Source organism: Anomaloglossus baeobatrachus, chromosome 2 (genome assembly GCF_048569485.1).
Source record: "Anomaloglossus baeobatrachus isolate aAnoBae1 chromosome 2, aAnoBae1.hap1, whole genome shotgun sequence".
Taxonomy (NCBI): Eukaryota; Metazoa; Chordata; class Amphibia; order Anura; family Aromobatidae; genus Anomaloglossus; species Anomaloglossus baeobatrachus.
In genome coordinates this window covers 795,273,241-795,345,329 of record NC_134354.1, presented here as the reverse complement: position 1 = coordinate 795,345,329, position 72,089 = coordinate 795,273,241, and the positions used below count along the sequence as shown (strand labels likewise).

Genomic DNA, 72,089 nt, shown 5'->3' with positions numbered 1-72,089 from the left:
TGTCTTGGCCTCCAGACTCCACTACTGTAGATCCAACGTGATCCTTCACTTCTTCTGTGAAAGCATGCTGCTCCTCAACCTGGCATGTGGAGACATCTCCAAGGTGCAGAATGTGGGGCTGCAGGCAAGGCTGGTGGTCAGTGTCACAGACATTACCATTATTTCAGTGTCTTACCTGAAAGTCCTATATACAGCGATGAAGATTGTGGTGGGCAGCGCTCGGCACAAGGCTCTGCACACTTGTGGCACACACCTGGCTGTGGTCGTTCTTCTTTATTCATCTGGAATAATTTCTTCGCTCTTATACAGATCTGCATCCTCCATCTCATATGACTTTCAGCACATGTCCAGCGCCCTAAACATTCTCTTCCCGGCTATAGTCAACCCCTTTATTTACGGCTTCAGGATGACTGAGATAAAGAATGGACTTCTCAAAAGGTGGAAGAGGAGATGAAGAGAAGAAGACCTCATGGTGTCAACACTGTTGGCGTGATTGGACCTGTTGATGGATATCGATAAGTTCAATGATATCCAGAGGATGTTCCAGACAGTGGCTTGTAGCAGAGATGCCAATGGTTACTAGAACAAAACCAATCTGTTCCCCATAATAGACACTAAGGTGGATAAAAGGCAAAAGGTAAAACGAAAATGAAAAGACCTGGGGGAAGGTCGGTCATAATATGATTGTAGGACCACTAAAAATCAACCCCAATGACTCACAATAGCAACAACGGATCAATGCGACCTTCATTCTAGATTGATTTGGGGATCGCAGCTCCTCGCAGTCACAGTACTACAGCACATAACGATTGTAAGACACCGGCTAAGAGGATCCAGCACATCAAGGGGCGATTTGATATTTGGGAATGTAGGCGAGCCGGGGACGTCTGTTATAAAGGCGGCCATGTCACCCAGGCTTGGATTAGTCCAGCAAGTTTTATAAATGCAATAATAAAAATATAAATAAACTATGTTTTACTTTGCTATTATCTGACTTTTATGCAAATACACAAAATATCTTCTTTATATATAATGAATTTCTTGTGAGAATAATAACTGTCCTCCTAAGATGGGAAGGAGGACAATGCTGCTGTCAGTAGGGTAAGCATAGGAAGGAGGACAATGGTGCCATCAGTGGGGTAAGGATGGGAAGGAGGACAATGCTGTCATCAGTGGGGTAAGGATGGGAAGGAGGACAATGCTGTCATCAGTGGGGTAAGGATGGGAAGGAGGACAATGCTGTCATTAGTGGGGTAAGGATGGGAAGGAGGACAATGCTGCTATCAGTGGGGTAAGGATGGGAAGGAAGACAATGCTTTCATCAGTGGGGTAAGGATGGGAAGGAGGACAATGCTGCTGTCAGTAGGGTAAGCATAGGAAGGAGGACAATGGTGCCATCAGTGGGGTAAGCATAGGAAGGAAGACAATGCTGCCATCAGTGGGGTAAGGATGGGAAGGAGGACAATGCTGCTATCAGTGGGGTAAGGATGGGAAGGAGGGCAATGCTTTCATCAGTGGGGTAAGGATGGGAAGAAGGACAATGCTGCTGTCAGTAGGGTAAGCATAGGAAGGAGGACAATGGTGCCATCAGTGGGGTAAGGATGGGAAGGAGGACAATGCTGTCATCAGTGGGGTAAGGATGGGAAGGAGGACAATGCTGTCATCAGTGGGGTAAGGATGGGAAGGAGGACAATGCTGTCATTAGTGGGGTAAGGATGGGAAGGAGTACAATGCTGCTATCAGTGGGGTAAGGATGGGAAGGAGGACAATGCTTTCATCAGTGGGGTAAGGATGGGAAGGAGGACAATGCTGCTGTCAGTAGGGTAAGCATAGGAAGGAGGACAATGGTGCCATCAGTGGGGTAAGCATAGGAAGGAAGACAATGCTGCCATCAGTGGGGTAAGGATGGGAAGGAGGACAATGCTGCTGTCAGTGGGGTAAGGATGAGAAGGAGGGCAATGCTGCCATCAGTGGGGTAAGGATGGGAAGAAGGACAATGCTGCTGTCAGTAGGGTAAGCATAGGAAGGAGGACAATGGTGCCATCAGTGGGGTAAGCATAGGAAGGAGGACAATGCTGCCATCAGTGGGGTAAGGATGGGAAGAAGGACAATGCTGCTGTCAGTGGGGTAAGGATGAGAAGGAGGGCAATGCTGCCATCAGTGGGGTAAGGATGGGAAGAAGGACAATGCTGCTGTCAGTGGGATAAGAACAGGAAGGAGGACAATGCTGCAGTCAATGGAGTAAGTATGGGAAGGAGGACAATGCTGCTATCAGTGGGGTAAGGATGGGAAGGAGGACAATGCTGCTGTCAGTGGGGTAAGAATGAATGGAGGACAATGCTGCCATCAGTCGTGTATGGATGGGAAGGAGGACAATGCTCTCATCAATGGGATAAGGATGGAAAGGAGGACAATGCTGCTGTCAGTGGGGTAAGGATAAAAGGAGGACAATGCTGCTGTCAGTGGGGTAAGAATGAATGGAGGACAATACTATCAGTGGGGTAATGATAAGGAGGACAATGCTGTCAACAATGAGGTAAGGATGGAAAGGAGGACAATGCTGCTGTCAGTGGGGTAAGAATGGAAGGAGGACAATGCTGAGGGTCAATGGGATAAGGATTGGAAGGAGGACAATGCTGCTATCAGTGGGGTAAGAATGGGAAGGAGGACAATGCTGTCATCAATGGGATAAGGATGGAAAGGAGGACAATGCTGCTCTCAGTGAGGTAAAGATGAGACGAGGACAATGCTATTGTCAGTGGAGTAAGGATGGGAAAGATGAAAATGCTACTGTCAGTGGGGTAAGGATGAGAAGGAGGACAATGCTGCCATCAGTGGTGTATGGATGGAAAGGAGGACAATGCTACTGTCAGTGGGGTAAGGATTGGAAGGAGGACAATGCTGATGTCAGTTGGGTTAGGATTGGAAGGAGGACAATGCTGCCATCAGTGGGGTAAGGACGCGAAGGAGGACATTGCTGCCGTCAATGGGGTAACGATGTAAAGGAGGACAATGCTGCTGTCAGAGGGGTAAGGACGTGAAGGAGGATAAAGCTGATGTCAGTGGGGTAAGGATAGAAAGGAGAACAATGCTGATGTCAGTGAAGTAAGGATTGGAAGGACAATGTAGCTGTCAGTGAGGTAAGAATGGAAAGGAGGAAAGTGCTGCCATTAGTGGGGTAAGGATGGGAAGGAGGACAAGAATAAGAAATGACACAGGGAAAAAGTATTAAACACATGATGAAAGACAGGTGCAAAAGGCAGTTGGAAAGTTATGACACAATCTGCAATCCTGCCACTTAATAAAAAATAATTACATCTGGTTCAACTGATGGTGATAAAAAGGTGTCTAATTACCAAGATGCCTCACAAGAAACATCTCTTGATGGGTAAAACCAGTGAGCTGTCTCAAGATCTTCACAACCTTATTGTTGCAAAACATACTGATGGCATTGGTTACAGAAGTATTTCTAAACCCCTGAAGGTTTCAGTGGGTCCTGTTGGGGCCACAATCTGGAAGTGGAAAGAACATCATTTCACTACAGTGTGTGCAGAATTATTAGGCAAGTTGTATTTTAGAGGATTTTTTTATTATTGATCAACAACTATGTTCTCAATCAACCCAAAAGACTCATAAATATCAAAGTTTAATATTTTTGGAAGTTGGAGTGTTTTGTTTTTTTTAGATTTGACTATCTTAGGAGGATATCTGTTTGTGCAGGTCACTATTACAGTCCCTGACAGACGTTCTGTGGTTTATCCATGTTATGTAAATAAAAGCTTATAACCAGATTTTAATTTCATCCATTGGTTTTATAAATTACTCTTTTGAAAGCTGAAACCCTCCCAAATTTGGTTTAGGTTATGAATATAAAGTTGCTGCAAAACTGAAATATTGATCATTTAATGAACAGAGAAAGGTGAGACTTTGGCAAGACAAAAGTTTTGTCGCCTTGTCATATAATGCACCCAATCCTCGTTTACATCCTCACCTGTGCTCACTAAATAATTCTATATATGTACCGTACAGACCAAAAGTTTAGACACACCTTCTCATTCAAAGAGTTTTCTTTATTTTCATGACTCTGAAAATTGTAGATTCACATTGAAGGCATCAAACCTATGAATTATCACATGTGGAATGAAATAATACAAAAAAGTGTGAAACAACTGAAAATCTGTCTTATATTCTAGGTTCTTCAGTAGCCACCTTTACTTTCATTACTACTTTGCACACTCTTGGCATTCGCTTGATGAGCTTTAAGAGGTAGTCACCGGAAATGGTCTTTCAACAGTCTTGAAGGAGTTCCCAGAGATGCTTAGCACTTGTTGGCCCTTTTGCCTTCACTCTGCGGTCCAGCTCACCCCAAACCATCTCGATTGGGTTCAGGTCTGGTGACTGTGGAGGCCAGGTCATCTGGTGTAGCATCCCATCACTCTCCTTCTTAGTCAAATAGCCCTTACACAGCCTGGAGGTGAGTTTGGGGTCATTTTCCTGTTGAAAAATAAATGATGGTCCAACTAAACGCAAACCGGATGGAATAGCACGCCGCTGCAAGATGCTGTGGTAGCCATGCTGGTTCTGTATGCCTTCAATTTTGAATAAATCCCAAACAGTGTCACCAGCAAAGCACCATCACACCATCACACCTCCTCCTCCATGCTTCACGGTGGGAACCAACCATGTAGAGTCCATCCGTTGGATCCAAAGATCTCAAATTTGGACTCATCAGACCAAAGCACAGATTTCCACTGGTCTAATGTCCATTCCTTGTGTTCTTTACCCAAACAAGTCTCTTCTGCTTGTTGCCTGTCCTTAGCAGTGGTTTCCCAGCAGCTATTTTACCATGAAGGCTGCTGCACAAAGTCTCCTCTTAACAGTTGTTCTAGAGATGAGAAGGTGTGCCCAAACTTTTGGTCTGTACTGTATATGTATAAACCATCCAGGAGTAGGTGCTACCCGCAAGATTTCAGAAATATGAGTAAAAAGACATATCAGAAAAGTTGTCCAAGAGCGAAGGCCCACCTGTGGAAACCTACAGAAAGACCTGGAATCAGCACAACTGTTTCACAAAAAAACAGTAAGTAATGCACTCCCCCTACAAGGCCATGTATGCACGCTCCTGTATGCATGCTCATCACTCTGTACCGCCCCCACGCCAGCAGCCAAGCCGCTCGGATCCGGAGCTGCGGTGGCTCAAGGGGTCTCCGCATCCAGGGGGGCCCGCGCGGACACTCAAATTAAAAGAAGGAGGGGGAATATGTACAAAGGGGTTAGAAAGTTCGTGACGCCACCCACGGTGTGTGGTAATGTGAGGGACCACCACTGCGGTTGGGGAGCCCAGTGACGATAGTGTGACAGCCTGATGTTTAACCCCACCCGTGGGTAGGGGGTTTGTGTCCCGGGGCCCGTTGGATGGTTGGTGCTTGGGTGCCGTTGGGGATCGTGACAGGGGTTTTCAGTGTACTCACTCAGTCCAGGAATAACAATGTAAGGGGTGGGCAGACCCCTTACAAGGAAGCAGAGTTTAACCCCCTGAAAGTTGTTAATGCTGATGTTATTTAATAAAATGTTTTACTGTTTTAGTGGGTTCCCCTAGTGGCCGGGTGGGACGGCTGTCCCCATAGGAACAGGGTAGAGGAAAGGAGGAGCCGGCAGCAGAAAGGGGAGGGAAAAAAAGGGTTGTGCAGAAAAAGTTAGAGTCAGAGGCAGTTGAGTCCTGGACGGGAGAGAAGAAGCAGAAGCGGCAGAGTGTGAGAGCTGGGTGGACAGGAAAGCGAAGGAAAAGAAGAGAAGAAGTGTCCTCAAGGGTGAAGCAGTATTGGTGTGGGTCCAGTCTGTGTTAACCGGAGTGGGAGCCAGGTGAAGTGGAGTAGCCGGGCACATCCCCACTAGAGGAGACATCCAGAAAAGGTTTTCCCCAGCCGAAAGTTGTGACATCATCTGATTATTGCCTCTGTCATGAAGAAGTGTACAATAAACATGCCTGCTGGTTCAATTGATCCACGTCTATCAAGTGTTTGTATCTCTGACAGCGACATCTGCACCACCACACTCTGCCCCACCAAGTCATCTCCTGTCCCTAAAGTGACGGCGGAGCCAGGGGTAAGCCTGATAGAAAAAGGGGCCACGACTACAATCCCCGAGGCGCCCCTGGCACCCCGTTACAACAACACCGACAGCTTGTAAACCAGAGTTCTGAGCACCACTGCAGCTTGTAGGGAGCACGCTTGGGTCCGTGCCCTTGGTGTTGCTGTTAGCCTGTGGCCCTGTCCTTGGCACCTTTGTCTCTGTTTGGACCCTCATGTATAAAACCTTTCTGGTCCCGCTCACCTGTATGGCTAATGGAGTGAGCTTGCTCTCAGGGTTCACGCGTAGGATTTCTTTTGACTGTATTGGGAAAGTCCTATCCCATCGGTGTGCTAGTACCCCGATTTTGGAGCAGGTTGGGGTTGAATCTTGAAGTCTTCACCCCCGTCGGGTAAATTACTAGAACGCGTGAAGCTACTTTCCGGCCTAGGGTCCACGTACCCCGTCGTGCCCTGGCCCCTGCCCGGTGATAGCTCAAGGCCGCCGGCTGCCCTCCTCGGCTGTCCGTGCCCCTCAACACTATACCCTGCGACTGGGGTTCCAGCTACTACCAGGCCCAGATCAACGTCTGCCACCTAGTATCTACAGGAGCCCTGCTCCGTGACCTCTCCTCACGAGGGTCACCACTCCACCTCCTCTCCTCTGCTCCACTCTAGCTCAACTCCCCTGCTCAACTTCTCCAGATCAACTGTCACTTTCCTCACTTTCCTCTCACCAACCCCCCATGTGGGCGGCCCTATTCCCTTCAGGCTCCAAAATGGTGTGTCTGGTGGGTACAGTGTAAAGTGTTTCTAGGATTTTGATTGGCTAAGCTGTTACCAACACCAAAGAACCAGGACCCGTAACTAAGGAGGGTGGATACTGTGCAGAAGGGCAGATTGCACAATACCCTGTGACGACCTGATAGGCCAGGGCGTCACATTCCCCCTTGGTTAAATGTAGCTCGTCCACGAGCTACAGGACACCAGAGGTTTATTTTTGTTTTGCTTTTAACTGTAGAAAGGAAAATATAACAGGTTAACACATTTTTATTTCCATCCCTCACAGGGGACGCAATTCACTTAAACATTACTAAAATTGTTAAGAGTTCGTCGCCCAACCGTGGGACACTACCGGTTTCTATGGTAACGGAGGCTCAACCTACTCCATTGCAGCCCCTTCCTGCGACAGTCCAGTCCCAACGTCCCGGATCCCAATAACCCGCCACCCAAACAACCTGTTCACCCTGGAAACCTATGGTGGGTCCGTGACCAGGTTAAGGTCCCGGGTGTTGTCTTTTAGACGACTCTGGTTGGCACAGGAGGTGCAACTATTATACAAGACACAAGTTTGTGTTGGTCACACCAGTCCTGTGACCGTGGTCTATATTTACTTATTTATCAAACTTAATCGGAGTCCTTGTATCAGTTGTACACTTTTCAACAATTTTCCTGCAAATCTGGTAATTTTCACTCTTTTCATTAAAACCAATTGATTAGGCACTTACTCACTAACATTTTCGATCTGGAAAATAACAAACTATGAAAAATATCAAACGAAAGAACCGATACCTAACAATTCTATGGCATCGCAACTGCTGGTACTATAAGACTTTTTTAACACTCTTCTCTGTACCTCTCACTGCCATGGGCAGTCGAGGTCGACCTGGGCCAGCGGCCCCTCCAGGGTACAGCGCTGCCTCCGGCAGCCATTCCATGGGTCTCGGATCCAGGTGGCGCTTCTACTCACAAGCTCTTGAGCGGCAATTCTTCTCCGGCGTCGCTCTCTGGCTATCGCTTTTGTATGGAATCGCAATAGCCACCGCCCATGCACTTCTCCAGCACGGGAGTCTGGGTTAGGCTGCACTTCAGCCTCTGGCACTGGTGGTAAGTAGACTTCTGCGGCCCCAACAGCCGTCAGGATGCCGCGCGGTAACGGAACAGGCAAACATCTTGGTTCCGCTCCCGTAGGTGCAAACTGAAGAACTGACTGCTCCGCAGCCGAGGTTGCAGGGTCCGGGTGCTCTGCTTCTGAGGAAGGGCCCGGTGATGCAGCCGGGTCTGGTCTGGCCGATGTCTGGGTGACCGCTGCTGTAGCAGGAATGAGGGTCTCTCATCAATCTGGATCTCTGCAGCTGGAGCTTCTGGCAAATACATTGAAGGTTCCGCTGCCGGGGTTGGTGTGGGCAGCTTGGCATCCGCCGAGGACGGGGTACTTGGTGGTGGAGCGCTCACCGCGAGCGGGGATGGTCCGAATCCCTCAGCTGCTGTGGCCGGATTTGGGCAATCAATAGAGACTGGGTAACCGTTCACCCTTTCTTCACGTGGGATTTCGATCTCACGGGCTCGCACCGCCACCGACAGGCTCCTCATCTCTTCCCTCCAGTGGTTCAGGATGAATAGGAACTGCGTCCGCATTCTCCTGCACAGCTGCTCCGTTTCTTCCTCTATCCATGCCGTGGTCCCAGGGACAGCACGTTCTGGGGACCAGTCCTGTTCTGCCATCTTGCCACTGCATCTTCCAGGAACATTGTGACAGATCCTGGCGTCCCTGCCCCACTTCCGCTACCGTGTTTTTCCAAAAATAAGCCCTCCCCCAAAAATAAGCCCTAGCAGGGATTTTCAGCATTTTCGGAGAAAGGCTTAAATATAAGCCCTCCCCCGAAAATAAGCCCTAGTCGCAGATCAATAATGAAGTGTCCGTGCAGCTAAAAAAGTTACAGATACTGCAGGACACTTCATTATACACAGCGGCACCCGGCAGTTACACTCACCCGACACTGAGCGGCAGGACCTGCAGTGATCACACACCCGCACACATCAGCTCTCACACACACACCAGATCTCACACACAGACATCGGATCGCACACACAGTCAGATCGCACACACAAACATCGGATCACATGCCGAATATTAGGGAAGAGGTAGAGAATCTCCTCATAAAGCAAATTGATAAAGCAACGAGTCTCGGAGAGGTAATTATTATGGGGGACTTTAACTATCCTGATATAAATTGGGGAACAGAAACTTGCAGTTCCAGCAAAGGAAATAGATTTTTGATAACAATGAAAGATAATTACCTTTCACAAATGGTACAGGACCCCACAAGAGGGGGAGCACTACTAGACCTTGTACTAACCAATAGGCCAGACCGCATATCAAATATACAAGTTGGGGGTTACTTGGGGAATAGTGATCACAAAATAATAAGTTTTCATGTATTCTTTAGTAAGATGTCTAGTAGAGGGGCTACAAGGACACTAAACTTCAGGAAAGCAAATTTTAAACGGTTGAGAGATGATCTTAGTGCAATAAACTGGGATGATGTACTAAGTAATAAAAGTACACAAAGCAAATGGGAGACTTTTATGAGCATCCTGAATAGGGCTTGTGCAGAAAATATAACCTATGGGAACAAACATGCTAGAAATAGGAGGAAACCCCTATGGCTAAATAGAGCTGTAAGGGAAGCAATAAAAGAAAAACAGAAAGCCTTAAAAGAATTAAAGAGGGTAGGTAGTGATGAGGCATTATATAATTATAGAAAATTAAATAAAATATGTAAAAAGCAAATTAAGTTAGCTAAGTTTGAGACAGAGAGACTCATTGCGAGAGAAAGTAAAAATAATCCTAAAATATTCTTTAACTACATAAACAGTAAAAAACTGAAAAGCGATAGTGTTGACCCCCTTAAAAATAGTCTTGGTGAAATGGTGGAAGGGGATGAGGGTAAAGCCAACCTGCTGAATGACTTTTTTTCTACGGTTTTTATACAAGAAAATGCCATGGCAGATGACATGACCAGTGATACCATAAATTCACCCTTGAATATTACCTGCTTAACCCAGCAGGAAGTACGCCGCCGCCTCGAAATCACTAAGGTTGACAAATCTCCGGGCCCGGATGGCTACACCCCAGAGTACTACAGGAATTGAGTTCTGTGATAGATAGACCATTATTTTTAATCTTCTCAGATTCCTTAATAACAGGGTCGGTACCGCAGGACTGGCGCATAGCAAATGTGGTGCCAATATTCAAAAAGGGGACAAAAACTGAGCCGGGAAATTATAGGCCGGTAAGTTTAACCTCTACGGTTGGTAAAATCCTTGAGGGTTTCTTGAGAGATGCTATACTGGAGTATCTCAAGAAAAATAACCTTATGACAGAGGATCAACATGGGTTTATGAGGGATCGATCCTGTCAAACTGATCAGCTTCTATGAAGAGGTAAGTTCAAGCCTGGACCAGGGAAATGCAGTGGATGTTGTGTATATGGACTTTTCAAAAGCTTTTGATACGGTGCCACACAAAAGGTTGGTACATAAAATGAGAATAATGGGGATAGGGGAAAATATGTGTAACTGGGTTAAAAACTGGCTCAGTGATAGGAAACAAAGGGTGGTTATTAATGGTACGTACTCGGACTGGGTCTCAGTTCATAGTGGGGTACCACAGGGGTCAGTATTGGGCCCGCTTCTTTTCAACATATTTATAAATGACCTTGTTGGGGGCATGCGGAGTCGAATTTCAATATTTGCAGATGATACTAAACTCTGCAGGGTAATCAATACAGAGGAGGATAATTTTATATTACAGGGAGATTTATGTAAATTGGAGGATTGGGCTGAGAAGTGGCAATTGAAGTTTAATGTAGATAAATGTAAGGTCATGCACTTGGGTAGAGGAAATAACATTTATGATTATGTACTTAATTGTAGAACACTGGGTAAAACAGACACAGAGAAAGACTTGGGTGTATGGGTGGATGGTAAACTTCACTTTAGTGGCCAGTGTCAGGCAGCTGCTGCCAGGGCTAATAAAATAATGGGATGTATTAAAAGAGGTAGAAGTGTTCATGAAAAAAATATAGTTCTACCTCTGTACAAGTCACTAGTGCGACCGCACTTATATACTGTGTACAATTCTGGTCACCGATATATAAGAAGGACATAGCTGAACTGGAGAGGGTGCAGAGAAGAGCGACCAAGATTATTAGAGGAATGGGGGGGCTGCAATACCAAGACAGGAAAAACGAAGGCTTAGGGGGGATCTAATCACAATGTATAAATATATGAGGGGACAGTACAGAGACCTTTCCAAAGATCTTTTTACACCTAGGCCTGCGACTGGAACACGGGGGCATCCGCTACGTCTTGAGGAAAGAAGGTTTAATCATAATCACAGACGAGGATTCTTTACTGTACGAGCAGTGAGACTATGGAACTCTCTGCCGCATGATGTTGTAATGAGGGATTCACTACTAACATTAAGCACAGCCTGGACGCCTTTCCTGAAAAATGTAATATTACCAGTTATGTATATTAGATTTTATGACAGGGTATTGATCCAGGGAACTAGTCTGATGCCGGATGTGGACGAAGGAAGGACATTTTTTCCCCATTGGAACTTGTTTGCCACATTGGGTTTTTTTTGCCTTCCTCTGGATCAACATGTTAGGCTACGGGTTGAACTAGATGGACTTAGAGTCTCCCTTCAACCTTAAAAACTATGATACTATGATACTATGATGATACATGCAAACATCAAATCACACACACAAACATCGGATCGCACACACATCGGATCGCACACACATCGGATCGCACACACATCGGATCGCACACACATCGGATCGCACACACATCGGATCGCACACACATCGGATCGCACACACATCGGATCGCACACACATCGGATCGCACACACATCGGATCGCATACACACTCACCTCATACAGCGACACCGATCTCTTCTCGCTGGGAGAATCATGAGAGGCAATGCGGTGCAGCGCAACGAACAGGACCTGCAGCCGGACACGTGACTTGCTCTCATTCCCTGCTGCCATAAGTGCTGGATGTGATGTGAGTGTGTGTATGTGTGTGTGGGATCTGCTGTGTATGTGTCTGCGATCGGCTGTATTTTTCTGTGATCGGCTGTGTGTGTCTGCGCTCGGCTGTGTGTATCTGTGATCGGCTGTGTGTGCCTGTGATCGGATGTGTGTATCTGTGATCGGATATGTGTATCTGTGATCGGCTGTGTATCTGTGATCGGATGTGTGTATCTGTGATCGGATATGTGTATCTGTGATCGGCTGTGTGTATCTGTGATCGGATGTGTGTATCTGTGATCGGATATGTGTATCTGTGATCGGATGTGTGTATCTGTGATCGGATATGTGTATCTGTGATCGGCTGTGTGTGCCTGTGATCGGCTGTGTGTGCCTGTGATCGGATGTGTGTATCTGTGATCGGCTGTGTGTATCTGTGATCGGATGTGTGTGCCTGTGATCGGATGTGTGTATCTGTGATCGGCTGTGTGTGCCTGTGATCGGATATGTGTATCTGTGATCGGCTGTGTGTGCCTGTGATCGGATATGTGTATCTGTGATCGGCTGTGTGTGCCTGTGATCAGATATGTGTATCTGTGATCGGCTGTGTGTGCCTGTGATCGGATATGTGTATCTGTGATCGGCTGTGTGTGCCTGTGATCGGATGTGTGTGCCTGTGATCGGATATGTGTATCTGTGATCGGATGTGTGTATCTGTGATCGGCTGTGTGTGCCTGTGATCGGATGTGTGTATCTGTGATCGGCTGTGTGTGCCTGTGATCGGATATGTGTATCTGTGATCGGATGTGTGTGCCTGCGATCGGCTGTGTGTATCTGTGATCAGCTGTGTGTGCCTGTGATCGGATATGTGTATCTGTGATCGGATGTGTGTGCCTGCGATCGGATGTGTGTATCTGTGATCAGCTGTGTGTGCCTGTGATCGGATATGTGTATCTGTGATCGGCTGTGTGTGCCTGCGATCGGCTGTGTGTATCTGTGATCAGCTGTGTGTGCCTGTGATCGGATGTGTGTATCTGTGATCGGCTCTGTGTGCCTGCGATCGGCTGTGTGTATCTGTGATCAGCTGTGTGTGCCTGTGATCGGATATGTGTATCTGTGATCGGCTGTGTGTGCCTGCGATCGGATGTGTGTATCTGTGATCGGCTGTGTGTGCCTGCAATCGGATGTGTGTGCCTGCAATCGGCTGTGTGTGCCTGAATTTTTAGGCCATGCCCCTAACCACACCTATTTTACAAACGGCCACACCCATATCCACTCCCCATCTACACCCATCCAGCAAACTGAAACTGCAGAAGTTGTCCATGATCGCTCTGAGCCGCCACAGATCAGCAATGTGCAGAACAGGCAGGGAGTTAACTACAGGGTGTGCAGGCGGCTAGGACCCAGGAGGAGAGCTTAACAGGGTGTGCAGGCGGCTAGGACCCAGGAGGAGAGCTGAACAGGGTGTGCAGGCGGCTAGGACCCAGGAGGAGAGCTGAACAGGGTGTACAGGCAGCTAGGACCCAGGAGAAGAGCTGAACAGGGTGTGCAGGCGGCTAGGACCCAGGAGGAGAGCTGAACAGGGTGTGCAGGCGGCTAGGACCCAGGAGGAGAGCTGAACAGGGTGTGCAGGCGGCTAGGACCCAGGAGGAGAGCTGAACAGGGTGTGCAGGCGGCTAGGACCCAGTAGGAGAGCTGAACAGGGTGTGCAGGCGGCTAGGACCCAGGAGGAGAGCTGAACAGGGTGTGCAGGCGGCTAGGACCCAGGAGGAGAGCTGAACAGGGTGTACAGGCAGCTAGGACCCAGGAGAAGAGCTGAACAGGGTGTGCAGGCGGCTAGGACCCAGGAGGAGAGCTGAACAGGGTGTGCAGGTGGCTAGGACCCAGGAGGAGAGCTGAACAGGGTGTGCAGGCGGCTAGGACCCAGGAGGAGAGCTGAACAGGGTGTGCAGGCGGCTAGGACCCAGTAGGAGAGCTGAACAGGGTGTGCAGGCGGCTAGGACCCAGGAGGAGAGCTGAACAGGGTGTGCAGGCGGCTAGGACCCAGGAGGAGAGCTGAACAGGGTGTGCAGGCAGCTAGGACCCAGGAGGAGAGCTGAACAGGGTGTGCAGGCAGCTAGGACCCAGGAGGAGAGCTGAACAGGGTGTGCAGGCGGCTAGGACCCAGGAGGAGAGCTGAACAGGGTGTGCAGGCGGCTAGGACCCAGGAGGAGAGCTGAACAGGGTGTGAAGGTGGCTAGGACCCAGGAGGAGAGCTGAACAGGGTGTGCAGGCGGCTAGGACCCAGGAGGAGAGCTGATCAGGGTGTGCAGGCAGCTAGGACCCAGGAGGAGAGCTGAACAGGGTGTGCAGGCAGCTAGGACCCAGGAGGAGAGCTGAACAGGGTGTGCAGGCAGCTAGGACCCAGGAGGAGGGCTGAACAGGGTGTGCAGGCAGCTAGGACCCAGGAGGAGGGCTGAACAGGGTGTGCAGGCAGCTGGGACCCAGGAGGAGAGCTGAACTGGGTGTGCAGACAGCTAGGACCCAGGAGGAGGGCTGAACTGGGTGTGCAGGCAGCTAGGACCCATGAGGAGGGCTGAACAGGGTGTGCAGGCAGCTAGGACCCAGAAGGAGAGCTGAACTGGGTGTGAAGGCAGCTAGGACCCAGGAGGAGGGCTGAACAGGGTGTGCAGGCAGCTAGGACCCAGGAGGAGGGCTGAACAGGGTGTGCAGGCAGCTAGGACCCAGGAGGAGAGCTGAACATGGTGTGCAGGCAGCTAGGACCCAGGAGGAGGGCTGAACATGGTGTGCAGCTAAGGGTATGTTCACACATCAGGTTTTTGCTGTGCGGCACAATCCGGCGCTTTGCGGGAAAAACGCATCTGGGTTTTTTTTGCCGCCGGGTGCGGTTTTTCCTCATAGACTTTTATTAGCGCCGGATTGTGCCGCATGTACTTACGTTTGATCCGGTTTTTGCCAGATGCGGCAAAAATTGTCACTCTGGCGGCCGCACAGGACGCAGAGAGGAACGTTTTTTGCCAGCGGCAAAAAAATGCATAGCGCCGGGTGCGGCGCTGTGCGGCACGGTGCATAATGAAAAATGAAAGTCTATGCGAGCCGGATACGGTGTCATGCTTCAAACGCCAGAAGCATGTACCGTATCCGATTTTTACTTCTGAGCATGCCCAGAAGTGATATAAATTCATTGCTTGTCAGAAAATCAATCACTCACTCACTCTCAAACTCTCTCACTCACTGACTTATTCACTCACTCTCACCCACTCACCGATCACCGGTGCGGGGCTGCACGGCTGTCACACTGCTCCGGCGGCTTCTCCTGATTTGAAAATGCCGGCCGCCCATTATTCAATCTCGTATTCCCTGCTTTCCCTGCACACCGGCGCCTATGATTAGTTGCAGTCAGACACACCCCGACGCTGAGTGACAGCTGTCTCACTGCAACCAATCACAGCAGCCGGTGGGCGGGTCTATATTATGCAGTAAAATAAATAAATAACTAAAAGAAAAACGGCGTGCGATCCCCCCCCAATTATGATACCAGCCAAGATAAAGCCACACGGCTGAAGGCTGGTATTCTCAGGATGGGGAGCTCTACGTTATGGGGAGCCCCCCAACCTAAAAATATCAGCCAGCAGCCGCCCGGAATTGCTGCATCCATTAGATGCGACAGTCCCAGGACTCTACCCGGCTCTTTCCGAATTGCCCTGGTGCGGTGGCAATCGGGGTAATAAGGGGTTAATCATGGCAGGCGTCTATGAGACACCCCCAATGATTAACCTGTAAGTGAAAGTAAACACATACACCCAAAAAGATCCTTTATTTGGAATAAAAGACAAAAAAACACCCTCTTTCACCATTTTATTAAAATCCCCAAATACCCCTCCAGGTCCGACGTAATCCACAGAGGTCCCGCGACGCTCTCAGCTCTACTACATGAAGCTGACAGGAACGGCAGTAGAACACCGCCTCTCTCTATCAGCTCCACGCAGCAACTGAAGGGAGTCGCGCTGTCAGCGGTGACGTCACTGAGGTAATGCCGGGTTGTGTGTGGTGATGATGCGTGCAGGGTAGTGCCTGTATGTGCGGTGATGATGCGTGCTGGGTAGTGCCGGCGTGTGCGGTGATGATGCGTGCGGTAGTGCAGGGGTGTGCGGTGATGATGCGTGCTGGGTAGTGCAGGGGTGTGCGGTGATGATGCGTGCGGTAGTGCAGGGGTGTGCGGTGATGATGCGTGCGGTAGTGCAGGGGTGTGCGGTGATGATGCGTGCTGGGTAGTGCAGGGGTGTGCGGTGATGATGCGTACGGTAGTGCAGGGGTGTGCGGTGATGCGTGCTGGATAGTGCCTGCGTGTGCGGTGATGATGCGTGCTGGGTAGTGCCTGCGTGTGCGGTGATGATGTGTGCTGGGTAGTGCCTGCGTGTGCGGTGATTATGCGTGTGGTAGTGCAGGGGTGTGCGGTGATGATGCGTGCTGGGTAGTGCCGGCGTGTGCGGTGATGATGCGTGCGGTAGTGCAGGGGTGTGCGGTGATGATGTGTGCGGTAGTGCAGGGGTGTGCGGTTATGATGCGTGCTGGGTAGTGCAGGGGTGTGCGGTGATGATGCGTGCGGTAGTGCAGGGGTGTGCGGTTATGATGCGTGCTGGGTAGTGCAGGGGTGTGCGGTGATGATGCGTGCGGTAGTGCAGGGGTGTGCGGTGATGATGCGTGCGGTAGTGCAGGGGTGTGCGGTGATGATGCGTGCGGTAGTACAGGGGTGTGCGGTGATGATGTGTGCGGTAGTGCAGGGGTGTGCGGTTATGATGCGTGCTGGGTAGTGCAGGGGTGTGCGGTGATGATGCGTGCGGTAGTGCAGGGGTGTGCGGTGATGATGCGTGCGGTAGTGCAGGGGTGTGCGGTGATGATGCGTGCGGTAGTGCAGGGGTGTGCGGTGATGATGCGTACGGTAGTGCAGGGGTGTGCGGTGATGATGCGTACGGTAGTGCAGGGGTGTGCGGTGATGCGTGCTTGGTAGTGCCTGCGTGTGCGGTGATGATGCGTGCTGGGTAGTGCCTGCGTGTGCGGTGATGATGTGTGCGGTAGTGCAGGGGTGTGCGGTGATAATGCGTACTGGGTAGTGGCGGCGTGTGCGGTGATGATGCGTGCTGGGTAGTGCAGGGGTGTGCGGTGATGATGCGTGCGGTAGTGCAGGGGTGTGCGGTGATGATGCGTGCGGTAGTGCAGGGGTGTGCAGTTATGATGCGTGCTGGGTAGTGCAGGGGTGTGCAGTGATGATGCGTGCGGTAGTGCAGGGGTGTGCGGTGATGATGCGTGCGGTAGTGCAGGGGTGTGCGGTTATGATGCGTGCTGGGTAGTGCAGGGGTGTGCGGTCAGGTGATGATGCGTGCGGTAGTGCAGGGGTGTGCGGTGATGATGCGTGCGGTAGTGCAGGGGTGTGCGGTGATGATGCGTGCGGTAGTGCAGGGGTGTGCGGTGATGATGCGTACGGTAGTGCAGGGGTGTGCGGTGATGATGCGTACGGTAGTGCAGGGGTGTGCGGTGATGCGTGCTTGGTAGTGCCTGCGTGTGCGGTGATTATGCGTGCTGGGTAGTGCCTGCGTGTGCGGTGATGATGTGTGCGGTAGTGCAGGGGTGTGCGGTGATAATGCGTACTGGGTAGTGGCGGCGTGTGCGGTGATGATGCGTGCTGGGTAGTGCAGGGGTGTGCGGTGATGATGCGTGCGGTAGTGCAGGGGTGTGCGGTGATGATGCGTGCGGTAGTGCAGGGGTGTGCGGTTATGATGCGTGCTGGGTAGTGCAGGGGTGTGCAGTGATGATGCGTGCGGTAGTGCAGGGGTGTGCGGTGATGATGCGTGTGGTAGTGCAGGGGTGTGCGGTTATGATGCGTGCTGGGTAGTGCAGGGGTGTGCGGTCAGGTGATGATGCGTGCGGTAGTGCAGGGGTGTGCGGTGATGATGCGTGCGGTAGTGCAGGGGTGTGCGGTGATAATGCGTGCGGTAGTGCAGGGGTGTGCGGTGATGATGCGTGCAGTAGTGCAGGGGTGTGCGGTGATGATGCGTACGGTAGTGCAGGGGTGTGCGGTGATGCGTGCTGGGTAGTGCCTGCGTGTGCGGTGATGATGCGTGCGAGGTAGTGCCTGCGTGTGCGGTGATGATGTGTGCGAGGTAGTGCCTGCGTGTGCGGTGATGATGTGTGCTGGGTAGTGCTTGCGTGTGCGGTGATGATGCGTGCTGGGTAGTGCCTGCATGTGCGGTGATGATGTGTGCGAGGTAGTGCCTGCGTGTGCGGTGATGATGTGTGCTGGGTAGTGCTTGCGTGTGCGGTGATGATGCGTGCTGGGTAGTGCCTGCATGTGCGGTGATGATGCGTGCTGGGTAGTGCCTGCGTGTGTGCATGTGGGGTCTCTCTCTCTCTCAGCATAAAAAACAAAAACGGATCCGTCGCATCAGTTTTTTCACAATCTGAGATGGATCCGTTGCATCAGGCACAAAGCAGATTGTGCCTGATTGGAAAAAACTGATGTGTGACAGCAGCTCTGCCAGGCAGGAGATCATGTGGTCGGTAGCTGATAGAAGTATTGGCAATGCTTCTATCTTTGCATATTACCGGCCAGTGCTGTGCACCTGCAGGAGAGGACACAAGTGGTAAGTACACACTGTCTTCTCCCCAATGTCCTGATCTACCGTGGTGTGCCTGCAGCATGGAGAAGCAAACACTGCACACACGATAGATAAGGACACACGGGAGTCAGAGAAACAGCTAGAGGATCTCACGCTCCGGCCGGGGGCGGGGGGAGGGGAATCAGTGCTGGGGAGATTCAGTTTTCATACCTTAGCAACAGCACAGACCACAGAGCAGACAGAGACTAGTTTCCGGTAGCGCGCTCCGCTCTGTTATGCTCACGTCACGTGTTAGGATGGTAGGAGGGGAAAGCAGCGAGGCGGGGAGAGAGTGGGTGGGCGGAGCCACGGGATACGGACCTCCTGCCCGGGATAACGGGACAAACAATGCAAATCGTGATAGTCCCGCTGTATCCGGGACGGTTGGGAGGTATGCGGTAGTTACACATCCTGGCTCGCCCCCTCGGTCTTTTTGTAGCACTCTCTCGCTGACCGTGGTCCTCTGGGCACTTCTGGTTCCAGCCTCTCAAGGAAGACGAGGGGTGAGGCTTAAGCTGGCTTTACACGTTACGATATCGTTAATGAATTATCATTGGGGTCACGGTGTTTGTGACGCACATCCGGTGTCATTAACGATATTGCAGCGTGTGACACTTATGAGCGACCTTAAACGATCGCAAAAGCGGTCAAAATCGTTTGCCGCGGAGAGATCGTCCTGAAACAAAAAATCGTTTTCAGCTTATTAGCGATGTTGTTCGTCGTTTCTGCGGCAGCACAGATCGCTACGTGTGACACCGCAGGAGCAACGAACATCTCCTTACCTGCCTCCACCGGCAATGCGGAAGGAAGGAGGTGGGCGGGATGTTACGTCCCGCTCATCTCCGCCCCTCCACTTCTATTGGACACCTGCCATGTGATGTTGCTGTGACGCCGCACGACCCGCCCCCTTATAAAGGAGGCGGTTCGCCGGCCAGAGCGACGTCGCAGGGCAGGTAAGTCCGTGTGATGGGGGTAAGCAATGTTGTGCGGCACGGGCAGCGATTTGCCTGTGTCGCACAACCGACGGGGACGGGTACGATAGCTTGTAAAGCCCGCTTTTCGCTTCGCGCGCTTTCTCGGAGAAGACAGGGTTTTGGTGAGAAAAATGGCGGAATTGGCGGGCAACAGAATCTTGACTCGTGGTTTTCGGCTTTCAAGGCGCATGTCACCCAGGTAACTGGGTCCTGCTCGTATCCTGTTCGTGATGCCAGGTTTTTCAAGGTGTACCGCCCCCGTGCCAGCGGTTGAGCCGCTCGGATCCGGAGCCGCGGTGGCTCCAGGGGTCTCCGGACCCGGGGGGTCCACGCGGACACTCATAATAAAAGAAGGGGGGAGTATGTACAAGGGGATTAGGAAGTTCGTGACGCCACCCATGGTGTGTGGTAATGTGAGGGACCACCGCTGCTGTTGGAGAGCCCGGTGACGATGGTGTAGCAGCAGGATGGTTAGGATGGGTAGGATCCATCCATGGGTAGGATGTTTGTGTCCCGGGGCCCGTTGGATGGTTGGTGCTTGGGTGCCGTTGGGGATAGGAAAAGGGTTTTTCAGTGTACTCACTCAGTCCAGGAATAACAACACCGACAGCTTGTAAACTAGAATTCCGAGCACCACTGCAGCCTGTAGGGAGCACGCTTGGGTCCGTGCCCTTGGTGTTGCTGTTAGCCTGTGGCCCTTTCCTTGGCAACTTTGTTTCTATTTGGACCCTCAAGTGTGAAACTCTTCGGGTCCTGCTGACCCGTATGGCTAACAGAGTTAGCTTGCTCTCAGGGTTTACCCTTGGGATTTTCTCGACTATGTATTGGGAAAGTCCTATCCCATCGGTGCGCTAGTACCCCGATTTTGGTGCAGGTTGGGGATTACACTTGAAGTCTTCACCCCCATCGGGTAAATTACCGGAACGCGTGAAGCTACTTTCCGGCCTAGGCTCCACGTACCCCGTCGTGCCCTGGCCCCTGCCCGGTGATAGCTTAAGGCCGCCGGCTGCCCTCCTCGGCAGTCCATGCCCCTTGATGCGATCCCCTGAGACCGGGGTTCCAGCTCCTACCAGGCCCAGACCAATGTCTGCCACCTAGTAACTTCAGGAGCATTGCTCCAGGCCGGTGACCTCTCCCTCTCAGAGAGTCACCTGCCTCCTTCTCCTTCCTCTACTCCACTTCTACTCCTTTCTGCTCCACTGTCACTTTCCCCTACCAACCCCCCATGTGGGCGGCCCTATTCCCTTCAGGCCCCCAATGGTGTGTCTGGGGGGTACAGTGTAAAGTTTTTCTAGGATTTTGATTGGCTCAGCTGTTAGCAACACCAAAGAACCAGGACCCGTAACCAAGGAGGAGTGGATACTGTGCAGAAGGGCAGATTGCACAATACCCTGCGACGACCTGATAGGCCAGGGCGTCACACTCTGATGGCAGCAGTATGTCTGACCCACTGACAAAGGTCATTGAACAGGCGCCTGAGCAACTAGAGGAACCTCTTAGTCCATGTCCGGTGCAGCAGCTGCTCCCCTGTGCAACCAGCAGTCGCAATGTTTCCATTGCCAGTATCCTCTGCTCCATGTCTGGCTCCCAGCTCTCTATCAGGAATCGGGGCTTCCAGCAATGTCCCTGTCTGGGTTGCTAATAACAGAATCTGTACAGCTAGATGGCCAGGTCATCGGTGGGACAGAACTCAACTGGAAGCATAGGCTTTGGCTGCCAACTCGAATGTGGGCTACAGGAACTGAGCAGCGCCACTCAGAGATGCCCTCTGTGGAACCTTCCAGAGATGAGTCCTGCACCCGGGGAATAGGTCCCTTCAACCCTCTCCATAGGAAGGGTACCCTGAGACCTTGTCCACTTACTGGCTGTGGGGTAATGCTCTGCATCTCCCCTTTCCTCTTCAACTTCTCCTTACAAAATAGTGCAAACCCATTCACTCGCCAGTGGCCATTTGTGTGGTTCCACCTCAGGCAGGATGGGGTCATTTCCGGCTGAGCCTCCAATTTCCTACAGGTCTCCGTCCATTCCCTGCTGTCAATCTCCAATGGTCGGACCTTCTCATTCCACGTTGTCAGATGGGAGCAGGTGTATACCTCAGGTATGTAGGTATTATTAGTCCAGGTATGTGGTTATATGCAGGTGTATAGCTCAGGTGTGCAGGTAATATTAGTACAGGTATGAGGTTATATACTATATACTGCAGGTGTATAGCTCAGGTGTGCAGGTAATATTAGTACAGGTATGAGGTTATATACTATATACTGCAGGTGTATAGCTCAGGTGTGCAGGTATTATTAGTACAGCTATGAGGTTATATACTATATACTGCAGGTGTATAGCTCAGGTGTGCAAGTATTATTAGTACAGGTGTGTGGTTATATACTATATACTGCAGGTGTATAGCTCAGGTGTGCAGGTATTATTAGTACAGGTATGAGGTTATATACTATATACTGCAGGTGTATAGCTCAGGTGTGCAGGTATTATTAGTACAGGTATGAGGTTATATACTATATACTGTAGGTGTATAGCTCAGGTGTGCAGGTATTATTAGAACAGGTATGAGGTTGTATACTATATACTGCAGATGTATAGTTCAGGTGTGCAGGTATTATTAGTACAGGTATGAGGTTATATACTATATACTGCAGGTGTATAGCTCAGGTGTGCAGGTATTATTAGAACAGGTATGAGGTTGTATACTATATACTGCAGGTATATAGCTCAGGTGTGCAGGTATTATTAGTACAGGTATGAGGTTATATACTATATACTGCAGGTGTATAGCTCAGGTGTGCAGGTATTATTAGTACAGGTATGAGGTTATATACTATATACTGTAGGTGTATAGCTCAGGTGTGCAGGTATTATTAGAACAGGTATGAGGTTATATACTATATATTGCAGATGTATAGCTCAGGTGTGCAGGTAATATTAGTACAGGTATGAGGTTATATACTATATACTGCAGGTGTATAGCTCAGGTGTGCAGGTATTATTAGTACAGCTATGAGGTTATATACTGCAGGTATATAGCTCAGGTGTACAGGTATTATTAATACAGCTATGAGGTTATATACTGCAGGTGTATAGCTCAGGTGTGCAGGTATTATTAGTACAGCTGTGTGGTTATATACTATATACTGCAGGTGTATAGCACAGGTGTGCAGGTATTATTAGTACAGGTGTGTGGTTATATACTATATACTGCAGGTGTATAGCTCAGGTGTGCAGGTATTATTAGTACAGGTATGAGGTTATATACTGCAGGTATATTCAGGTGTGCAGGTATTATTAGTACAGCTATGAGGTTATATACTGCAGGTATATAGCTCAGGTGTGCAGGTAATATTAGTACAGGTATGAGGTTATATACTATATATTGCAGGTATATAGCTCAGGTGTGCAGGTAATATTAGTACAGGTATGAGGTTATATACTATATACTGCAGGTGTATAGCTCAGGTGTGCAGGTATTATTAGTACAGGTATGAGGTTATATACTATATACTGCAGGTGTATAGCTCAGGTGTGCATGTATTATTAGTACAGGTATGAGGTTATATACTATATACTGCAGGTGTATAGCTCAGGTGTGCAGGTATTATTAGTACAGGTATGTGATTATATACTATATACTGCAGGTGTATAGCTCAGATGTGCAGGAATTATTAGTACAGGTATGAGGTTATATACTATATACTGCAGGTGTATAGCTCAGGTGTGCATGTAATATTAGTACAGGTATGAGGTTATATACTATATACTGCAGGTGTATAGCTCAGGTGTGCAGGTATTATTAGTACAGGTATGAGGTTATATACTATATACTGTAGGTGTATAGCGTAGGTGTGCAGGTATTATTAGTACAGGTATGTGGTTATATACTATATACTGCAGGTGTATAGCTCAGGTGTGCAGGTAATATTAGTACAGGTATGTGGTTATATACTATATACTGCAGGTGTATAGCTCAGGTGTGCAGGTATTATTAGTACAGCTATGAGGTTATATACTGCAGGTATATAGCTCAGGTGTACAGGTATTATTAATACAGCTATGAGGTTATATACTGCAGGTGTATAGCTCAGGTGTGCAGGTATTATTAGTACAGGTGTGTGGTTATATACTATATACTGCAGGTGTATAGCTCAGGTGTGCAGGTATTATTAGTACAGGTATGAGGTTATATACTATATACTGCAGGTGTATAGCTCAGGTGTGCAGGTATTATTAGTACAGGTATGAGGTTATATACTATATACTGTAGGTGTATAGCTCAGGTGTGCAGGTATTATTAGAACAGGTATGAGGTTGTATACTATATACTGCAGATATATAGCTCAGGTGTGCAGGTATTATTAGTACAGGTATGAGGTTATATACTATATACTGCAGGTGTATAGCTCAGGTGTGCAGGTATTATTAGTACAGGTATGAGGTTATATACTATATACTGTAGGTGTATAGCGTAGGTGTGCAGGTATTATTAGTACAGGTATGTGGTTATATACTATATACTGCAGGTGTATAGCTCAGGTGTGCAGGTAATATTAGTACAGGTATGTGGTTATATACTATATACTGCAGGTGTATAGCTCAGGTGTGCAGGTATTAATAGTACAGCTATGAGGTTATATACTGCAGGTATATAGCTCAGGTGTACAGGTATTATTAATACAGCTATGAGGTTATATACTGCAGGTGTATAGCTCAGGTGTGCAGGTATTATTAGTACAGGTGTGTGGTTATATACTATATACTGCAGGTGTATAGCTCAGGTGTGCAGGTATTATTAGTACAGGTATGAGGTTATATACTATATACTGCAGGTGTATAGCTCAGGTGTGCAGGTATTATTAGTACAGGTATGAGGTTATATACTATATACTGTAGGTGTATAGCTCAGGTGTGCAGGTATTATTAGAACAGGTATGAGGTTATATACTATATACTGCAGATGTATAGCTCAGGTGTGCAGGTATTATTAGTACAGGTATGAGGTTATATACTATATACTGCAGGTGTATAGCTCAGGTGTGCAGGTATTATTAGTACAGCTATGAGGTTATATACTGCAGGTATATAGCTCAGGTGTACAGGTATTATTAATACAGCTATGAGGTTATATACTGCAGGTGTATAGCTCAGGTGTGCAGGTATTATTAGTACAGGTGTGTGGTTATATACTATATACTGCAGGTGTATAGCACAGGTGTGCAGGTATTATTAGTACAGGTGTGTGATTATATACTATATATTGCAGGTATATAGCTCAGGTGGGCAGGTATTATTAGTACAGGTATGAGGTTATATACTATATACTGCAGGTATATAGCTCAGGTGTGCAGGTATTATTAGTACAGGTGTGTGGTTATATACTATATACTGCAGGTGTATAGCTCAGGTGTGCAGGTATTATTAGTACAGGTATGAGGTTATATACTGCAGGTATATTCAGGTGTGCAGGTATTATTAGTACAGCTATGAGGTTATATACTGCAGGTATATAGCTCAGGTGTGCGGGTATTATTAGTACAGCTATGAGGTTATATACTGCAGGTATATAGCTCAGGTGTACAGGTATTATTAGTACAGCTATGAGGTTATATACTGCAGGTGTATAGCTCAGGTGTGCAGGTAATATTAGTACAGGTATGAGGTTATATACTATATATTGCAGGTATATAGCTCAGGTGTGCAGGTAATATTAGTACAGGTATGAGGTTATATACTATATATTGCAGGTACATAGCTCAGGTGTGCAGGTATTATTAGTACAGGTATGAGGTTATATACTATATACTGCAGGTGTATAGCTCAGGTGTGCATGTATTATTAGTACAGGTATTAGGTTATATACTATATACTGCAGGTGTATAGCTCAGGTGTGCAGGTAATATTAGTACAGGTATGAGGTTATATACTATATACTGCAGGTGTATAGCTCAGGTGTGCAGGTATTATTAGTACAGGTATGAGGTTATATACTATATACTGCAGGTGTATAGCTCAGGTGTGCAGGTATTATTAGTACAGGTGTGTGATTATATACTATATACTGCAGGTGTATAGCTCAGGTGTGCAGGTAATATTAGTACAGGTGTGTGGTTATATACTATATACTGCAGGTGTATAGCTCAGGTGTGCAGGTATTATTAGTACAGGTATGAGGTTATATACTGCAGGTATATTCAGGTGTGCAGGTATTATTAGTACAGCTATGAGGTTATATACTGCAGGTATATAGCTCAGGTGTGCAGGTAATATTAGTACAGGTATGAGGTTATATACTATATATTGCAGGTATATAGCTCAGGTGTGCAGGTAATATTAGTACAGGTATGAGGTTATATACTATATACTGCAGGTGTATAGCTCAGGTGTGCAGGTATTATTAGTACAGGTATGAGGTTATATACTATATACTGCAGGTGTATAGCTCAGGTGTGCATGTATTATTAGTACAGGTATGAGGTTATATACTATATACTGCAGGTGTATAGCTCAGGTGTGCAGGTATTATTAGTACAGGTAAGTGATTATATACTATATACTGCAGGTGTATAGCTCAGATGTGCAGGAATTATTAGTACAGGTATGAGGTTATATACTATATACTGCAGGTGTATAGCTCAGGTGTGCATGTAATATTAGTACAGGTATGAGGTTATATACTATATACTGCAGGTGTATAGCTCAGGTGTGCAGGTATTATTAGTACAGGTATGAGGTTATATACTATATACTGTAGGTGTATAGCGTAGGTGTGCAGGTATTATTAGTACAGGTATGTGGTTATATACTATATACTGCAGGTGTATAGCTCAGGTGTGCAGGTAATATTAGTACAGGTATGTGGTTATATACTATATACTGCAGGTGTATAGCTCAGGTGTGCAGGTATTATTAGTACAGCTATGAGGTTATATACTGCAGGTATATAGCTCAGGTGTACAGGTATTATTAATACAGCTATGAGGTTATATACTGCAGGTGTATAGCTCAGGTGAGCAGGTATTATTAGTACAGGTGTGTGGTTATATACTATATACTGCAGGTGTATAGCTCAGGTGTGCAGGTATTATTAGTACAGGTATGAGGTTATATACTATATACTGCAGGTGTATAGCTCAGGTGTGCAGGTATTATTAGTACAGGTATGAGGTTATATACTATATACTGTAGGTGTATAGCTCAGGTGTGCAGGTATTATTAGAACAGGTATGAGGTTGTATACTATATACTGCAGATATATAGCTCAGGTGTGCAGGTATTATTAGTACAGGTATGAGGTTATATACTATATACTGCAGGTGTATAGCTCAGGTGTGCAGGTATTATTAGTACAGGTATGAGGTTATATACTATATACTGTAGGTGTATAGCGTAGGTGTGCAGGTATTATTAGTACAGGTATGTGGTTATATACTATATACTGCAGGTGTATAGCTCAGGTGTGCAGGTAATATTAGTACAGGTATGTGGTTATATACTATATACTGCAGGTGTATAGCTCAGGTGTGCAGGTATTAATAGTACAGCTATGAGGTTATATACTGCAGGTATATAGCTCAGGTGTACAGGTATTATTAATACAGCTATGAGGTTATATACTGCAGGTGTATAGCTCAGGTGTGCAGGTATTATTAGTACAGGTGTGTGGTTATATACTATATACTGCAGGTGTATAGCTCAGGTGTGCAGGTATTATTAGTACAGGTATGAGGTTATATACTATATACTGCAGGTGTATAGCTCAGGTGTGCAGGTATTATTAGTACAGGTATGAGGTTATATACTATATACTGTAGGTGTATAGCTCAGGTGTGCAGGTATTATTAGAACAGGTATGAGGTTATATACTATATACTGCAGATGTATAGCTCAGGTGTGCAGGTATTATTAGTACAGGTATGAGGTTATATACTATATACTGCAGGTGTATAGCTCAGGTGTGCAGGTATTATTAGTACAGCTATGAGGTTATATACTGCAGGTATATAGCTCAGGTGTACAGGTATTATTAATACAGCTATGAGGTTATATACTGCAGGTGTATAGCTCAGGTGTGCAGGTATTATTAGTACAGGTGTGTGGTTATATACTATATACTGCAGGTGTATAGCACAGGTGTGCAGGTATTATTAGTACAGGTGTGTGATTATATACTATATATTGCAGGTATATAGCTCAGGTGGGCAGGTATTATTAGTACAGGTATGAGGTTATATACTATATACTGCAGGTATATAGCTCAGGTGTGCAGGTATTATTAGTACAGGTGTGTGGTTATATACTATATACTGCAGGTGTATAGCTCAGGTGTGCAGGTATTATTAGTACAGGTATGAGGTTATATACTGCAGGTATATTCAGGTGTGCAGGTATTATTAGTACAGCTATGAGGTTATATACTGCAGGTATATAGCTCAGGTGTGCGGGTATTATTAGTACAGCTATGAGGTTATATACTGCAGGTATATAGCTCAGGTGTACAGGTATTATTAGTACAGCTATGAGGTTATATACTGCAGGTGTATAGCTCAGGTGTGCAGGTAATATTAGTACAGGTATGAGGTTATATACTATATATTGCAGGTATATAGCTCAGGTGTGCAGGTAATATTAGTACAGGTATGAGGTTATATACTATATATTGCAGGTACATAGCTCAGGTGTGCAGGTATTATTAGTACAGGTATGAGGTTATATACTATATACTGCAGGTGTATAGCTCAGGTGTGCATGTATTATTAGTACAGGTATTAGGTTATATACTATATACTGCAGGTGTATAGCTCAGGTGTGCAGGTAATATTAGTACAGGTATGAGGTTATATACTATATACTGCAGGTGTATAGCTCAGGTGTGCAGGTATTATTAGTACAGGTATGAGGTTATATACTATATACTGCAGGTGTATAGCTCAGGTGTGCAGGTATTATTAGTACAGGTATGAGGTTATATACTATATACTGCAGGTGTATAGCTCAGGTGTGCAGGTATTATTAGTACAGGTATGAGGTTATATACTGCAGGTGTATAGCTCAGGTGTGCAGGTATTATTAGTACAGGTATGTGATTATATACTATATACTGCAGGTGTATAGCTCAGGTGTGCAGGTATTATTAGTACAGGTATGAGGTTATATACTATATACTGCAGGTATATAGCTCAGGTGTGCAGGTATTATTAGTACAGGTGTGTGATTATATACTATATACTGCAGGTGTGTAGGTATTATTAGTACAGGTATGAGGTTATATACTATATACTGCAGGTGTATAGCTCAGGTGTGCAGGTATTATTAGTACAGGTGTGTGATTATATACTATATACTGCAGGTGTATAGCTCAGGTGTGCAGGTAATATTAGTACAGGTATGAGGTTATATACTATATATTGCAGGTATATAGCTCAGGTGTGCAGGTAATATTAGTACAGGTATGAGGTTATATACTATATACTGTAGGTGTATAGCTCAGGTGTGCATGTATTATTAGTACAGGTATGAGATTATATACTATATACTGCAGGTGTATAGCTCAGGTGTGCAGGTATTATTAGTACAGGTGTGTGATTATATACTATATACTGCAGGTGTATAGCTCAGGTGTGCAGGTATTATTAGTACAGGTATGTGGTTATATACCATATACTGCAGGTGTATAGCTCAGGTGTGCAGGTATTATTAGTTCAGGTATGTGGTTATATACTATATACTGCAGGTGTGTAGCTCAGGTGTGCAGGTATTATTAGTACAGGTATGTGGTTATATACTATATACTGCAGGTGTGTAGCTCAGTTGTGCAGGTATTATTAGTACAGGTGTGTGATTACATACTATATACTGCAGGTGTATAGCTCAGGTGTGGAGGTATTATTAGTACAGGTGTGAGGTTATATACTATATACTGCAGGTATATAGCTCAGGTGTGCAGGTATTATTAGTACAGGTGTGAGGTTATATACTATATACTGCAGGTATATAGCTCAGGTGTGCAGGTATTATTAGTACAGGTATGAGGTTATATACTATATACTATATACTGCAGGTATATAGCTCAGGTGTGCAGGTATTATTAGTACAGGTATGAGGTTATATACTATATACTGCAGGTGTATAGCTCAGGTGTGCAGGTATTATTAGTACAGGTATGAGGTTATATACTATATACTGCAGGTGTATAGCTCAGGTGTGCAGGCATTATTAGTACAGGTAAGAAGTTATATACTATATACTGCAGGTGTATAGCTCAGGTGTGCAGGTATTATTAGTACAGGTGTGAGGTTATATACTATATACTGCAGGTGTATAGCTCAGGTGTGCAGGTATTATTAGTACAGGTATGAGGTTATATACTATATACTGCAGGTGTATAGCTCAGGTGTGCAGGTATTATTAGTACAGGTGTGAGGTTATATACTATATACTGCAGGTGTATAGCTCAGGTGTGCAGGTATTATTAGTACAGGTATGAGGTTATATACTGCAGGTGTATAGCTCAGGTGTGCAGGTATTATTAGTACAGGTATGAGGTTATATACTATATACTGCAGGTGTATAGCTCAGGTGTGCAGGTATTATTAGTACAGGTATGAGGTTATATACTGCAGGTGTATAGCTCAGGTGTGCAGGTATTATTAGTACAGGTATGAGGTTATATACTATATACTGCAGGTGTATAGCTCAGGTGTGCAGGTATTATTAGTACAGGTATGAGGTTATATACTATATACTGCAGGTATATAGCTCAGGTGTGCAGGTATTATTAGTACAGGTATGAGGTTATATACTATATACTGCAGGTGTATAGCTCAGGTGTGCAGGTATTATTAGTACAGGTGTGAGGTTATATAGTATATACTGCCGGTATATAGCTCAGGTGTGCAGGTATCATTAGTACAGGTGTGAGGTTATATATTATATACTGCAGGTGTATAGCTCAGGTGTGCAGGTATTATTAGTAAAGGTGTTTATCTATAATGACACATTTCCTCTGGGTCTTGGCCGTATATATATATATAGTGTCACGTACAGGTGAGCGCCCTGGAGAGGGATGATCCCTCGCAGCCGTGCACAGGTAGGTGCAGATCCTCAGCTCTCGCGCTCTGTATACAGAGGATTCTGGTGACTTCCAGTAATGGCAGTGATGGCTCTTGTTACAGCAGTGTAATATCCAGCGCAGATGGAGCAGGGTTTGTTGCAGTGAATGTTGTGTGCAGCGTTATCTCATACAGTCTGTGTATGGTGCACAGCTCAGCATGAAATATAATGGTGACCTGAGCAGTCGGTTACATCTGATGGGTCAGCGCCATCCTTATTCTTCAATGTTTCCATCTGATGTTCAGGTGACCCGGTATAGAGGAGGACGAGGAGTCACAGGGAGGACGGCAGTGAGCACCAAAATAACTAATGCGGCACCGCGCTATAGTGTCAGTGTAGGTATACAGCCATGTGCACACCTGCAGTATATTACATTAGTACTTATAAAAACAAAAGTGCAAAAGAACAGAGGAAAAGTATAAAAGAAACTCTAGCAGAACTGCTGTATAATCACCAGCGAGGTACAATACTGACTGAATACTGACTAAATACTGACCAAATACTGACCGTGTGACCGAGGTACAATACTGACCGAATACTGACCAAATACTGACCGAATACTGACCGAATACTGACCAAATACTGACCGTGTGACCGAGGTACAATACTGACCGAATACTGACCGAATACTGACCAAATACTGACCGAATACTGACCAAATACTGACCGTGTGACCGAGGTACAATACTGACCGAATACTGACCGAATACTGACCAAATACTGACCGAATACTGACCAAATACTGACCGTGTGACCGAGGTACAATACTGACCGAATACTGACCATGTGACCACGGCCTGAGCGTGAATGGGCCTCTATGTGTGTAAGAAGATATGCGCAGCTGTGTGTGTGTCCTTGTAAAAGGTAAGGGACGCACCGTGCCACTAGAACACTCCAGTACATCACTAGTCTCTCACACTGCTCTGGGCGGATGTTGGTCCACTCTTCTTCCAGTCTCTTCCACAGGACATCACTAGTCTCTCACACTGCTCTGGGGGGATTTTGGTCCACTCTTCTTCCAGTCTCTTCCACAGGACATCACTAGTCTCTCACACTGCTCTGGGGGGATTTTGGTCCACTCTTCTTCCAGTCTCTTCCACAGGACATCACTAGCCTCTCACACTGCTCTGGGGGGATTTTGGTCCACTCTTCTTCCAGTCTCTTCCACAGGACATCACTAGTCTCTCACACAGCTCTGGGGGGATTTTGGCCCACTCTTCTTCCAGTCTCTTCCACAGGACATCACTAGTCTCTCACACTGCTCTGGGGGGATTTTGGCCCACTCTTCTTCCAGTCTCTTCCACAGGACATCACTAGTCTCTCACACTGCTCTGGGGGGATTTTGGCCCACTCTTCTTCCAGTCTCTCCACAGGACATCACTAGTCTCTCACACTGCCCTGGGGGGATTTTGGTCCACTCCTCTTCCAGTCTCTTCCACAGGACATCACTAGTCTCTCACACTGCTCTGGGGGGATTTTGGCCCACTCTTCCTCCAGTCTCTTCCACAGGACATCACTAGTCTCTCACACTGCTCTGGGGGGATTTTGGTCCACTCTTCTTCCAGTCTCTTCCACAGGACATCACTAGTCCCTCACACTGCTCTGGGGGGATTTTGGTCCACTCTTCCTCCAGACTCTTCCACAGGACATCACTAGTCTCTCACACTGCTCTGGGGGGATTTTGGCCCACTCTTCTTCCAGTCTCTTCCACAGGACATCACTAGTCTCTCACACTGCTTTGGGGGGATTTTGGTCCACTCCTCTTCAAGTCTCTTCCACAGGACATCACTAGTCTCTCACACTGCCCTGGGAGGATTTTGGTCCACTCTTCTTCCAGTCTCTTCCACAGGACATCACTAGTCTCTCACACTGCTCTGGGGGGATTTTGTCCCACTCTTCTTCCAGCCTCTTCCACAGGACATCACTAGTCTCTCACACTGCTCTGGGGGGATTTTGGTCCACTCCTCTTCCAGTCTCTTCCACAGGACATCACTAGTCTCTCACACTGCTCTGGGGGGATTTTGGCCCACTCTTCTTCCAGTCTCTTCCACAGGACATCACTAGTCCCTCACACTGCTCTGGGGGGATTTTGGTCCACTCTTCCTCCAGACTCTTCCACAGGACATCACTAGTCTCTCACACTGCTCTGGGGGGATTTTGGCCCACTCTTCTTCCAGTCTCTTCCACAGGACATCACTAGTCTCTCACACTGCTTTGGGGGGATTTTGGTCCACTCCTCTTCCAGTCTCTTCCACAGGACATCACTAGTCTCTCACACTGCCCTGGGAGGATTTTGGTCCACTCTTCTTCCAGTCTCTTCCACAGGACATCACTAGTCTCTCACACTGCTCTGGGGGGATTTTGGCCCACTCTTCTTCCAGTCTCTTCCACAGGACATCACTAGTCTCTCACACTGCTCTGGGGGGATTTTGGCCCACTCTTCTTCCAGTCTCTTCCACAGGACATCACTAGTCTCTCACACTGCTCTGGGGGGATTTTGGCCCACTCTTCTTCCAGTCTCTTCCACAGGACATCACTAGTCTCTCACACTGCTCTGGGGGGATTTTGGTCCACTCTTCTTCCAGTCTCTTCCACAGGACATCACTAGTCTCTCACACTGCTCTGGGGGGATTTTGGTCCACTCCTCTTCCAGTCTCTTCCACAGGACATCACTAGTCTCTCACACTGCTTTGGGGGGATTTTGGTCCACTCCTCTTCCAGTCTCTTCCACAGGACAGCACTAGTCTCTCACACTGCTCTGGGGGGATTTTGGTCCACTCTTCTTCCAGTCTCTTCCACAGGACATCACTAGCCTCTCACACTGCTCTGGGGGGATTTTGGCCCACTCTTCTTCCAGATTCTTCCACAGGACATCACTAGTCTCTCACACTGCTCTGGGGGGATTTTGGCCCACTCTTCTTCCAGTCTCCTCCACAGGACATCACTAGCCTCTCACACTGCTCTGGGGGGATTTTGGTCCACTCTTCTTCCAGTCTCTTCCACAGGACATCACTAGTCTCTCACACTGCTTTGGGGGGATTTTGGTCCACTCCTCATCCAGTCTCTTCCACAGGACATCACTAGTCTCTCACACTGCTCTGGGGGGATTTTGGTCCACTCTTCTTCCAGTCTCTTCCACAGGACATCACTAGTCTCTCACACTGCTCTGGGGGGATTTTGGTCCACTCTTCTTCCAGTCTCTTCCACAGGACATCACTAGTCCCTCACACTGATCTGGGGGGATTTTGGCCCACTCTTCTTCCAGTCTCTCCACAGGACATCACTAGTCCCTCACACTGCTCTGGGGGGATATTGGTCCACTCTTCTTCCAGTCTCTCCACAGGACATCACTAGCCTCTCACACTGCTCTGGGGGGATTTTGGCCCACTCTTCTTCCAGTCTCTTCCACAGGACATCACTAGTCTCTCACACTGCTCTGGGGGGATTTTGGTCCACTCTTCTTCCAGTCTCTTCCACAGGACATCACTAGCCTCTCACACTGCTCTGGGGGGATTTTGGCCCACTCTCCTTCCAGTCTCTTCCACAGGACATCACTAGTCTCTCACACTGCTCTGTGGGGATTTTGGCCCACTCTCCTTCCAGTCTCTTCCACAGGACATCACTAGTCTCTCACACTGCTCGGGGGGGATTTTGGTCCACTCTTCTTCCAGTCTCTTCCACAGGACATCACTAGTCTCTCACACTGCTCTGGGGGGATTTTGGCCCACTCTCCTTCCAGTCTCTTCCACAGGACATCACTAGTCTCTCACACTGCTCGGGGGGGATTTTGGCCCACTCTTCTTCCAGTCTCTCCACAGGACATCACTAGTCTCTCACACTGCTCTGGGGGATTTAGGTCCACTCTTCTTCCAGTCTCTTCCACAGGACATCACTAGTCTCTCACTCTGCTCTGGGGGGATTTTGGCCCACTCTTCTTCCAGTCTCTTCCACAGGACAGCACTAGCCTCTCACACTGCTCTGGGGGGATTTTGGCCCACTCTCCTTCCAGTCTCTTCCACAGGACATCACTAGTCTCTCACACTGCTCTGGGGGATTTAGGCCCACTCCTCTTCCAGTCTCTTCCACAGGACATCACTGGTCTCTCACACTGCTCTGGGGGGATTTTGACCCACTCTTCTTCCAGTCTTTTCCACAGGACATCACTAGTCTCTCACACTGCTCTGGGGGATTTAGGCCCACTCCTCTTCCAGTCTCTTCCACAGGACATCACTAGTCTCTCACACTGCCCTGGGGGGATTTTGGCCCACTCCTCTTCCAGTCTCTTCCGCAGGACTAGAGATGAGCAAACCGGCCGCGGTTCGGCTCGAGTTCGGTTCGTCGAACGGAGGTCCCGTTCGAGTTCGGTTTGTCGAACGTTCGACGAACCGAACTCGAACCGCATAGGAAACAATGGCAGGCAATCACAAACACAGAAAAACACCTAGAAAACACCATCAAAGGTGTCCAAAAGGTGACAAACAACTCACAACACAACACAAACACATGGGGAAGTGACAAGGACATATACTCATGCGAAAACAAAACAGCTGGACAAGGAAAAAGAGGAGGAGACACAGATATATGAGTATATGCAAGGAAACGTCGATGCCATTACTGTGCAACTTGAGCCCTGCTCATTTTAGGCTTCCAATCTGGATAAATTGCCTGAGCTTGCCACGTACGCCTTGGGGATCTTGTCGTGTCCTGCAGTCAGCGTTCTCTCGGAACCTGTCTTCAGTGCTGCTGGGGGTCTGCTGGCAGATAAGCACACGTGTCTGTCCACTGACAATGTGGACATGGCTCTCAGAGAACTTTTCTTCCCCTGAGTCAGCCAGGGGAGGCGAAAGGCACGCGTATTTTTGAGAGTGCTTCATGCAAAGCATCTTTTTCATCTTGAAAATTGGGTCAACTGATGCCAGTCAAGTGGGGTGTGTGTGGCCCAATTAGTGGCAACGAGGGAGACTGTGGTTGGAGTCCCCTCGCTGTGTTTCTAAAAGAACCAAGATGAACAAGTCATGGCTCTCAGAGGACTTTTCTTCCCCTGGGTCAGCCAGGGGAGGTGAAAGGCATGCGTATTTTTGAGAGTGCTTCATGCAAAGCATCTTTTTCATTTTGAAAAGGGGGGTCAACTGATGCCAGTCAAGTGGGGTGTGTGTGGCCCAATTAGTGGCAACGAGGGAGACTGTGGTTGGAGTCCCCTCGCTGTGTTTCTAAAAGAACCAAGATGAACAAGTCATGCCTCTCAGAGGACTTTTCTTCCCCTGGCTTAGCCAGGGGACGGGAAAGGCACGCGTATTTTTGAGAGTGCTTCATGCAAAGCATCTTTTTCATTTTGAAAAGGGGGGTCAACTGATGCCAGTCAAGTGGGGTGTGTGTGGCCCAATTAGTGGCAACGAGGGAGACTGTGGTTGGAGTCCCCTCGCTGTGTTTTACATGATTTTCGAAGGGCATGACATGCCTAAGAGGTTGAGTTTCATCATCTGCAACTTGTTGGCAACAGAAAGACTGCCTTTACACCCTTTTGAGACCAAGGATTTTTGAGACCTTATGCCCATTGCAGTGCCCCAAGAGCCGATGGCCAGTCGTCACTCCTTCTCCAAGAAAGGCGTGCCCGCGCTACCACAGCAGGTCGCACACAACCTCAACGATTCCTTGAGAAACTCTGTGTGTGACAGGGTGCATTTCACAACAGATACTTGGACCAGTAAGCATGGACAGGGGAGTTACATGTTGCTGACTGGGCACTGGGTAACTATGGTGAGAGATGGAGAAGGGTTTGCTGTACAAGTCTTGCCGTACCCACGACTTGTGTGTCAATCCTTCCTCTGTATGTACAAGTTCCTCCACTGCTTCTGCCTCCTCAACCTCCGTGTGGGTCCTCCACCTCGGCCCAAACCCTGTGTGGTCAGGCCACCCTTCCTTGTAACTGCGCCCAAGGAATCCCACACACCTCCTTACTATGCTGGCAGCAGAGCTCAAGGCCATCAGGCGGTCAAATGTTTACTTTGAAATGTAGGGGAAATGTGAGACACCGCTGAGGAATTGTGGACGGTTAGCTCTGGAGAGTGAGACCGAGTTTCATCAATGGTTGTCTCCACTCAACCAGCAGTCAGGGAAGGTCGGGTGCGACAATGATGCAAACCAGTCTGCGACCCTTCTTCAGGGCAATGTGACACGTGCCTTGTATGGCTCACATGGTGAACCTGGTTGTCCAGCAATTTTTAAAACACTATCGAGGCCTGCATGGCCTTCTGCAGAGGGCACGGTGTAACACCTGTCTGGATCGACACACTCAGATGGGCTGTAAAGGATAGGCAAGAGGGAAGCCACTCACCAAGCTGGACACCCAGAACCCTGAAACCCTTTAACCCCTATACAGGGATTAGGAATTACACAGGGCCCAAGTTGATTAATACCTGTGGAAGGCTGCAGTTCCAGAGAATAGTAGTCATGCAGGGTCAAAACATTAATTGAGGAACAGGAACAGAATGGGACGGCCAGGACTTAATCAGAAAACAAGCAGAGGTGAAATGCGGATCAGCCAACAAGGTACATAAACAGCAAGCAGGAAAAGTAGTCAGGTAACAAGCACACAAAATCATAAAACTGAACTGGGGGTAACAGTAACCAGAGGTTCATAGCTATGTCTGGCAGTGGTCTGCAGACAGGAGGGGCCTAAAAAAGGGTGTGGTGTCTTCCCATTGGTTGTAGCTGAATGATGGTACTTCATCTGTGAGATACCCACCAGCTACATTCAGCCAGAGATTCTGCATCTGTCAAGGTAACGCAGCCCAGTGAGTGACCATAACCTGCGTCCACCTGCACCGCTGGCATCGACTCCTCTCCCATCATCAGCACTATTCATGAAAGGAACACGTTGTCACCTGGCGACCGGAGTACAAATTGACGGAGCGGACTCCGTTGGTGACTTAACAGCCGTGTGCGGCAATGATGCAAACCTGGCTGCGGGCCATCGTCAGGGCAATGTGACACACGTGCCTTGTATGGCTCACGTGTTGAACCTAATTCTCCAGCAATTTTTAAAACACCATCCCGGCCTACATGGCCTTGTGCAGCGGGCACGCTCACTATGTGCTCACTTCCATCCTTCGCACCCAGCAGCTCAACAACTTTCATCTCTCCTGAAGTCTTAGGGTCTGGCGGTTAAACGCCTGAAATGCGATGTGCCAACACGCAGGAATTGGAATCTGCACATGTTGCAGCGTCTGTGGCAGCACCGCAGAGCCCTGCTGCAATACGTTATGACGTATACCCTGGGCTAACTTGATCCAGAGGTGGAGCAGATCACGCTGCTGGAGTGGTGTCAGATCAAGGACCTATGCACCCTTCTACACAGTTTACAAATGTCGACGAAGATGTTTAGCACTGGCAATGTCATTCTCAGCGTGACAATTCTGGTCATCTACATGATGGAGCACACTGTAATTATTATTCGGAGTCAGGTGTTGGGACAAGAGGAAGGGGAGGAAGAACAGGAGGAGTCATATGCGGAAGGGATAATAAGATCTACGAGGTCCAGATGGTCAGCGGCACCTAGGCGGCAGTCATGGTGAGGGAGAGGGATTAACAAGGGCGCATAGTATCAGCAAAAAGTGTTGAGGAAAGTGCAGGAGCCCATGAAGAAATGGAGGACGAACTGGCGATGGGCATGGAGGACTCAGCAGATGAGTGAGAGCTTGCTCACATTTCGGTTGTGCGAGGTTGGGGGGAGAGGGCAGAGGAAGGAGGCACGATTCTCACCTCTCTGCCACCAACACACCAAGGACTTGGTCCTCCTGGATGCACAAGACACATGAGCGCCTTCTTGCTGCACTACCTACAACATGACCCTCGGATTGTACGAATTCAAAGTAATCCTGACTACTGGGTTGCCACACTGTTAGATCCCCGGTACAAGACAAAATTTGGCGAAATAATTCCTGCCATAGAAATGGACGCACGTATACAGGAGTATCTGCAGAATGTGGTACGCAATCTTAGATCTGCTTTTCCACTAAACACCAGTGCTGCACAGAGTGAATCTCAACGCTTTGTCATGGATAGGAGGAAATGGTCTTTTACTTGTCCACATCGGAGGGACCGAGGGCTGGCTGCTGTGCTCAGACGGCGCTGAGTACGGTGTCCCTGCAGAGTTGCATTTTTGGTCATACAAAATGAGTTGAAAAAGGACAGATGCTGGTGGAAAGGGGAACAGGTGTGTTGGAAAGGGGAAAAAGTTTTTGTCCGTGGATTTGGTGGTTAAGCAACAGTAACATTTGCTGAAGAAACACCATCTGTTACAGTGGGACTGGCAGATTTGGATAAAGTGGTATATACTATGTTACCGCTATATAACGAAAATTAATAAGAAAAGAAAGAGAAAGGTATATATCCCCATCAGCAGTCAGTGTGCACCGTGCTCCCAGATGGAAAAGGAGAGGTTGGCAACTGGAAGGTTTGGTGGAGGATACAGAGCTGTGTGGCTATGAAACTAATAGTAGCCTGAACCGAGTTAGACGCCACTCGGATCTGGAGACTGTGAGCCCTGTTAGCGTCACAGGGTCCACATGCCCACCCAGCCCAGGAACTCCCTGTTAACATCACAGGGGCCATTGAGTACACTGACCGTGTGCGTAGGGGCACACCTGTGGACAGCAGGCGCATCAGCAGCAGCAGGCCTGTTAGGCTATGTGCGCACGTTGCGTACAAGCCCTGCAGAAATTTCTGCAGCGATCTGAAGAGCACATGTGCGCTTTAGATCGCTGCAGAAATGTCCGTAGTGAGCGCCGATTCCATGCGCTCTGCCTGCAGCTCCTGCCATAGACAGAGCAGGAGCTGCCGGCAAAGCGCAGGAAAGAAGTGACATGTCACTTCTTTTTGCGCAGCGCTTCGGCAGTAGCCGAAGCGCTGCGCTCTTAGACGCCACGTGCGCACGGCCCCTGCACAATCTCCATAGACTGTGCAGGGGCCGCAGGACGCATGCAGTTACGCTGCGCTACAAAGCGCAGCGTAACTGCATGTTTTTACGCAACGTGCGCACATAGCCTTAATGCCACTGGGCTGCACAAGCAGGACTGGTAGGACAGGAGCTGGTCTTAACCGTTCTGCGTTACCAACTGTGGTGGTGGCCTGCATCGACACCCTATCCCTGCCTACCTCTGGCCTAAAGCCGCAATGGGTTCAACACATGGAGGTGTGCTCTTTCGGAGCATAATAGAAGACTGCGCACCTCCTTGTTGGCTCCAGCCCGTTTTATAACCTGGGTCCGCCCCAAACCAGGGTGGACCACAATGCACCTCCTGGAGACAAAAGCAGAGTGACACGTCATGAGTGGCATAACTAGTGTCCTATTTGGAACCGCAACTTCAATGATGACCTCATGGCTGCCACGACACAAACACCTCACCAGTCATCGTCTGACCATCAATAATGAGGTGACAAGTCATAGGGGTGGGCCTCTGCAAGCCATTTGGGAGGACACCTGATGCCCTGTGGTCTATATAGGACCCCCACATCAGGGCCAGGGCCAAAGAGTTCATTACCGGACCTAGTCTCTGATGCAGTAAGTGCCTGAGCATGGTCAGTAGCATGAAATAGAGTCTCTGAAAAAAGACTATCAGCTTTAGCATGGTGTCTAGGCACAACACAGGACTTAGACCCGGCACGGAATGCAAGCACCTGTGCAAAGAGGCTTTTCGCACTAAGTGTGGGAGCATGCGCTGTAGCCCGAAATGAAGACTTAGCGTCAGGAATGGCACAGTCAGGCTAAGCATACTCACTAGCCGAAACACTGGAGTTAGGCTGCAGCTGGGGTAAATCGGCACACGCATGCGCACTAGCTGCCTCTCCACACTTAGACGTGGAGGAGAAATTGCTCTTCGGGTGTGGACTTGGAGATGCTGTCTATGAACAGAAGGAAAAGCTAAAGGAAGCCTGACTTTCTATCCCTCCGAATTATCAAATGCAGCAATGAATTCCCTGAGTTTGCTATAACATTAGCGTAGCAAAATGTGCATGAGGGTGTCATGTAGAGGTGCTAGAAATAGCTTGGCACCAGTGGGGCACTAATGGAATACAACAGCCAGTTCTATGATGCCACTAAATGGCAGTATTTTTTGCTATCATTATAGCTTATTAAAAACGGAGCAGGAGGGTGTCATGCAGAGGTGCTGCACATAGATTTGCACTAGTGTGACAATACAGAAGTCCAACAGCCACGTTTAGGATGCCACTAGGTACACTGACTGTTTGCTAGTATAATGGCTTAGTTATAATGAGTTGGAGTGTGCAGAGGACAGGAGGGTACAGTGGCAGGGTTGTGGGTCTGGGTAGAGGAAAGGAAGCCTGCCTTTCTATTCCCTCCTAATGGGGAAATGCAGCGAGGAAATCCCTGACCTTAGCTACACAGACGCTGTCATCTTGTGTAGCTGTTAAACTCTGTTTTAAACTCTGTCACCTATGTCTCTGACCCTGCCGGTGCGAGCCCTTAAAAGGACTGATAGAAAGTGCTATCCCTAAGCTGTTTAGCGCTGTGTATGGAGCGTATACAGCAGTATCGGCGATAGGAGCTGCGCCAGTGATGACTGACACCAAGGACGCAGAAGGCAGATAATGAAAAATCCCATAGCAACTAGCTGGGGGATTAACATGATCATACAGGTCCTGAGGTAGTTTCTACCTAGTAACACGGGTGTGAGGCCTGTGGCCAATCGGAGCACTGCGTGGATGTATATAATATTTTGTGAGGTTATGAGGTAATTTTCTGCCTAGTAACGCGGGTGTGTGGCTTTGGCCAATTATCACACCGCGCGGGTGTTTGGTGGTTATTTATTGGTGATTCAATTTTTGTGCGGGAAGGCTTTTCCCTATAAAAGAGTGGGTTTTTTGGTCAGCTGTGCCAGTCACAGCTGAAGATCAAAGAAGAAGTTGCCATGGAGGTCTTACTTCAGCAGCTGATCCAGAGAGCCGGCGAGGAAGACGGAGTCCAGTGGATGCGTGCCTGTCTGGGGGAAGGCGGAGTTGAAGAATCGGAGCAGCGGGAGAGGGGAGAAGTGTCGGCGGCAGCGGTCCCGGTAGCGGCGATGGAAGAAGGCGTCGGCATGGCTCGGAGGTCGAGGAAAAGGAAGGAGGCGTACTCACCGCCGGGGTCGGAGAGGAGGTCCAGGAGCGGCAAGGCTGGAGCGGCGCCTGCGGAAGTCCGGAAGAAAACAGCGGCGGCGGCATCGAGGAGACAAGAGCCTGAGAGGAGATCCGGAAGAAGCGGAGGAAGCGGAAGCAGCGGTCGCACGAGATCCACGCGAGCGGTGTCATCGGTCTCGCGCGACTTCGCAGCGGCAGCACGTGATGTCAGGAGGTCGCGTCATCCAGAAGCGACGGCGGTGACGGAGTTCGTGGGTCGGGCTGCCGCTGTCCATGGTCCTGGAGAAGAGGTTGTCACGGGCCGTAGCATGCTATCGCTGCTGCAAAAGAGCTCCATTGCAGCGGCGGCGCTACAGGCCTGGACCTCGGAGGATTCCGCGAGCGACAGCGGCGAGGCCTGCGGGGTTCCTGGGCCTGCCGCTCCGGTATCATCGGTCGCTGCCTCCCAGCCATCGGATGCCAGCACCAGGAGAGAGATTCGGGACTACAGGAATGGTGAGACCTCATTTTCACATTCCCCTTTTTCACACACAGCTAGTGTAGATAATGTTAGGGACTTCATTTACAGTATTTGTTCAGAATTTATGCAGACTGGTGCTAGGTTAGCTACCCCCCAGCCAGTGCTGCATGTAGATTCACAAGAGCTTGTGCAGGGTATTCCACAAACCTGTTACAAAGAAGCACTGACATGTCAATCTTCTCCTTTGGGGTTCCATTTGACTGGAGCTGTAAAGGAGAAGATTTGGAATAAAGAATATGTAGATGTATTTTCACTGTTGCCTGCACGGATTGCGGGGTCTGAGGCCAGGGGTGAGTCGGACAATGATAAGAAAAAGACGTACAAGTCCTTTCACAACTGGCTGCAGGTGTTCGCAATCTATGCTTCTGTGTTGGGTGAGCGGTTCCCTGGAGATTGCAGTGGGCTGTTCCAGCATATTGATGCGATATTGGAAGCCTACCGGAATTTCGGGGGAATTGCATGGCTCGTCTATGACGAGTCATTTAGACAAAAAATGGCAGTTCATGCTAATATGAAGTGGGGGGAAAAGGATGTAGGATTATGGTTAAATCTTATGTTACCGCAGAGGAACACAGTGGCAAAGCAGGCTCCTAATCTGCAGTTGAAGAAAGGAGTCTGCTTTGCTTTTAATGAATCAGCCTGTAAGTGGCTGAACAACTGCAGGTTTAAACATGAGTGCTCGAATTGTGGAGGTTCACATCCCATGGTGAGGTGTTTTAAGCGTAGTGTAACAGCTGGTCAGCAGTCAAATAATCCACGGGAGCTTTTTCTCAAAAGCACAGACTCCAGTGAAGTTGGGAAAAATGCTCCCGTGGCTAAAACGGTATCCAGACAAGCTGAAAGCCAGCATAATAACTAATGGCTTTGAGCATGGGTTTTTCGTACCGCCTTTTTTGGGTCAGGGTTGTGTAGTGGTTAGGAATTTACCTTCTATTAGGCCGCATATTCAAGCTGTCTCTGAGCACATTGCAAAGGAATTGCTTATGGACAGATTAGCGGGCCCATTTTCTTCTCCTCCATTTTTTAATTTCCGAATCTCACCCTTGGGAATAGTGCCGAAGAAGGAGGCTGGCAGTTTTAGGGTTATACACCATTTGTCTTTTCCACAGGGAGGGTCGCTGAACGACGAAGTTGATGCCAGGGATGCATCTGTACGGTATGCATCGTTTGATATAGCAGTGGAGCTCCTGCGACGGTTTGGTCGCGGAGCTCTCCTGGCAAAGTCTGACATAAAATCGGCGTTCCGATTATTACCGGTGCATCCATCTGGTTTTAATTCGTTGGGGTTTTACTTTAAGGGGGATTTTTTCTTTGACAAGTGTCTGCCAATGGGGTTTGCACTATCTTGTTTTTATTTTGAAAGCTTTTCATCATTTTTACATTGGGTAGTGCAGGATGCTGTGCCGGCTGGCGGGATCCTGCACTACCTGGATGATTTCTTGTTCGTGGGCCACGGGGATTCTGACTTGTGTTTTGAGATGTTGCAGACGTTTTTGACATTTATGAATCATTTTGGTGTTCCTGTGGCCGGCGAAAAAACTGTATCCCCCTGCCAGCAGCTGGATTTTTTGGGTATTACAATTGATTCTGCTTTGTTTGAGTGCAGCTTGCCAGAGGAGAAGTTGAGGCAGCTGCGAGATTCAATTGATAATATTGGGTCAAAGAAAAAGGTCACACTTAGAGAATTGCAGTCACTGTTAGGATCGCTTAATTTTGCACTTCGTATTATTCCCATGGGAAGGGTGTTTTGCCGCAGGCTATATCACAGTATTAAGGGTGTAAGTTCTCCTATGGCACATATTCGGGTATCTGCGGAAATGAGGGAAGACCTGTTAGTTTGGAAGAGATTTTTGGGCGAGTTCAATGGGATTAGCTGCATGCAGGAGCAGTTTTGTTCCTCTGATGAGTTGGGTCTTCGAATTTTTGCAGATGCTTCTCAAGGGTTTTTAGTTTCTTTAGGTACTACTTGGTCTGCTGCTGCTTGGCCAAAGGAATGGCTAGCTGTCGGTTTGACTAAAAAAAAGCTAGCTTTAGAGCTATTTGCAATTTTTGTAGTCGTATCTCTTTGGGGTGAGGTTCTTGCTAACAAGAGGATATGTCTTTGTTCCAGCAGTAAAGGTTTGGTTTTTGCAGTGAATACGCTGTCATCCAGATGTCTTTGGTCAGCCAGGGTGCTGAGGCAAATTGTTTTTCAATGTTTGAGATCTAACATTTGGTTGAAGGCAGTATTGACTCAAGAGCGGACTGGGTTTTCTTCTCTATCTTTTTTACAGCGGTTGTCCGGGCTGAGAAAAGGAGAAGAGAAAGGACAGGTAGAAGTGGCTTGTCCAGAGCACTATTTTCAGATTCTAGGGATTTAATCTCAGGTTTTATAAAGAATTCTCTTGCTCCAAATACATGGGCAGCTTATGCTGCGGCATGGAATAAATGGAAGCAGTTTTGTGATGCTAGAGGTTGGGATAGTTACAGGGGTGAGTTGTCTTATGTTTGGACTTACATACACTCTGAGCTAATGGGAGGGAGCAGCTTTTCGGCTTTGCATAAAGCGGTGTCGGGTATTTCATTTTTTCTAAAAATGTGGGGTTTTCAGTCGCTGTTTTCGTTTTTTTCTGTGAGGCAGTTTTTTAAAGGGCTCAAGAAGGGATCGGTTCAAGGTGATAATAGACGGCCTATCTCGATGGAGTTGTTAGAAGAGCTGTGGGTTGCATTGGAGTCGGTTTGTAGGGATGCTTTTGAGACTTTGTTGTTTCGTGCCGCTTTTGTTATTGCTTTTTTCGCTGCACTGCGGATTTCGGAATTAGTGGCTCATAGTAAAAAAGCGGTTAGCGGGTTATTAGTTGAGGATGTGAAGGTTTTTAGATCTCACTGTTTTATTTCTGTTAGTAGCTCTAAAACCGATCAATTTAAGAAGGGTCATTTGATTAAGCTTTCATGCATTCCTGATTCACTCGTATGTCCGATTGCTAACCTTCGGCATTGACTGAGTGTCCGCCCTCCGGTGTCGGGAGCATTATTTATTCATAGCTCTGGTGACCCAGCGACGAAATTTCAGTTCAACGCAATGTTGAAAAGTTGTTTATCATTTTTGGGAAAGAAGGATCTGAAAATATCGTCACATTCCTTTAGAATTGGGGCTGCCACGGTGGCAGCCAGCTTGGGATTAACTAAGGGAAAAATTATGAAGTTGGGGAGGTGGACATCGGGACGGTATAAACTGTATGTAAGGCCTCAGCTATTGCTTAATTAATTATTTTTATTTACAGAGCCACTGACTGTATGGATCATTGGCCACTCGTTTATTTACTGGGCCCAGAAACGCGCTGCTGCTCAGACTTATACTGAAAATCTTAATTTCGAACTTGATCAGGTTAATGTTTTTTGGCTTAGCAGCCGGGGCATGAAATGGGAGCATCTTATAGCTATGCTGAGAAGGTATATTGTGTATTACCCAACTCCCGATTTATTAATCATTCATGTAGGAGGTAATGACGTGGGAAGAATGAGAACTCTTGATTTTCTTGCTCGAGTGAGGAGAGACATTATTTTGGTTAAAAATATTTTTCCTTCAACAGCGTTGGTGTTTTCTGAAATTATCCCCAGATTGGTTTGGTGTGGATCCCAATTTTCATTTATGGAGAAGATTAGAAAGCGAATTAATAGGGTTTTGGCAAAATTTTTAATTTCTATTGGGGAGTCGTCCTTTAGGCATATTGACTTGGAAGGTTTTGAGCAAGGCATCTATAGGGCAGATGGGGTGCATTTATCTGATATTGGGATCGATATTTTTAACCTGGGCTTACAGAGTATGGTTGAGAATTGGCTGGGTAGCCGGGTGGGGGGACACTAATGATGCATTAGTGTCCGTGTGGGAAAAAATCGCCCAGAGGCTCTGGGTGGATTATGGTAATTAGCTCCTTGAATTTGGTTTTGTTTTTTTATGGTAATGTTTGGTTATGGTTTATATACCTGTTACTTGGTAACCCTTAATAATAAACAAATGGCCAATTCTTTCCAACCTATACTCTGTAGTCTGTCTCAGTGTTATTTTGTATGAGTATGTATGGAGCTTGTATGATCATGAAAAATCCCATAGCAACTAGCTGGGGGATTAACATGATCATACAGGTCCTGAGGTAGTTTCTACCTAGTAACACGGGTGTGAGGCCTGTGGCCAATCGGAGCACTGCGTGGATGTATATAATATTTTGTGAGGTTATGAGGTAATTTTCTGCCTAGTAACGCGGGTGTGTGGCTTTGACCAATTATCACACCGCGCGGGTGTTTGGTGGTTATTTATTGGTGATTCAATTTTTGTGCGGGAAGGCTTTTCCCTATAAAAGAGTGGGTTTTTTGGTCAGCTGTGCCAGTCACAGCTGAAGATCAAAGAAGAAGTTGCCCCGCCCTCCCGCCCCCTTTTTTATGTTCTTTTGTTTTGTTTTGTCATTTGTTTATATTAGAGGGGAAAAAATCGCCCAGAGGCTCTGGGTGGATTATGGTAATTAGCTCCTTGAATTTGGTTTTGTTTTTTTATGGTAATGTTTGGTTATGGTTTATATACCTGTTACTTGGTAACCCTTAATAATAAACAAATGGCCAATTCTTTCCAACCTATACTCTGTAGTCTGTCTCAGTGTTATTTTGTATGAGTATGTATGGAGCTTGTATGATCATGGCGTGCTGGAGGAAAATGTCCGGTTTTATAATGCAGGGACATGTGACATGGACATCCTATCACACATGCCGTTGCTTCTCTGGCTAAAAGTCCACTTAGCTGTGTGTGTGTCTGGGATTGGCTGCCATAATGGCCCGCCCCACTACATGCGCACACTTAGGGAAGGAAGACAAGGGAAAAAAAAAAAATGGCGATCGCCATTATACAAACAGCAGTGATCTGAATGCGCTGTTCCCGCACACTATACACTGAAATGTGATAATAGTGTGATTCACAGAGTGACTTACACTATTACAGCGGAAAGCCAGCTAGGAATTAGCTGGTCTTTTTGCTGCTAGAACCGTTCTCGAACGTATCTAGAACTATCGAGCTTTAGCAAAAAGCTCGAGTTCTAGTTCTATCTAGAACAGCCCCAAAATCACTCGAGCCGCGAACTGGAGAACCGCGAACCTAGAACCGCGCTCAACTCTACACAGGACATCACTAGTCTCTCACTGTTACGGTTGCTGCGAGCACTGGAGACTATGTCCAGATTTCTTGCTACTGCACATGTGCGAGCGCTGGAGACTAAGTCCAGATTTCTTGCTACTGCACATAGTTTCATAGTTTCATAGTCTTTAAGGTTGAAGGGAGACTCTAAGTCTATCTAGTTCAACCCGTAGCCTAACATGTTGATCCAGAGGAAGGCAAAAAAAAACCCAATGTGTCAAATAAGCTCCAATGGGGAAAAAAATTCCTTCCTGACTCCACATATGGCAATCAGACTAGTTCCCTGGATCAACACCCTGTCATAAAATCTAATATACATAACTGGTAATTAATATTACATTTTTCAAGAAATGCGTTCAGGCTCTGCTTAAATTTTACTAGTGAATCCCTCATTACAACATCATACGGCAGAGAGCTCCATAGTCTCACTGCTCGTACAGTAAAGAATCCTCATCTGTGATTATGAATAAACATTCTTTCCTCAAGACGTAGCGGATGCCCCCGTGTTCCAGTCGCATGCCTAGGTGTAAAGAGATCTTTGGAAAGGTCTCTGTACTGTCCCCTCATATATTTATACATTGTGATTAGATCCCCCTAAGCCTTTGTTTTTCCTAACTAACTAACCCCAAGTTTAATAACCTGTCTTGGTATTGCAGCCCCCCCCCCATTCCTCTAATAATCTAGGTCGCTCTTCTATCTACCTGTAAGATTATGCTATTTATAACCTTCTATACTTTTGCTAACAAGAAATGCATCCATTCCTCTCTTAAATTCATTCAGTGAGTTGGCCATCACCACTTCCCCAGGAAGAGAGTTCCAGAGCCTCACTGCTCTTACCGTGAAGAACCCTCTTCTATGCTGATGTAGGAATTTTCTTTCCTCCAATCGAAGAGAATGCCCCCTTGTTCTTGTCATAGTCCTTGGTACAAACAGATCATGGGAGAGATCTCTATATGGCCCTCTGATATATTTGTACATATTTATTAGGTCTCCCCTAAGTCTTCTCTTTTCTAGAGTAAATAGACCTAATTTTGATAACCTTTCCGTGTATTGTAATGCACCCATTCCATTTATTATTTTAGTAGCCCGCCTCTGAACCCTTTCAAGTTCAGTAATGTCTTTCTTCAGCACCGGCACCCAAAATTGCACACAATACTCCAAGTGTGGTCTGACGAGTGATTTGTACAGAGGGAGAATGATGTTTTCATCTCGTGCCCCCAGACCTCTTCTAATGCATCCCATCACCCTATTTGCTTTGGTGGCTGCTGCCTGACACTGGGCACTCCAATTTAGATTCTTATTCACTAAGATGCCTAAGTCTTTTTCCATGTCTGATTTCCCCAGCGGTTTCCCATTTAGTAAGTAATCGTAGCATCTGTTTCTCCTTCCCATGTGCATAACCTTACACTTATCTGTGTTACACCTCATTTGCCATTTTCCAGCCCAATTCTCCAATTTACTCAAATCCATCTGTAGTTGCAAACTGTCCTCCTTTGTGTTAACTACCTTACATAGTTTTGTATCATCTGCAAATACTGATATTTTACTCTGTAAACCATCCACCAGATCATTAATAAATATATTAAATAGTAGGGGGCCCAATACAGACCCCTGTGGCACCCCACTAGTAACCCTGGCCCAATCTGAGTATGCGCCATTAATAACCACTCTTTGTTTTCTACCACTAAGCCAGCTACCTACCCATCTACACACATTTTCCCCGAGCCCAAGCTTTCTCATTTTACTTAGCAGTCTTTTATGTGGGACAGTGTCAAATGCTTTACCGAAGTCGAGATAAATGACATCCAATGCTTCTCCTCGGTCCATGTGAGAGCTTACATCCTCATAGAAGCTGGTCAGGTTAGTGTGACAGGAGCGATCCTTCATAAATCCATGCTGATATGGAGTTAAACAGTTATTAACATTGAGACATTCCATAATAGTATCCCTTAAAAACCCTTCAAACATTTTACCCACAACAGATGTTAAGCTTACCGGCCTATAGTTTCCAGGTTCCCTTTTGCACCCTTTTTTGAATATTGGTACCACATTTGCTAGCTGCCAATCCAGTGGAACAGACCCAGTTTCTATAGAGTCTTTAAATAAAAGGAATAGAGGCCTGTCTATCACATTACTTAACTCCCTTAATACCCGAGGGTGAATGCCATCAGGGCCTGGTGATTTGTCAATTTTAATGTTACTAAGTCGGTTCTGCACTTCTTCCTGGGTTAGGCAGGTCATACTTAATGGGGCATTTACATGATCACTCTGCATTTCCCCTGGCATACGCTTTTCCTGTGTGAACACAGTTGAGAAAAAAGTATTTAAAACATTTGCTTTTCCCACATCGCTTTCTATGATTTTACCCTCATTATTCTTTAAAGGGCCAACACCATCAATTTTAATCTTTTTTCTGTTTATATAATAAAGAATAGTTTGGGATTTGTTTTCTTCCTTAGCAATGAGTCTCTCAGTTTCTACTTTTGCTAAATATATTTGTTTTTTACACATTTTATTTTTTTCTCTATATATTTTTAATGCTTCCTCGCTGCCTTCTTGTTTTAGCTTTTTAAATGCCTTTTTCTTATTATTCATTGCCCCTTTTACATCCTTATTTAGCCACATTGGTTTTCTCCTGTTCCTAGCCCTTTTATTTCTGTATGGTATGGCTAGCTCGCAGTGGGTGTTTAATACCGATTTAAAAATTTCCCACTTATTTTCTGTGCTCACATTTTTGAGGACATTGTCCCAATCAATTTGGCGAAGGTCTTCTCTAAGCTGATCAAACTTTGCTTTCCTGAAATTCAGCGTTTTTGTAACCCCCCTCCAAGGCACCTTACTAAAGGACAAGTGGAATTGTATTATATTGTGGTCACTATTCCCGAGGTGCCCATCCATTCGTACGTCTGTTATTCTATCTGGCCTGTTGCTTAAAATTAAGTCCAGAAGGGCTGCCCCTCTATCCGGCCTCCAGAAGGGCTGCCCCTCTATCCGGCCTCCAGAAGGGCTGTCCCTCTATCCGGCCTCCAGAAGGGCTGCACCTCTATCCGGCCTCCAGAAGGGCTGTCCCTCTATCCGGCCTCCAGAAGGGCTGCCCCTCTATCCGGCCTCCAGAAGGGCTGTCCCTCTATCCGGCCTCCAGAAGGGCTGTCCCTCTATCCGGCCTCCAGAAGGGCTGTCCCTCTATCCGGCCTCCAGAAGGGCTGTCCCTCTATCTGGCCTTCAGAAGGGCTGTCCCTCTATCCGGCCTCCAGAAGGGCTGTCCCTCTATCCGGCCTCCAGAAGGGCTGCACCTCTATCCGGCCTCCAGAAGGGCTGTCCCTCTATCCGGCCTCCAGAAGGGCTGCCCCTCTAGTTGGGCCCGGCACAAGTTGGGACAGATAATTATCCTTAGTTACTGACAGGAGCCGGTTTCCTTTCTGAGATACGCAGGTTTCAGTTTCCCAGTCTATATCGGGGTAATTGAAGTCCCCCATAATAATCACCTCATTGTGATTTGCTGCTTTGTCTATTTGTTTCAATAATACATTTTCAGTGGTTTCTGTTATATTTGGTGGCTTATAACAAACCCCTATGAGGATTTTATTAGTTTTCCCTCCTTGTATCTCCACCCATAGAGACTCCACCTCTTCATTTCCCTCTTGAATATCTTCTCTTAGTCTGGGCTTTAAACTGGACTTTATATATAGACAGACTCCACCCCCTTTCCTTTTTTTACGATCCCTCCTAAACAATTCATATCCTTGCAGGTTAGCCGCCCAGTCATAACTATCATCTAACCATGTCTCAGTTATTCCTATATGTCGTATTTTTCCTCATACATTACCAGCTCCAGTTCCTCCATCTTATTGGTCAGGCTTCTTGCATTGGTCAGCATGCAGGAAAGAAGTTTTGCTCCCCTTTTCTTAGCTTCCTTCTGATTACCCTGTCTTGGGTCCTCTTTACGGCATCTAGTATCCTTGATTAGTTTGTCCTTCTGTTGCATGTTCTTGTCTGCTGTTTTTTCTCCCATCCCCTCTTCTTCTAGTTTAAAGCCCTCCTGATGAGTGTGGCAAGCCTTCTGGCGAACGTGTGTTTCCCAGGTTTTGTGAGGTGTATCCCGTCTCTTGCGAGAAGTCCATCGTAGAGGTAATTCACTCCATGGTCCAAGAATCCAAATCCTTGCTGCCTGCACCACCGTCGTAGCCAGTTGTTCAAATCTAGTATCCTATTCCATCTTCTGACACCATGGCCATTGTTAAATAATGGGTTTGCGGCGACAACTGCATAGCCAGTATATAATGATTGGAGCGAAGATAGGTCAAAAACATATTATGGATTTATTCAGATAAGAATTGGAGGGTTACAGTCATTAGAGAAAAATAACTGTCTTGGCTTGAGTTAATAGATGGAGACAGATAGAAAAAATAACAGTTCATATATCTTACATCGTTGTGTGTGTAAGCCGTCTCGGGATGGTCTGTAGATGGTCTGGTCGGATGGGTCCGTCTTTCTCCTGTCACCTTCTGCCTCTCCCTCCTTCTCCCCCTAACCTTTGAAGTGTGGGCTTCTTTTATAACCCAAAACCCCTCCTCTGGATTGTCCTTATCTCTTTACATGGTAACACAAAAACTAACTATCCTTAATTTAGGTTTAGCATTACATCATGTCACGTGGTACATTTTACCCGCGAAATAAGTGTACTTGCGCACTAGAGACCTGTAACAAGACCTACTTCAATCTATATATATATATATAGAAACCCTTTGAGGCTCGCTGAGCTTTGACCTCAGTGTAACAGTAACTTACAGTAAAACGTTTCTCATAGCTATTTCAGCTCATAGCCCAACATTCTAAACAATATATAGCACTACTTTGACAACTTTGACAAACAACGTCAGATGGCTTTGATGAACGACTAACAGATGAGTTTGGTTCTTACCATCTCAAACTCTTGGTTTAGCATTTTCCAACACACAGGCATCCTTAAAGGGATGGGCGAAATATACATATATTTATGAATATATGTAATCCAGTCTATGAATCAATCTCCATAAACTCACTATTTTACAGTCCCCCCTTATATGGACGTTTGATGAACCCCGGGAAACCCTAACTCAATCGTGTCATCATTCGTATCACATACATTCTTGTTGGAAATTCTAGACCAATATTTGACTTGATAAACCAATCTGCAACTTTCTGTCAAAAAGTCATCTTGCGATTTAACATTCCTCTAAGAATGTTATCTTCCTTTTTCATTTCTATTTTTATGTTCCTATATATCTTCTGAATTCTACACATCACAAAAACTTGATATATAATACACATCAAAACTAATAAAAATATGATTATGATGGGATTAAATAAAACATTACCAACCGCTGACTGAAAAGATGACTTAGACCAGGAATGTACAGATGTACTAAAACTCTTCCACCAAGTTCTACCTGACATTCCATTCCATTCGTGTTCAATATCACTTAATTCACCTTGTTCATGCCTGAATATAATTTCTGCTTCCTTTAACTGTTTCGTTAATAAATCTAACAAACCCTTGTCTTTCTTTATTTCACTTGTCCACATATCCCAAGGAAAATCATTTATCTGTGATAAATTGAATTGTATCGGAAATGCCGTTAAATTTCTCTTTCCTATAGAAGTGATATTAAAACTTCCTTCCTTCTTTGAAAGAGATCTCACATCTCCTTCTATACAATACAAACCCATAGGTAGGTTTTCCTTATGTACACAAGCAGAATAGATAGCAGAAACCTTCTCTCTCTCAGACATGACCTGAAAACATATCTTAGTTGGACTTACTGGAGTCACCAGATCATGTAGTGTCTGTACAGCCTCTATTCTCGCATGACAAGAAGAATGATTATGAAAACATGAATGATAAATCACCTTATCCTGTCCAGGTAAACACATCACCTTAGAAACAAAATGCAAACATGAAGAAATGTCTACTTGTTCAGTGTTCACTCCATCAAATGCAAAATCTGTGTACTGCAGTTGATAGAACACTTGTTGTGTGTTGCTCACAGGTATACCCAAAACTGTAACAGGAACAATAGTTCCTTCTCTTCCAATCACTGGGATTAGTGATGTGCCAACACAAATGTTTCGTTCACATCCTAACCACTTATTTACCCACAAATCCGTATGATTCAATGCAAAATCATACTCTACAGGTAAATTTCGCAGTATTCCCAGTGGAGTAATTCCACTCTGTAAAGCTTGTGCAATCAGCTTCAAATTAGAAGAGTACTCTACCTGTATCTCCAGGCACACTTTAGCCACTTGTGTTTCGTGTGTGCTTTCCACGAGAGCTAATGTAGCATCCTGTAGATGTGACACGGAAGAGCCTAGTACAGCAGCTGTATTCATTACCATCTTTTCCAGAAGTTGATTCAGACTCTTCTGAACCTTTACACCTTTTCCTCCAATAAAACCAATATTATCCAAATCTGACTTAAGTGTCTGTATATTCATGGCATTAGTCAGACTTCCCACTGTCCCAATTCCTCCCAGAATTCCTTCTAACACTCCTCTCTTACTCCTAGTCTGAGTAGTTCTTTTCCCAAACCACTGTTCTATCCCCATCTCCATGTTTATGAGATGTGATTGACACTGAGGAAACCTGGTAGAGATCTTCCAATGAGACATATTGAAAATCCACACCATTGTCATAAATTCTCCATCCCTTAATAAGGACTTGGACTGAAATTGATTAATTTGGAAAGGAGTAGACGGCATGAACCTCGTGTCTGTGCATGCACTATCTGCTGCTGACCAAATATTCACACTAACGTCTTTACAATGTCTGTAATGTGTCTTTGTTTCAACGCAACACTGGTAAATTCCAGAGTCCCTGGAAGATGGATTCTCTATGGAAAAAATGAACGTATCATCCATCCACCTGATATTACCAATCTGACCTCTGTGAATGACATTAGTTGGACTGTTTAAAAAACTTCCCAAAAACGATGAATTTTTGGTCCATGTCAACAAAGACTCAGAAGGCAATTTCAACCTTGTGTTACATTTTAACATTATGGGTAATGTATTTACTTTATTATGTACTGTCTGTGGTGAAACCCTTATTTCCGGAACTATAGTGTTAGTAACGGTAAACACTACAGATACCTGAACTTGCACAGGTTCCCGTGTTATCTGGAAATTCCATGTTTTGACCCAATCTTTATCTCCTTCTGTGATGGAGAGTAAAGAAGGATCCAGAATTTTCCCAAAAACCTGAGTTTTTAACAAAATTTCTGTTTTGGATCTTCCAAACTTTCCCCTTGCAATCATGTCATTTGTAATATCACCGGACCATACAGCAGGTTCATCACCTCTGATCTCTATGTTCCAGTATAGTACATCTGTAGGAGAACATTCCCATGTACCAGTTTTATTATTGTATACATATTCTCCTTGTAATTGTGTGAATCTAGTTTTAGGTCCTGCAATCGCATGTAATATTATGTCTGTGTCGTGTATGAAATGTAATTCAATGCAACATTTTGTTCCATATCCCATGCAGATATTTCCTGTTATCTCCACAGAATTGTCCGTGATGTTCTCTGTCAGTAAGTTCCGTGTATCTGATCCTCTTGGTCTTCGAGAATGTTGAATCTCTCTAGTCTGTTCATTCACATCATTGGCGATTGTTCCTTGATGTAACATGTAAACAATGACGAAAATAAAGCAAAGCAGCAGGAACGTAGATCCCATCACGTAGAAGCTTGTCTTGAGCTTGGGAAGATGTTCTTTCTCCAGAAGGCTTGATGTCATCTTTCCTTCACAGTCTTTAGGTTCTTTATTCCAGTTCGTATAGGAAACCATTTCTTCCTGGAAAGAAATGCAGTATCATTATTTTGTCACAAATATTTTGCACTGGTCAACGTGAACCCACACTTTTTGTGTTTTCCGGGTCTTTTTTACCACATTTGACACTCGGTGCACAAGAATCATGACTTGTCCCATAGTCTCAAGGACTTCAAAAGGACCTTCCCAATTACACTCCCATGGACCACTCTTGCGAAAGGTTTTGATCATCACTAGAGCACCTTTCTTGAATTTGGACTCATAGGGTGGCTCCATTTTCTGCATTCTCGATGCCGCATATGGCAGAATCGCTTTCAGGTTCTCCTGCAGCGATCTCAACCATTGGGACCTTGAGATAGCATCTTTTTGTGGAGTGGATAAAAATGGCTCATGTGGAAACCACAATGGCATTTTTCTTCCCGTCATCAACTCAAACGGAGTGAATTGAGTTGTAGAAGAGATTGAACCTCTTATACTCATCAGTATGAAAGGAACCTTGTCAACCCAAGTGTTACCTTTGTCCAAAAGCATCTTTGCAATTCTGGACTTGATTGTCCTATTCATTCTTTCCACAATTCCCGCAGATTGTGGATGATAGGGGACATGAAATTGCTGTCGCGCCCCTAGAATAGCACAAGCAGTTTGCATGATTTTACCTGTGAAGTGGCTACCTCGATCGGAGGTAATCATCCTTGGGATCCCCCAAGTACAAAAGACATGTTGTACCAATTCCCTTGCTGTGGACAAAGCATCATCTTTCCTAACAGGTAATATTTCTACCCATTTTGAGAACACATCTACCACAATCAATGCATACCTGAGACCATGTTTACCTGAGGGTAAAGGACCAATATAGTCTATCTGCAGTGTAGACCATGGACCATCTGCAGGTGCGATCCGTAGAAGTGGTGGCTTCTGTCCTTTAGGTCTTGGATTTATTTGGGCACAAATGAGACATGATAGTACAACACTTTGAACTGTTTCGTCCATTTTTTCCCAATAAAATTTCTCCTTGAGAATGACTAACAATTTCTGTTGTCCCAAGTGACCTAAACTCTCATGGTTGTATCGAGTGAATTCTACCTGTAGATGTTTTGGTACAACTGGACGCAATTCTTCATTTGAACTGTGACACAAAACCCCATTTTCACAGATGAAAGGAGGCTTTGGATCATCCAGAGAAGTAACAAGAGAAGGATCTTTTCTCTGTTCTTCTGCAAATGAAGGTATGTACTTGTCTGCTCTCTGAACCGCTGAATTCTCAGAAGGTTCAGAGTCAAACACTTCCTCTCCTGTCAGGGCAGCTTCTTTGGCTAGAGCATCTGCGGTTGCATTTCCTACAGATAACTCATCATCAGATCTTTGATGTGCAGCGACTTTCACTATAGCAAATCTATTTGGGGCCCTAGATGCCATCTCAAAAATTGATTCTAGAGTTTCGCGGTGCAGCAAGGCTTTGTTGGACGAGTCCACATAGCCTCTCCTTTCCCAAACAGGCAGGTAATCGGTTAGGGATCTGACAACATAGGAGCTATCACTGTAGATTACCATTGGAGTTTGATCATCAGCTTCATTCAGCTGTAGGACCATTCTTACCGCTTCTATCTCTGCCCTTTGAGCTGAGAAATGACTCGGTAACTTGTGTTTTACCACTTGTCCTCGCTTGGAATAGAAAATTCCATATCCTGTGTGATAGTGTCCTTCCAGAAAAAATCTAGAACCGTCTACAAACACAGGTTCATCTGCGTCTTCCGACTGTCGTCTGAAGAGAGATGGACTTGGTTCATGGAACGTTTCTATGCAATCATGGGTTTGTCCTTCATACTGCATCAATTGAGGAAGAACATACTTGGCCTTATAATCTACCTCAATTTGATTTGGAGACAATGAGAGCAACCAATGGGCAAATCTCTGATTTGACACACCTGGGATGTTTTCCTCAAAGAGAAGTTTCAGTGTGGAATGTGGCGTTTGGAGAATAACCTTTTGGAACCCGATGATGTGTTGAGTGATTTTTATTGCAAAATACACTCCCACCAGGTGTCTTGCGCACACCTCAAACCCCCTCTCAACAGGTGAGAGAAGCTTAGAGAAGTACCCCAAGATTCTCCATTCCCCCCCTTGCAGCTGCAGCAAAACCACAGAGATACTTGTCTCTGAAGTGTGTGCTTGAAGCGCAAAAGGTGCGTTCTTTTCCACCATACTTAACGCAGGTGCGTGTTGTAGATCATGTTTCAATTGTGTGAAGGCTTTTTCCTGTTCAACACTCCAGGGACCAAAATAATCATCATTGTCACCTTTTAAAAGATCATACAAAGGTCTGGCTTTGTCAGCAAAATTTTCAATGAAATCCCTTGAGTAATTTACAAGCCCTAAAAAATGTCTTAGTGCCTTGTGTGATGTTGGAATTGGAAGAGATGCAATTGCCTCTATTCTGTCCTGTAGGGGTCGCCGTGTACCTGGACTTAGCAGAACTCCTAAAAACCTGACCTCAGTCTGCATCAGCTTGACCTTTTTGGTATTCAGTTTTAAACCTGCATCATGCAGCAGCTCAAACAATTCTGCCAGTAGAGAAATATGCAAATTCTCATCCTCCGTACTCAACAAGATATCGTCCACATATTGCAATAAACATTCCGGACGAGAAAATTTCGACAAAACGTTCGCTAGCGCCTGATGAAAAATGCTTGGCGACATACTTGCCCCCTGAGGAAGCCTACAGCATACATATTGCTGATCGAGGTGGTTGAATGCAAATCGATATTGGCAACTTTGCTCAATCGGTATACTGAAAAAACCATTACTGATATCCAATACTGAGAAATACCTTGCCTTAGCATCCAATCTCGACATCATGTCATGTGTATCAGCTACAATCGGTGCTACATTGGGAGTACACTTATTGAACATCCTCAAGTCCAACAACATCCTATAGCTACCATCGCTTTTCAGAACACACCACAATGGATTGTTACAGACAGAATTTGCCTTACGTATCACACCTTGAGCCAACAATTCCTGTATAATCTTCGACATCGGAGCAACTGACTCCGGAGGCAACTTATACTGACGCTGTGGAGGTGGGTCTCGGCCTTCAATTTTGACAATTACATCCTTCATTGTTCCAACCTCATTCCTGTACTGAGCCCATAAAGAAGGAAACCGCTGTACTAACTCAGTCAATACTTCATCACCACCAGTTTCAGGCCACAAATGATCTGCTGACACTACATCGGTCAAACAAATGGTCCCGACATGACTATATTCATCTGGATCAATAACTACCGCCTTACAACCGTTAGAATCTTTCCATACTGTTTTGTTACCCAAATCAATAATCCAGCCATGCTTTTCCATAAAATCAGTGCCAATTATATTCTCAGTATCCTGACAACACCAAATATCCATTTTCGTTTTCAAAAAACCAGGTATTTCCAAAGAAACATCCTGTGCTAAAGTCACCTTTGTTCCATTTTTACCACTGAAACCAACAATTGTGCATACAGGGGAATCTGGCTTTAAATGTAAATCAACATTTGTGACACTCAATTGCGCACCTGTATCAAGGAGAAATGTTACTTCCTGACCTTCAAGATTTACCCTTAAAAATGGTCGACCACAGCTATCCATTGAAACTCGAGTGACGAATTCCAGTGGATGGAGCCTGGGGACCGGCTTTGCCAGTCAGGAGGATGGAGAAGGGAGAAGAGCAACAGGTGTCTTGCCCCTTCCATCCAATCCCTGTATGGTCATTTCCCTTATCTGTCTGGTCAGAGGTGCATATGGTGATTGGTTATTTCTGTTGTCAGTATGAGTGGGCGTGTATGGTGATTGGTTATTTCTGTTGTCAGTACGAGTGGGCGTGTATGAAGGTGGAGGTGCTGAAGATGGGGGAGGTGCACTGGATGTGTTTGGCATCAGTCCATTTTCCTTACCCAGCCTTTCCTCAACTCCCGCCCTCAGGAATTTCTTGCATTCCCACTTCAGGTGTCCGGGTTGGCCGCAAAAAAAGCAATGAATTGTGCTTTTCCTGTTACCCCCCCCTGAATTCTTGTTTTTAGAATTCAACACCGGTCTTTTGTTGTTTTTGATCTGTTTTTCCTGGGATACTAATGTGTCAGTGTTCCCTTCTATCATGGCTATTTTTGATTTTACCTGATTTTGCTTCATTCGTCTACGTATTCTATCAATAAATGACGTGACCTCTTGTAGACTTTCCATTCTAGAAGCTATTTCGAATGAAGCAGGGTCCAAATATTTAAACTTTTTAACAAAGGCCTTGATCATGGAAGGCGGTTTTTGATCAGATCCGATTTCCATTATCATTTTGTAGGCCTGTTCAAATTTAACGACAAAGACAAATGGATCCTCCTGTATGTGTGTCTTAAGGTTTTCTAACAATTCGACTGTTGGGGTAGACTCTCCTGTGGTAAAGAGAATCAACTGTCTCAGCCTATCTTCCTTTGTGTCATGGATCAGGTCATTGTGTTCGTCAGTCCTAGGTGTTGCTTGTAACCTTTTTGCCATGTGGGAGGGAAGCCATACCCTATAGATCTTGTTTCTCTGTTCATTTGTTAGATTATATTTATCGGAATGTGACTCAAAAATGTCCGCATTATGGAAGGCGTCCATTTTATCATCATATTTCGGTATGTCTTTAATGATTTTCATTAATTGGTCATGGATTTTAATGTTAAGACGGGCGGCCTTATCATGTAACTTCTTTTTCCGAAGTTCCTCCTCATTCAGAGTCTCGTCCTCGGCCGTATTCAGCCCGTCCGGTACGTCTGAACCTAAAGCTTCTGTCTTGTTCTGTCTCGTATTAACAGATACATATTTAATATCTTTCCGTAGTTTTGATATTAAATCTGCTCTTGTTTCCAACTGATCCTCCAGATGTTCGATATGTTCTGCTAATATCGAACAATTTGGACAATCTGTTGTTTCTGAATCTGTGACGTGTGTGTCTGTTGTATTGGGCGTGCCTGTTGTTATGGGTGTGTCAGTCACCATACAGATAGTGTGTGCATATGGCTGTGCCCCACCCACCATGGAATTGTAAGTGTATACCATACCCAATACATTCTGTATCTTTTTCTGTAACCGATTCACAATAAAAAACTTTTTATCTAGCTTAGTATTTTCAAGTTCACATTGCCGGTACAGATTTGACCATAACTGTGCGTCACTACGTGTATGATCAAAAGAATACTCTACATGACAGTTACTAAAATAATCATGAATAAAATCCATTTCTCACCAGTATGTGATGCTTGTCCTTGAATGGCTTCAACCGTCTGTTGGATGGATGGTCCTGGAATGGCTTTGGCACATAAGACCTCCGTGCAGCTTTGTCACGTTAACCCTCTCTTAGGTTCTGATGTGGACACAGTGTATCGTCGTTCGCCTGCAGCTTGGACAGAAAGTTTTACTCACTGACCCCCCCTCACGGACAAAGGGCAGGGAATGACGTGAGAAAAAAAAAAAAGAGTCCTTATCGCTGTGAATAGGCAGCGTGAAAAAAATCACCTCGCACAGAAAACAGCTGTGTTTCACAATCATTCAGGCTGGTGCTCGCCAAATGTTAAATAATGGGTTTGCGGCGACAACTGCATAGCCAGTATATAATGATTGGAGCGAAGATAGGTCAAAAACATATTATGGATTTATTCAGATAAGAATTGGAGGGTTACAGTCATTAGAGAAAAATAACTGTCTTGGCTTGAGTTAATAGATGGAGACAGATAGAAAAAATAACAGTTCATATATCTTACATCGTTGTGTGTGTAAGCCGTCTCGGGATGGTCTGTAGATGGTCTGGTCGGATGGGTCCGTCTTTCTCCTGTCACCTTCTGCCTCTCCCTCCTTCTCCCCCTAACCTTTGAAGTGTGGGCTTCTTTTATAACCCAAAACCCCTCCTCTGGATTGTCCTTATCTCTTTACATGGTAACACAAAAACTAACTATCCTTAATTTAGGTTTAGCATTACATCATGTCACGTGGTACATTTTACCCGCGAAATAAGTGTACTTGCGCACTAGAGACCTGTAACAAGACCTACTTCAATCTATATATATATATATAGAAACCCTTTGAGGCTCGCTGAGCTTTGACCTCAGTGTAACAGTAACTTACAGTAAAACGTTTCTCATAGCTATTTCAGCTCATAGCCCAACATTCTAAACAATATATAGCACTACTTTGACAACTTTGACAAACAACGTCAGATGGCTTTGATGAACGACTAACAGATGAGTTTGGTTCTTACCATCTCAAACTCTTGGTTTAGCATTTTCCAACACACAGGCATCCTTAAAGGGATGGGCGAAATATACATATATTTATAAATATATGTAATCCAGTCTATGAATCAATCTCCATAAACTCACTATTTTACAGCCATCGACTGGGAGGATTGATGAGAAAACAACCTGTGCGAGCGCTGGAGACTAAGTCCAGATTTCTTGCTACTACACATGTGCGAGCGCCGGAGACTAAGTCCTATATTGGAGCCATTGCACATGTGCGGGTGACATCATCGCTGACACGAGGTCACATGTCTCTGACACCTTCTATGCCGATTGGTCGCTGGTCATGTGCTTGTGATGCCTTGCTCGGTGATAGGCCAGCATGACGTCACTCCTGTCGTTCTGGCAGCGGATTGGCTCTGGTGTCCTCCATCTTGGATGAGGCACAGAGTCTATATAAGACCCTGACACATGCCGCATGGCGCTCAGTCCTCTTGGTTCATGCATAAGAGTAGACGCTCTGTGCGCGTTCCTCTAGGCATTCCTCTGTCTATGCTAGGTGAGCGCTACCGGCAGGGTAGCGTTCTTATACCTTACAGCTTCGGCTGCTGTCCGTATCCTTACCTCTTAGGGGAGCGGACATAGGTAGGTGCCTGAGCCACATGGTCTGGCTGGGCCTTGTGGTTCGACTCGTAGGTGGACGTTGCCGCTAGGGTAACGTTCCTTATACTGCGTCTGGCAGTTGTTCGTATCCTCGCACACTAGGGGAGCGAACAGAGGTAGGAGCTTTGTGCGGCTTACGCTGCTGTTCGTCTCTTTTGCACCACTAGAAGAGCGGACCTAGGCAGGTGCCATATCTAGTGGTTCGTGTCCTCGCACACTAGTGGAGCGAACGCAGGTAGGAGCTTTGTGCGGCTTACGCTGCTGTTCGTCTCTTTTGCACCACTAGAAGAGCGGACCTAGGTAGGTGCCATTTCGCACACATTGCCTTTGTCTCTGTGATTATTAACAGAGATCATTCCACACACCCTCCAAGTAAGGGAGGAATTGCTTTACTTTCTTATTATATCCTTCTGTGAGTTAACAGAGGTATTGCACTCTGCCATAGTCTGCAGCAGAGTCTTTGCACGGTGGACCCTGACTGTCTGATACTCATTTAGGTTATTATCAGACAGCCCCCCGTAACATTAGGACTGAGCCAAGGGTCTGGCAGTTATGGCAGAATATCAGCAGTTACACCGTTACATACAAGTACTTGAGTCACGGCTCAAGAGTATAGAGGATAAACCTCAGACCATGGTGACATCTGCACATGATCCTCGACTTGCTCTGCCAAACAGATATTCTGGTGATGCCAGATCATGTCGTGGTTTCATTAGTCAGTGTCAGATACACCTAGAGGTCAACTCTTCTCGCTTCTCTACGGAGAGGTCCAGAGTAGGCTTTATCATCTCCTTACTTCAGGACAAAGCCTTAGAATGGGCGACTCCCCTATGGGAGCACTCTGATGTGGTTACTCTGAGACATCAAGACTTTCTTGATGCTCTTAAGGCGGTATTCATGGGTCCGCAGGTTACCCATGATGCGGCCCTGAGACTGTTAGATCTATCTCAGGGTTCGGTATTCACTAGTTCTTATGCCATTGCTTTTAGAACTCTGGTGGCAGAACTAGATTGGCCAGAGAAGGTGTTGATTCCTATCTTCTGGAGAGGGTTGGCAGGCTATGTCAAAGATGCTCTTGCTACTCGTGAGGTCCCTGCTTCTCTGGAGAACTTGATCACAGTAGCAACGAGGATCGATGTACGCCATAAGGAACGTAGACTCGAGGTCTCTTCCTCACGCCCTAAGCATCGGGCTATTCCAGTTGTTGAGGGTCCACTACCATCTTCCTCAGCATCTGAAACATCTCCCACTCCTATGGAGTTAGGTCATACGTCTTCCAGATTACGCAAGTCTGGTCCTCCTATATGTTACGTATGTCGTCAGGCTGGGCACTATGCCAACAAGTGTCCTAGTCGTCAGGGAAACTCCCTGGCCTAGTAACCATTAGAGGGGGGTTACTAGAGACGTCTTCTGCACCCTCTAAGTGTTGTATCCCAGGTCAGCTCTCGTTATCTGAGAATACATGGCCTATTATGGCTTTTGTGGATTCCGGAGCTGACGGGACTTTTGTGTCCTCAGGATTTGTAAAGGGACACAATATTCCCTCTATCATGTTAGAGGCGCCTATTCCTGTCCGTGTTGTTAATGGAACTATGTTGTCTGACTCCATTACATTGAGGACAGTTCCCTTGCGCCTTTCCCTGTCTCAGGGTCACATAGAGGAGATTTCTTTTCTTGTTTTGCCTGAGGGTATAGACGACGTCCTTCTGGGTCTTCCATGGCTTCGGACTCATGCTCCTCACATTGACTGGGAGTCTGACAGCATTATTAGTTGGGGTTCGAAATGTCAGTCCCGATGTCTTCCCTTACCACCTAAGGTCATTGCGGTTGCATCTACTGATCTCTCTCCCATACCTACACCCTATCTGGATTTCGCTGACGTGTTCTCCAAACAGGGTGCTGAGGTTCTTCCACCCCATAGGCCGTATGACTGTGCCATAGACCTTATCCCAGGTTCGGTTCCACCTAAAGGCAGGGTTTACCCCCTGTCGATACCTGAGTCGGAGGCCATGTCGACCTATATAAGAGAGAGTTTAGAGAAAGGGTTCATTCGTAAGTCTGTCTCTCCCGCGGGAGCTGGGTTTTTCTTTGTTCGGAAGAAAGAGGGTGATTTGCGTCCTTGCATAGATTACAGGGGTCTCAACGCAATCACAATAAAGAACAAATACCCGTTACCTTTAATTTCGGAGCTCTTTGACAGACTGAGAGGAGCTCAAGTTTTTACGAAGTTGGATCTGCGGGGTGCGTATAACTTGGTACGAATTCTAAAGGGTGATGAATGGAAGACCGCTTTTAACACCCGAGACGGTCACTATGAATACCTCGTCATGCCTTTTGGGTTATGTAATGCACCCGCAGTATTTCAGGACTTCGTAAACGATGTGTTCAGGGATTTACTGTTATCCTCAGTAGTGGTGTATCTGGACGACATCCTGATTTTTTCTCCTGATCTGGAGACTCATCGTCAGGATGTCGTTCGTGTCCTTTCCCGTTTAAGGGAGCACTCATTGTTTGCTAAACTCGAGAAATGTGTATTCGAGCAGTCCTCATTGCCTTTTTTGGGTTACATTATCTCACAAGAGGGCCTGGCTATGGATCCTGCGAAGCTCTCTGCTGTCCTGCAATGGTCCGAACCTCATTCCTTGAAGGCGGTGCAACGCTTCTTAGGATTCATAAATTATTACAGGCAGTTCATACCCCATTTTTCTACTTTGGTGGCCCCTTTGGTGGCCTTGACTAAGAAAGGTGCTAATCCCAAAGCCTGGTCTACTGAGACATCTCAGGCTTTTGAGGCAGTAAAAAGACACTTTTCAACTGCTCCCGTTCTTCAAAGACCCGATGAGAGTAAGCCCTTCCTCTTAGAGGTTGATGCCTCTTCAGTGGCTGCTGGTGCGGTCTTGTATCAAAAGAACGGTGCAGGTAGAAAAAGGCCGTGTTTCTTCTTTGCGAAAACCTTTTCACCGGCAGAGAGAAACTATACCATTGGGGATAGGGAACTGCTCGCCTTGAGATTAGCCTTGGAGGAGTGGCGTCACTTGCTGGAAGGAGCGAAACATCCTTTCCAGGTCTATACAGACCATAAGAATCTGACATACTTACAAACCGCTCAGCGTCTGAATCCTCGCCAAGCCCGCTGGTCCTTGTTTTTCTCCCACTTTCACTTCTCCATCAACTATCTGTCTGGGAGTAAGAATAACAAGGCAGACGCCCTGTCTCGCTCTATGCTTTCTACCCTGGAAGAGATTGACGAACCTCGTCTTATCCTTCCCTCCAGGGTTTTTCATACGCTCTCCCCTGTGACGTTAGACCAAATCCCACCGGGCAAGACCTTTGTTCCGCCTGATCGACAGAATGATATACTGTCATGGGCCCACACCTCAAAGGTGGGTGGGCATTTTGGTATTAGGCGGACACGAGAGATACTGGAGAGGTGGTATTGGTGGCCACACTTAGCCAGCCACGTCAAGAGATATGTCGGTTCCTGCTACTCGTGTGCTCGCAACCGTCCATTACGGCAGAGACCGGCTGGGCTCTTGCATCCTTTACCAGTGCCAGATAGACCATGGGAGGTGGTAGGCATGGACTTTGTGGGTGATCTTCCATGTTCACAGGGACATAGATTTGTGTGGGTCATTACGGACCATTTCTCCCGGATGGTTCATCTCGTACCGTTATCGAGAATCCCATCTTCCAGGGTACTAGCCAAACTATTCCTCAAGCATGTCTTTAGGCTTCACGGGATGCCAGATCGTATCATTTGTGATAGAGGCCCTCAATTTACTTCCCGTTTCTGGCGAGATCTTTGTAGCCTTCTGCAAATTGAGTTGAATCTCTCTTCGGCATACCATCCGGAGACCAATGGTTTGGTTGAGCGTACCAATCAATCTATCTATGATTATATACCTTCGACACTTTGTTGCTGAGAACCACGATAACTGGTCCTCCCTCCTACCCTGGGCAGAATTTGCCCTTAACAATTCGCTGGCTGAGGCCACTGGGCAGACACCGTTCGTACTCAATAATGGGCAACACCCTAGGGTACCGGTACCGTTTCCCGCTGCTGCACCTCCTCCTCTTGTGGCCGACTGGGCAACTAATGCCAGGGAGGTTTGGGATCGGACTCAAGAGTCGATCCAAGCAGCTAAGGACCGTATGAAGACGGTGTCCGATCGGTTTCGTCGCCCGGGTCCTGTCTTTTCTCCAGGGGACTTTGTGTGGCTCTCTGCAAAACACGTGAGACTTAGAGTGAGCTCTGTCAAATTTGCTTCTCGCTTCCTGGGTCCTTATGAGGTTCTTCGACAGGTAAATCCTGTAGTCTACCAATTGAAGTTACCCGTCCATCTTAGGATTCATGACAAATTCCATGTCTCACTGCTAAAGCCGGCTATTTTACCTCACGCTCGTGAAGTGCACTCTCCTGCCTCTGATTCCTCTCGCTCTAGCTATGAGGTACGAGCCATAGTTGGTTCTAAGATGGTTAGAGGGCGCAGGTTCTTCTTGATAGATTGGGAGGGTTAAGGCCCGGAACATCGCTCTTGGGAGCCTGAGGAGGCTGTCCATGCTCCCGACTTAGTTGCCGATTACCTGCGTCGCCGGGAGGGGGGCCCTTGAGGGGGAGGTACTGTTACGGTTGCTGCGAGCACTGGAGACTATGTCCAGATTTCTTGCTACTGCACATGTGCGAGCGCTGGAGACTAAGTCCAGATTTCTTGCTACTGCACATGTGCGAGCGCTGGAGACTAAGTCCAGATTTCTTGCTACTGCACATGTGCGAGCGCCGGAGACTAAGTCCTATATTGGAGCCATTGCACATGTGCGGGTGACATCATCGCTGACACGAGGTCACATGTCTCTGACACCTTCTATGCCGATTGGTCGCTGGTCATGTGCTTGTGATGCCTTGCTCGGTGATAGGCCAGCATGACGTCACTCCTGTCGTTCTGGCAGCGGATTGGCTCTGGTGTCCTCCATCTTGGATGAGGCACAGAGTCTATATAAGACCCTGACACATGCCGCATGGCGCTCAGTCCTCTTGGTTCATGCATAAGAGTAGACGCTCTGTGCGCGTTCCTCTAGGCATTCCTCTGTCTCTGCTAGGTGAGCGCTACCGGCAGGGTAGCGTTCTTATACCTTACAGCTTCGGCTGCTGTCCGTATCCTTACCTCTTAGGGGAGCGGACATAGGCAGGTGCCTGAGGCACATGGTCTGGCTGGGCCTTGTGGTTCGACTCGTAGGTGGACGTTGCCGCTAGGGTAACGTTTCTTATACTGCGTCTGGCAGTTGTTCGTATCCTCGCACACTAGGGGAGCGAACAGAGGTAGGAGCTTTGTGCGGCTTACGCTGCTGTTCGTCTCTTTTGCACCACTAGAAGAGCGGACCTAGGCAGGTGCCATATCTAGTGGTTCGTGTCCTCGCACACTAGTGGAGCGAACGCAGGTAGGAGCTTTGTGCGGCTTACGCTGCTGTTTGTCTCTTTTGCACCACTAGAAGAGCGGACCTAGGTAGGTGCCATTTCGCACACATTGCCTTTGTCTCTGTGATTATTAACAGAGATCATTCCACACACCCTCCAAGTAAGGGAGGAATTGCTTTACTTTCTTATTATATCCTTCTGTGAGTTAACAGAGGTATTGCACTCTGCCATAGTCTGCAGCAGAGTCTTTGCACGGTGGACCCTGACTGTCTGATACTCATTTAGGTTATTATCAGACAGCCCCCCGTAACACTCACACTGCCCTGGGAGGATTTTGGTCCACTCTTCTTCCAGTCTCTTCCACAGGACATCACTGGTCTCTCACACTACACTGGGGGGATTTAGGCCCACTCTTCTTCCAGTCTCTTCCACAGGACATCACTAGTCTCTCACACTGCTCTGGGGGGATTTTGGCCCACTCTTCTTCCAGTCTCTTCCACAGGACATCACTAGTCTCTCACACTGCTCTGGGGGGATTTTGGCCCACTCTTCTTCCAGTCTCTTCCACAGGACATCACTAGTCTCTCACACTGCTCTGGGGGGATTTTGGCCCACTCTTCTTCCAGTCTCTTCCACAGGACATCACTAGTCTCTCACACTGCTCTGGGGGGATTTTGGCCCACTCTTCTTCCAGTCTCTTTCACAGGACATCACTAGTCTCTCACACTGCTCTGGGGGGATTTTGGTCCACTCTACTTCCAGTCTCTTCCACAGGACATCACTAGCCTCTCACACTGCTCTGGGGGGATTTTGGCCCACTCTTCTTCCAGTCTCTTCCACAGGACATCACTAGTCTCTCACACTGCTCTGGAGGGATTTTGGTCCACTCTTCTTCCAGTCTCTTCCACAGGACATCACTAGTCTCTCACACTGCTCTGGGGGGATTTTGGTCCACTCTTCTTCCAGTCTCTTCCACAGGACATCACTAGTCTCTCACACTGCTCTGGGGGGATTTTGGCCCAGTCTTCTTCCAGTCTCTCCACAGGACATCACTAGTCTCTCACACTGCTCTGGGGGATTTAGGCCCACTCCTCTTCCAGTCTCTTCCACAGGACATCACTGGTCTCCCACACTGCTCTGGGGGGATTTTGGCCCACTCTTCTTCCAGTCTTTTCCACAGGACATCACTAGTCTCTCACACTGCCCTGGGGGGATTTTGGCCCACTCTTCTTCCAGTCTCTTCCACAGGACATCACTAGTCTCTCACACTGCTCTGGGGGGATTTTGGCCCAGTCTTCTTCCAGTCTCTTCACAGGACATCACTAGTCTCTCACACTGCTCTGGGGGGATTTTGGACCACTCTTCTTCCAGTCTCTTCCACAGGACATCACTAGTCTCTCACACTGCTCTGGGGGGATTTTGCCCCACTCTTCTTCCAGTCTCTTCCACAGGACATCACTAGTCTCTCACACTGCTCTGGGGGGATTTTGGACCTCTCTTCTTCCGGTCTCTTCCACAGGACATCACTAGTCTCTCACACTGCTCTGGGGGGGGATTTTGGCCCAGTCTTCTTCCAGTCTCTTTCACAGTACATCACTAGTCTCTCACACTGCTCTGGGGGATTTTGGTCCACTCTTCTTCCAGTCTCTTCCACAGGACATCACTAGTCTCTCACACTGCTCTGGGGGATTTTGGCCCACTCTTCTTCCAGTCTCTTCCACAGGACATCACTAGCCTCTCACACTGCTCTGGGGAATTTTGGTCCACTCTTCTTCCAGTCTTTTCCACAGCACATCACTAGTTTCTCACAATACTCGGGGGGATTTTGGTCCACTCTTCTTCCAGTCTTTTCCATAGCACATCACTAGTTTCTCACACTGCTCGGGGGGGATTTTGGTCCACTCTTCTTCCAGTCTCTTCCACAGGACATCACTAGTCTCTCACACTGCTCTGGGGGCATTTTGGCCCACTCTTCTTCCAGTTCTTTGACTGGTGTGGATTTCTTGGCCATAACTTTGTCAGGATTTTCTGGAGGTTTTCTATTGTGTTTAGATCAGGACTCTGGGCTGTGGCCATTTCATTGTTTACAGGATCTGCTTTCCCCGTTTTGCTGTGTGACAGGAGACATTGTCCTGCATGAAAACTGCTTGCTGATTGACTGATCGACACAAGTAAGGAGCCACGTGTTGTTGAAGAACATTCTGATCCACACTTGCATTCACTCTGCCATGTAGCTGTATGAGAGGTCCAACTCCTGCCACAGAAAACATTCCCCAAACCATGACCCTTCCTCTAACCACCTGTCACTGACTTCTTAACACACTTTGGGTTCAGTCTTTCCCCAGTTTGTCGACGAACATAATGTTTTCCATCAGACCCAAATAAATGAAATTTGCTTTCATCACTAAAACGACCTGTTACCACTTTTCCTCTGTCCACACAACATGCTCCCCACCAAAGGGGAGTTTAGCTTGTAATTCTTTCTGCTAATGTAAGGTTTGGTCTCTGCAGAGTGGGCTTTCAGTCCAAATTCTCTTACATGTCATGACCCTGTATGACGAGACAGATCCTTACCATGTTCAGTGCTGAACTGGTGGCAATTCCAGCTGCAGTGTGGAAATGATTACCAATGGAGATTCTCTGCATTATCCTGTCTGCTCTTGCATTTGTCTTTCGAGGGCGACCAGTCTTCTTCGGGGTCTTGAAAGAGTTTGTGATGTTGTAAAGATGCAATAATCTCGAAATCACAGACTTGGAGCGATCAACTTCTCTTGCTATGGCTGATAGTCACCCCTTTGGTCTTCAGCTGAATAACCTGCAGCTGGAGGGTTTCAGTCACTTTGGAACGGCAAAGTCAGTGCAGACTAGAAAGTTCGGCTGCTGGTAACATATGGATTGTCAGATAATGAAGGAATTTAGCACCAGGTACCAGATTAACTCCAATAACTTGCAGGGATCTGAACGTGTTCTCTAATTGTGATCCGTGTTCTCTAATTGTGATCCGTGTTCTCTAATTGTAATTCGTGTTCTTTTAGATTTATCTCATTTTATGTTTTTATTATTTGCTTTACAATAAATTCAATTTATGAAATAAGTGGAAAATCCTGCGAGTTTCCTCATGTTAGGATATAATCACAGAGGACGGCACAACGACTGCGACATTTAGGAAATTGTGTGCTGTTCTCTAATATTGATCTCCAGTGTATGTGTGTAGTCTGTGTTTGTGTAATGTGTATGTGTCTGTAGTGTGTGTATAGTGTGTACCTGTATGTAGTGTGTATACAGAAACAAGGAAAAGAGTAACAATGTTTTGTTCCTGTAACTTCCAGGCTCCATATCTCTCCCCCCGCTACTGCTTTGAGTGTAAAAAGCTCAAAATATTGTTACGCTTGTGTGGCGCCCCTGAGTACATCAGGGTGCCACAGGGTACTGCATCCTTACCCAGGGTGCAGGGCATACCCCCCATGATTCCAGGTTCCTAAGAAACCGGTGTCACTACCAACAGCACCACAAATCCCAATCAACACCTCACATCATGACCTGTCAGACGCACCAGTGGGTTGGTGTAGCTGGAAAAGGGCCACCCACCTAGGGGTCAGGCAGAGACTGGTGGGAGAGAACTGAGTCAGTTGAGGAGTTGAGTTCAGTTGAGTAGAGGACAGAGGAGTAGTGAGAGCCCTCAAGGAGAGAGTAGCTGGGGTGTTATAGCTCCCGGGGAGCTAGACCGTGGTTGGGTTGCAGACGATGGTCTGAGACTTGAGGAGTCGGGAACCGGTGGCAGTGAAATTGGAAGGGGTGCGACGGACATTGTCTAGGAAGACTGTCGGCACCAGCAAGCCCAAAAGAAACTGACCGGTACCGAGCACGACGGGGTACAGGACCCTAGGTCAGGAGCCGGTTCAACGTCCTGACAATTGACCTGCCGAGAAAGGAGATCTTCAGGGACCTTTCCACAGAGCTCAGAGATTGGGGGCATCAGCACACTGTGGGGACAGGGCTTTCCAGCCAAAAGCAGCCCACTGAAGTCCCAAGTGCCAGTTCCCAAGAGCACGATCCCGGATCCAAGCAGCCCGACGAACACTGGGTGGTACGTTTGTGCTTGTTAGTGTAATTGTATATGTGTGTATATTAATGTATATATTAGTGTGTGTGCATTGTAAAAACCTTAAAATTAATACATCTAGTTATCAAATATTTTATAGTAGGACATATAAGTTCATAGTTCTGTTTATGTTGGAGGGCATAGTTTATTAATTAAGTTTTTAAGGAATAAGTATTAAAATATCTATATTGAGTATACTTGAGTACTGACGTGGAAGGATATATATAAATCCTTCCCGAAGCTTCCAGAAGATTATGTCATATGGAACTATACAACTAAACCACCCTATATGGACTGAGCAGTTGGTATATAACACACGATGGAGGGGGCTATTGTTCGCTCCTCCACATTGCCTGCTGTAAAAAGACTCGAGACTGCAAGATGAAGACACGCT

The 72,089-nt window shown here is 46.7% G+C and overlaps 1 pseudogene; it reads left to right on the top strand.

Moving 5' to 3' along the window:
* The window catches only part of LOC142290106 (olfactory receptor 52K1-like), a 942-nt pseudogene extending 488 nt beyond the window's left edge, over positions 1-454 (top strand).
* Positions 455-72,089: the final 71,635 nt, after the last annotated feature.